The 72,089-nt window shown below is 46.0% G+C and overlaps 1 protein-coding gene across 1 annotated transcript; it reads right to left on the minus strand.

Moving 5' to 3' along the window:
• Positions 1–1,306: 1,306 nt before the first annotated feature.
• Positions 1,307–59,744, minus strand: GPR153 (G protein-coupled receptor 153). Its single transcript, XM_089665773.1, has 5 exons — positions 59,249–59,744; positions 48,190–48,619; positions 13,599–13,788; positions 11,090–11,274; positions 1,307–2,423 (listed from the first exon to the last, which is right to left on the minus strand). The coding sequence occupies exons 1-5, from the start codon at positions 59,623–59,625 to the stop codon at positions 1,653–1,655; spliced, it is 1,953 nt and encodes a 650-aa protein (XP_089521899.1). The 5' UTR covers positions 59,626–59,744; the 3' UTR covers positions 1,307–1,652.
• Between the last annotated feature and the right edge of the window lie 12,345 nt (positions 59,745–72,089).

Here is a 72,089-nt window from a genome sequence, read left to right on the forward strand (position 1 = left end):
GACCCCCAAACACTGAATTCAAGCCACAGTACACTGTGAAGACCGTGAAGCATGGTGGTGCAAGCATCATGATCTGGGGATGTTTCTCATACTACGGTGTTGGGCCTATTTATCACATACCAGGGATCATGGATCAGTTTGAATCCATCAGAATACTTGAAGAGGTCATGCTGCCTTATGCTGAAGAGGAAATGCCCTTGAAATGGGGGTTCCAACAAGACAACGACCCCAAACACACCAGTAAACGTGCAACATCTTGGTTTCAGACCAACAAGATGGACGTTATGGAGTGGCCAGCCCAATCCCCGGATCTTCATCCAATAGAAAACTTGTGGGGTGACATCAAAAATGCCGTTTCTGAGGCAAAACCAAGAAATAGAGAAGAACTGTGGAATGTGGTCCAATCATCCTGGGCTGGAATACCTGATCACAGGGGCCAGAAGTTGGGTGACTCCATGCAACACAGATGTACAGCAGTTCTCAGAAACAGGGCGACTACAACCAAATATTCATGAAGTCATTCAAAGGAAAGCAAAATCTTCAAACATTTCTCAGTTTATATATTGAATGTTGGAGTTTGTAAAGAAGAATACAAACACGGCCATTTTTTTGAACCGTCTAATATTCACTTTTCTTCCATTTCTTTAGAGGAACAACACAAATTTGATGTATTTTTCTTCCTGTTGTGATTTGGAATAGAATGTGTCGTGTTCCCAATGCATTTGTGTGGATGGAAATAAAAGGATTAGAAGGATTTTCAGCTTTATTCACTTTTTTCAACACACTGCTATTATTTTGAACACAACTGTATGTGTAAAGCAGCACAAATTGTGATCTCGAGATGAATGCCGTTTGCTCAGAGTTCTACGTTACCCCATCCTTCACCTCACTAAAACCCTGTAAGCGCAGCATTTAACGACACAACTTTAGCATCTAATAAAGATGGTGCATTCGTCATCTCGAATGATGATCCGCTGGGGGGGAAAAATAATAACAAATCTTAAACAAAGTATTCAGTGGTACCGTGCTACTTAAATCAGAATCAATGTAAACAAATTTTTAAATTACAAAAATGTCAACATATATTATTTTTCATTTAAAAATGTATAATACAGTACAGAAAATAACATACATTAATTAGTACAATGTTTTAGCTTTTTTTTTTGTTTTTTTTTCTTTAGGAAAACCACATTTTTTTTCATCATTGGATCATGTAATCTACACTTAACACATTTCATTCATAATTAGAAAATAGTAAAGTGTATATCAAAAAATTCACTTATAGAGAGTGGACAGAGAAGTTACATAGGCATGCATATAATATATATTTATTGATGACAAGTAAAGATTAAATTGTTGCTTGAAGACGCGTTCCATGTACAACTCATTGGATGTAATATTTTAGGAAATAAATCGATGTAGCGGTTTTTATTATTTTTCTCTGCATAACAAACCCAAGTTGAAAATGACCTGTAAATCATGTTTTTTCCTGAATTTATTTTCCTAAGAAAAGCAGAATATTAAATTTTTTTTTTTTTTTTAACCTAAGTTTTCTTCTTTGGTGCTTTTTCCAGTTCTTGGTATTTAACAAGAGAAGGAGCAATGTAAACCCTGAAATAGCATATATTCATAGATAAGAAGTTGGGTTATCCCTAGGAAGTAGATCCAATGGAGTCTGAATGGAAAGTTATATATCCAGAAGATTCGGAGGGCGTGCTTAAAAAGCTATTCGTACTTCCCTTGCATTCTACTTTGTCAAGTTGTTCCTGCTCGCTCCATGTATTGTCCAGGCCGGTCTGGCAACTGCCGGAGTCGGCGGAGTTAGAATTTGCTGCTACCTCATCTAGTTTTTGAGACTCAGCCTTCTGAACGGGTCGTTGAGTATTCTGACTACCCCGATGTCCTTCCGTATAGAACCGCTTATGGTCGTGAGGTCGAAGATGACCAGGAACGTTAAGAGTGCAACTCTTCCCATGATTGGAAATCCTCCGTAACACCTGTGGCTCTCGCTCGAAGTCCGTCAGAGTGAAGTGGGCAACTGTTGGATGCCTCAAAGTCTCTGGTATGAGTGAGATTGAAGAAGACCTAACGGCAGTTTTTCGTGGACTTGGAAGAGGAGTGTCGTCAATAAAACTGACCACCTCTTCCCGGCTAAAGCACTTGAAATCGTCCTTGTATAGTTCCTCCAAGGTAAAATGTTTCAAAGAAAGGAGGCTCTCCGATCCCTTACGGCACTTTCGATACGGCAAGCTGGCTTCTTCGTGGTAAAACACCAGGCTGCTCCGCCTATCACGCCTTGGCAGTGTGAAGAAAGAGATGGCAGCGATATCCTCAGCTGATCCCCAGCCGTGAAGGAAAGCCGGTATCTGACCCGTGGTAAATATGTCCGTCTCATCATGGGAATAGCGTCTTGTTGGAGGGACCTAAAAAGAGAAAACAAAATTAAAGAACTGGGGTATGCAAAGCTTTCACAACTTTAGGGAGTGACAAAACCAAATAAAATGCATCATGAAACATCATGGCTTGGTGTTGGCTAATTTTGCAACTTTTTGAAATAGGGCTTCAAAAAACATTTTACAATTGTATTTGTTATTCTGTACACAGCTGAGATAAACAGCAATTTTTTTTTAATGTAATGACTTAATATTGGATCAAAAATATCTATAATTTTCCAAATCTTCACCAAAATGCTTAATACATGTTAGATAATCCAAATTAATAGTGAAATCATGTCATTTAAATTAATAAAAGTAATTTTTAATGGAGCCAGTGAGCAAACTGGGGTAAGAATATTGAGGGAATGAATCGTAATATCAGTTCCATTTTTTTTTTATAGAAAGTCAACAATCGTCCTATAAATCAGTGGTCCTTAAACTGAGGCCCGGGGATCTGATGTGGCCCTTTGCTTGTCTTTTATCCAGCCCTACCTATTGACACCAACAATGGGGGGCATAATTCTTGCCACTGATTCCCTTGATGGGGCACCATTCCATCCACTGATACTCTTGATGGGGCACTATTCCTCCCATTGACACCAATAATGGGGCACTATTCCCCCCACTGACACCAATAACGGGGCACTATTCATCCCATGGACACCAATGACTGGGCACTATTCTTCCCATGGACACCAATGACGGGGCACTATTCCTCCCACGGACACCAATGACGGGCACTATTCCTCCCACTGGCACCAATGACGGGGCACTATTCCTCCCACTGGCACCAATGACGGGGCACTATTCCTCTCACGGACACCAATGACTGGGCACTATTCATCCCACTGACACCAATGACGGGGCACTATTCCTCCCACGGACACCAATGATGGGGCACTGTTCCTCCCACTGATACCAATGATGGGGCACTATTCCTCCACTGACACCAATGATGGGACACTATTCCTCCCACTGACACCAATGATGGGACACTATTCCTCCCATTGACACCAATGACTGGGCACTATTCCTCCCACGGACACCAATGACGGGGCACTATTCCTCCCACGGACACCAATGACTGGGCACTATTCCTCCCACGGACACCAATGACGGGGCACTATTCCTCCCACGGACACCAATGACGGGGCACTATTCCTCCCACGGACACCAATGACGGGGCACTATTCCTCCCACTGACACCAATGACGGGGCACTATTCCTCCCACTGACACCAATGACGGGGCACTATTCCTCCCACTGACACCAATGATGGGGCACTATTCCTCCCACTGATACCAATGATGGGGCACTATTCCTCCCACTGATATCAATGATGGGGCACTATTCCTCCCACTGACACCAATGATGGGACACTATTCCTCCCACGGACACCAATGATGGGACACTATTCCCCCACTAAAGATGTGGCATTGTTTACCCCTACTGATACCAGGACATTTTCTACTCCCACTGGTCACAGTCTGGCTCTGCTCTGACTGTAAACTGGCCCCTTGTTTAGAAAGTTTGGAGACCCCTGCCTTAAATGAAAGGCAAAATCTATAAATTTCCAGTAGGACTAGCTGAGAAATCTTAAAAAAATGTGGGGCTTCAATCAATATAGATGGCACACATGCATATGTAGACCTCAAAGGTCTTCTTCAGTTTATGGTTTAAATCAACCTCGGCAGCTGCTTTTTCTTGGAGACAGACGAAAAAACTTTGAATAGGTGGGTTACAGCATGCTGCCTCATGATATATAAATGGCCGTTTAATGGCTGGTTGCTGTTAGCCTCCAAACAGTAAGGATGTTCTGAAAATAGAGATGTTTATGGGACTTTGACATTCTGATTTTTTTTTTTTTAAATCTTCTCAATTTGCTCACCTTTACCAAAAAAAAAAAAAAAATTATATGAAAATTTACATAAGCTATATGGCCAAACGTTTGTGAACACCCCTATGAATGATTGATTCAGGTGTTTCCATTGAAGGGTACTTTTGACATGTCATCATGCAAAGACATTGTAGACAATTTTGGGCTTCCAACTTTGTGGTAACAGTTTGAGGAAGACCCTTTTCTATTCCAGCATGACTGTGCCCTTGTGTACAAATCCAGATTTATGGGTTTGGTGTGGAGGAGCTCAAATAGCCTGCTCTGGGTCCTGACCCCAACGCTGTAGAACATTGTTGGGGTGAATTAAGACATCAATTGTGAGCCAGGTTTTTCTCATTCAATATCAGTACCTGACTTCGCTAATGTCCTTTTGGTGGAATGGGCTCAAATTTCTATAGACATGGGCTCAAATTCCTATAGTCATGGTCCAACGCCTTTCCAGAAGAGTGGAGGCACTCTGATTTGCAAAAGGGATGAATCCATATTAATGGGCTATGGTTTTGGAATGTGATACCTAACAAAGTGTAGCACCCTGCTAATTAGGTGCAAGCAGGTTTAGGCAAACTTAGTTGTCGCTCCTCTGTAGCCAGAGGAGCAAGTTGATTGCTTTTGGCCACTCTGGGTTTTAACAGGCTGCAGATTTGATTGCTCCTCCCTTCTTTCCAAAACTTTTTGAGGTGGTTCTGGAACATAGGCGTGGAGTAACTAAATGGGGAGCCTGAATATTTATGCAGTTTCATCCAATCCCTGGTCCAGAGGGTGACCAGTAAGTGGCTGCAGAGTGCATAAATAGCATGGGGTCTAGAACCGCAGGGTCTTTTTGCTTGGTGGAGAGAGACCAAGCCTGGAAGGGCTATCCTTGTCCCTGGACTATCCAGTGGAGCTACAGGTGGTTCAACGCAGTTCCAGCTTAGAGAGCTGCGAGCCTGACTTCTGGGAAAAAAAAAAAGGTCTGCACAGGATCTGGCCAGGAGGCTTACGGTACAAGGTGTGGTTGATATTTGAAGAAGGCAGCCATGTATAGAGTTACACAGTGAGTAAAGGCATGAGAGAGATCCTGGAGGGACTGTTGCTGTGTCGGGCTCTTTTTGTGAACGTTTGGGCTCTTTTTGAGAGAGACTGTTCCAGAGTTGCTGAATGTCTGAAGCTGAATGTCTACACCCTCTTATATTAGAGGCCTACTGTGAAGAAGTTAGTTCTACTAAAGAGTGTCCTCATTTCAAGTTGCACTGGTTCTGGAATATCCCAAGGCTCACCCCACCCCCCTTGTGCAGTTCTTCAAACAATAAACCAAAAAAAATATGTCTGCCTGGTTGAAAGGAGAGACTGAGAATCTGCTGTGTACCTGGCGGCCATGCACCCAATAGGGAATAAAACCTGGGGCAAACAGCGGGACCAGTCAGGGCTTACATGAGAGAAATCCTGGAGGGACTATTGCTGTGTTGGGCTCTTTTTGTGAGTTTTTGGGCTCTTTGTGAGAGACTGTTCCAGAATTGCTGACTCAGGGCTGATTCCAGTGTGGGATCCCCCTGAAGCTGAATGTCTACATCCTCTTATATTAGAGGTCTAAGAGGTCTACTATGAAGAAGTTATTTCTACTAGAGAATGTCCTCATTTCAAGTTGCACTGGTTCTGGAGTATCCCAAGGCTCACCCCATCCCCCCTTCCCAGTTCTTCAAACAATAAACCTGGGGCAAACAGTGGGACCAGTCAGGGCTTATTTGAGAGACATCCTGGAGGGACTGTTGCTATGTTGGGCTCTTTTCGTGAGCTTTTCGGCTCTTTTTGTGAGAGACTGTTCCAGAGTTGCTGGCTCTCGGCTGTTTCCAGTGTGGGATCCCCCTGAAGCTGAATGTCTACATCCTCTTATATTAGAGGCCTACTGTGAAGAAGTTGGTTCTACTAGAGAGTGTCCTCATTTCAAGTTGCACTGGTTCTGGAGTATCCCAAGGCTCACCTCCCCCCTTCCCAGTTCTTCAAACAATAAACCAAAAAAAAAAAAAATACATTTCTGCCTGGTTGAAAGGAGAGACTGAGAATCTGCTATGCACCAAACAGGGAATAGAATCTGGGGCAAAGAGCAGGACCAGTCAGGGATTACATGAGAGAGATCCTGGAGGGACTGTTGCTTTGTTGGTCTCTTTTTGTGAGCTTTTGGGATTTTTTTTGTGTGAGACTGTTCCAGAGTTGCTGGCTCTCGGCTGTTTCCAGTGTGGGATCCCCCTGAAGCTGAATGTCTACATCCTGTTAGAGGCCTACTGTGAAGAAGTTAGTTCTACTAGCTTAGAGTGTCCTCATTTCAAGTTGCACTGGTTCTGTTCTGTTCCAGAGTTGCTGGCTCAGGGCTGTTCCCAGTGTGGGACCAGTCAGGGCTTACATGGGTGTGATGGTCAGGTGTCCACAAACTTTTTGCCATATAGCGTAGAAGGAATACTTCAAAGTGCAATGCATTTCGTAGCATTTTGTGAACAAAATCTCAATGTTCGTGTGTCAATAACACCAATCGCTATTAAGTAACACAAGCCAGATGCAAAATGTTTAGGTCTATGCAAAATAACGGACATTGATGCATGCAGATTGTAAATTAAAAAGAAGGCACGCTGGTTGGAAAAAAAAAAATTCTTTTGGAAGACGTATCCACCTAGGTAGAGATTTATCTGTCTTTCAGCTAGCTTGTCTCTGGAAACAAGTGCAAGTTCTTCCTTTCCAAGTCTGATTGCAAATCATTGGTCTTCAAACCTAGCAGTTGAGATGACGTCTCAAATGTTGAAGCATGAGGGGCTTCCAACACTTTCAACCATGAGAGATTATTGAAGGGAAGACTTGCACCTGGTTCTACAGACAACGTAACTGTAAGTTTGGTAAATCTGCCCCTCTGCGGACAACCCCTTTAAGTCTATAAGTTAAACAGACTTGAAGGCGAATACAATTTTTGAGTAATATATCCAGTATTAGAAATACATCACTGAGGTGAAAAGAAAACCATTAACCGTTGTGCATTTTGGGGTGGGAAACACAAATCATAATGGATGGGTTTGGGTTGGTTGCACTTGAAGCCACTCCTTTTTATTTTAAATTCAGCATGCATGATGATTAAAGAAGGAACTGATACAGACTAAACAAAAGCGTCATTTTAAGAGCAGCAAACCACGTTTATTTCAAACAAAAATATAGCACAGAAAACAAGAGCAGCAAAAAGTGCAAGCAAAAGTCCAGAAACGGCATTCCCTCGTAAAAACGAAAAAAAAAAAGAAAAATTATAAACAAATCAAAATAATAAATCAATTTTTAATTAAATCAGCAAAGTAATTTGTTTTTCTAACTTTTAAAAATTGCTATTATTTTTAAAAATAAGATTCATTACGTGCAAAATTGTTCTATCCCTCTGTGCTGCCAATCTTCATTTTTGCTCAGCATAATAATCATGTATACTAAAAATAATAACAAGAATAAAACAGTGAGACAATCAAAAAATATGACTTGTATTTGGAATGTAGTATGAAATCCCTAGCGTTAGTTGCCGACAAATACAGAACATATGACGATGCGGGTGGACTAGATTCTGCCAGTACGGAGTGGCAGATCTGATAAAGCTACAGCAAAGCAAAAAAAAACCAAAAAAAAAAACCAGGTAGCCAATAGGTCTAAAAACTTAAACTATTTTATTGTGTGACTTTGTTTTAAGTTCTAAATAGACTGGGGAAGACTTAGATACACCGTCAAGTTTTTATTTTTCTGTCTGTGTCTAAGCTTCGGTGATTCATTCTTTTTATGTGTCCTGGTGACCATTGTATCCGGGACAGAAAGTAGAGGAAGGCTTGCAATGGGGACACATTTTCTGGTGACAACTGTCTAAGATGGTTATTAAGGATGAGCTTTGGTTTGATGCGAACCTGGAAGGTAGCTGTCACTGCCAGCCCAATCAGCTGTGGTCCCTGCCTAAAAGCTGCATGTACAAAAAGGGACAGGGATGCATGTAACATCATTGGGCCATATTAGGTCTAAATCATGGACCTAGTATGGCCACATGGTCATATTGTGTTTTACTGTATTTTGTTCTAATCTGGCCAAATAATCATCTAGTGTTAATGTCCTTGACGTACTACGGCAACGTGGTCATACTGGTTCAATGTCCTTGACCTAACACGGCCACATGGTCATACTGGGTCAATGTCCTTGACCTACACGGCCACATGGTCATATTGGATCAATGTCCTTGACCTAATACAGCCACAAGGTCCTATTAGGTCAATGTTCTTGACCTAATATGGCCACATGGCTTTACTAGGTCAATGTCCTTGACCTAATATGGCCACATGGTCGTACTGGGTCAGTGTTCTTGGTGTACTATGGTCGTACTGGGTCAATGTCCTTGGTGTACTATGGCCACATGGTCAAACTGGGTCAATGTCCTTGGTGCACTATGGCCACATGGTCATACTGGTTCAATGTCCTTGACGTACTACGGCAACGTGGTCATACTGGTTCAATGTCCTTGACGTACTACGGCAACGTGGTCATACTGGTTCAATGTCCTTGACCTAACACGGCCACATGATCATACTGTGTCAATGTCCTTGACCTACACGGCCACATGGTCATATTGGATCAATGTCCTTGGCGTACTATGGCCACATGGTTATACTGGGTCAGTCTCCTTGGCGTACTATGGCCACATGGTAATACTGGGTCAATGTCCTTGGCGTACTATGGCCACATGGTCATACTGGGTCAATGTCCTTGGCGTACTATGGCCACATGGTCATACTGGGTCAATATCTTTGACCTAATACGGCCACATGGTCATATTGGGTCAATAATGTCACGTGCATCCCTGCCCCTCCTGTGTACAGGCAGCTGCAGGGCAGGGAATGCCAAAGCTGACCGGTCCAGCAGTGACAGCTTCCTTCTGAGTTTTGAACTAAACCCAAGCTCACCCCTAATGGGATTCCCACTATTTTCCTCAGACTTCCTGTTTCACCGCCCAGACAGAAATGAGATGGAAATCGCCTCTGTAGGACAAAGACAGAAACAAAACCTGATGTTTTCCTTTCCCTACCTTTTTATCTTTCTATAAATGTAAACCTTATCTATTGATGATAATGAATGTACATGTTCCTCTTGGCCTACTTAGTCCCTAGACCAGTGGTTGTCAACTTACAAGGTACAGGGGACATTAAATGTGGCCCCCGATGTCTCCAAAAAGCTGCAAAAATTATTTATTACAGGTAATGCTACAGAGGACTGTCAGAGATTGAAGATGTATTACAGGAAAGGGCTAGAGACGTTTCTAGATGTAGAAGTGGTTGGAGATTGAAACTCCTAGAGATTACTGTTAGGAAAGGCTCATTAACAAATCGGGGCTCATACTACAGACTGCTGGTCTTCAAACCCCAAAGGAACGCAGGTTGGGCACAAGGAACCTGGACTGTACAGATTCTTGCTTTATGATGATCATAGAACCAGTTCTTGGTGTTCTATGCATTTTTGTTGTATAAGATGAAAAGTCCTCCTCAAATTTTTTCCCCCAGAATAACTAAAGGGCTTCGAACTAAGATGGTGGTCACTGCACCATGTCCTGTCTGAGGAGGCCTGTTAATAGAGATGATGGTAGAAAAAAATACACCCCAAATGTTAACCCGCAATTTATGACCAATGACTGGTATACCAGTCTCTAAAAGAGGCAAGACCATCACACATGATTCTCCCTTACTGTTTCCATAGTTCATGAAGGGTGGATAATATCTTGTCTGGTCTAGTGAAGTGGAACAAATCTCACTGCCAGACTTGCTATTGTCTACACAAAGCTGAAATGCCAGTTTTGGGTTGATTGAACCCTTTAAAAGATGAAATGTCTAGACTGCTTATTAATTTTGAATTCAGGGTTGGAGTGTGTGGTTTTATTGGTGATATCAGATGTAGGAGGGAATTGAGGAAGAGCTTGGAGTGCTATCATCAGCTCAGGGACCACCAAGGTGGGGAACCACCATATAGATCAACCTTTCTCAACCACTTTATCTCAAAGGAACCATTTGCATTAATATTCAGGTCCCAGGGAATTCCTGATAAGATTAGGCTATTGGCGGTTATTGGGAAAATGCCCATTCCTTTGGTCGTGGTCAGTGGGAGGAATGCTCCTTGCATTGAATTCCACCCTTACAATCATCGCTCTGCCAAGTGGTGTTGGACCTGGAACTATGTAGGCACCAGCACATGGGAGGTCAGTTAGTCACAGCTCAAGGAACCCTTAGCCACCTCTGGAGGAACCCTAAGATTCCATGGAACCTTAGTTGAGAATAACTGACTGATTTAGATAATGGTCATGTCTATTTAAAGACTTTTAATGGAACTTAGAAGCCATGCTAAGCTCCTCCAAAACTTGATTCCATCACAAACATATAAAAGCATCTATGTGTAAATGTCCTACACAAGAGAATGGAAATGAAGCCAGTTGAGTTCTATTTTTTAAAATTGTGTACTATTTCATATGTTGATACATACGTAGGTACTACATTAGACTAACCCGTCAGCTGAGCTTTGAGCTTTTTGTTTTCTTCAGCTGAAGGCAAAAACCTTATAAAATGTAACCCATATTTCTTTCACAAGGAGACCATTTTTCCCCCTGACTCCCTGGACATCTCCTTTTTGGATTTTCAGCCTACTGAAGCTTTGCACCTATTGACTTTTGCAGTTCTAGTAAAGACTGATATCAGTTGTAACTTAGGTTATACAGTTCTGGAATCAGAATCCACAATACCTGGAGATAGTGCATTTTATCTTCTTGTGCCTCTTTGACTGGATAGATTTGTGGTATTCCCCTCTCCAGTGCAGAGATGTCATATTTTGTAATGCGTTCCATGGCCATGAGGTCACCCCCATAATTGTAGTCATAGGGCCTTTCATAGATGAGGTCCGAGTGGATACCGCCATCGGGACTGTGATCTATAACAGGCAAAACTATGTTTTTACCACAAGGAATATATAGTACACGATGGACAGAAAGATGAGAAGCAATACGTAATATAGTAAAAGAACGGTTTATGATTTCATGGAGTATAAAGATGATTGATCACTTCTAGGAATTCCATCTAAGGAATCCAGATTGCTCACAAGTTCCTATTTGGGCTTGTAGGCAGGTGGTAGGGTAGGTTCCCCTTTAAGGTGCCTGGGAGACTAGGGCAGGACCTAGTAAGAAATGGGTCAGATTGCCAAGGAAGAGAAAAGAGTCAAGGTCCTGGGACCAAGAGTACCAGTCATTATTGGAACTGTGTTGGGTCTGCAACCCACCGAAGCCATGTGATTGGTCAAGGCTTTCAGTAAAGAACACTAACTACATCCAGCCTAGTGGTGCCTTTATTTGGCAAGAATGCTGCTCTGAAGAGTGTGAGAATGGGTTCTGCTGGTACAATTTCAAAACCCTAACGCACACGTTCCTGCATCAGAGTGGCCATGCGTGTAGGTGGGTGCTGCCTGATGAAGGAGTCCTGAGTCTCCGAAATGTCGCTTATTATGATTGCTTATTAAAGCTTCAGACCCATATTGGAGAACTTTGGTGTGCTGGTGACGTTCCTCCCTTGGGTTCTGCTGGTGTCCCCTGACTGTTAGGCCTGGAGATAACGCCCAGCATCTGGAGCCCCTGGTTGTGAGCATGTGGTGTACACAGCCAGGAAGGGGGATTGGGGGTCGGCCTCTGCCTGCTACCCACTCATCGGGGAGAGTCATCAGGCAAAGTCCTGTATTGCCCAGAAGGTCAGTGTTACGTTGTGGGTAGGCTCGGCTACTCGCCAACAGGCTGACAACACAGTTTTTGCTGCAATTAAATCTCAAGCAGTGTTGTCAGCCATGTCTGCTAGACTACAAAATTCCACCTATCCTCCCCTCCCTCTGTTCCTTTCCACATGAATTTATTTCCCACCAGAACAATGCTGCTGCTTCAACTCCCAGGAGCCACCCAAATACTCTGCATAGGAAAAGAGCTCTTGGGAGATGTAGTTCTGGGGACGTGCCTATGTCAATAGAAAGTTCCCACAAGAAATTTACAAGATGATATCACAGGAAGAAATAAAAAGGGTTTCTCTCACAGCAAAAATAAAACTGCTGGGACATGACAAGGGAGGTTTAGTGGCATGGACGGACTCCTGACACCCCGACTGGGTACTGGCACCCCCACTGGGTATCTCTGCCGAGCTCTGGAACACAAGGCAAGTGATTGTAGCTACCTCAAAGAACTAGACAACACCAGTTTTTTGGAGTAAGCAAAAAAGAACTGATTTATTAGAGAAACACACTGAAGTTATACAGAAAATTATCAGATCGAAGCTAAACGCATTATCAAAGACAATGCCCAGACAGTCCAGCACCCACATAGGAATACATTATACATGAGAAGCAGGTCCGGACTAGGACAAAAAATAGGCCCGGACATCTTAGACTGAGCAGCCCATTTTGTTAATTATCATTACCGCTCACTGACTGGTTGCTAGAGGTTACTGCACTTCCTTGAAGCTCACTGATTTGTTGCTAGAGGTTAATGCACTTCCTTGCAGCTCACTGATGGGTTGCTAGAGGTTACTGCACATCATTTGCAGCTCACTGATTGGTTGCTAGAGTTTACTGCACATCATTTGCAGCTCACTGATTGGTTGCTAGAGGTTACTGCACTTTCTTGCAGCTCACTGATGGGCTGCTAGAGGTTACTGCACATCATTTACTGCTCACTGATTGAGGGGTACTGAGCAAAGGTGTCAAGGGCATGACACCAAGATCAGAAGAGGTACACAGAACCGGCTTTGGCTCATGTACATGGGCATATTGGGCCATAAAACCTAAAATATGTCTATATTTTGGCACCCAGGAAGTATTGCTTTGTAGCCGCCTGTACACATGAATTACAGAGTACAGCTGCACACGGGTATACGCCAGTACATGCGTAAACACATGCATGTGTATGGGTGTACAACCCCGAATGCAGACTTGTATGCCTGTATGCATGCATGTGCTTATGCAAGTACCAGCGTAGACCCTCGTGCAGCCATATCCTGCAACCCATTTGTACAGGAGGCTGTATGCAACACCTGTGGCTTCTGGGGGCCAAAATGCAGCTGTACCTTCCATTCTGCGGCCCAATAGGCCCGTGTGCACGAGCCATTACAAATGCTCCACCAGTGCCTGCTCTTAGGCTGCAACTGAAATCTTAAACCTGTAAAAATGGAAAAATGGAAACTTGCCATTTTTGTGTTCTCCCGGAAGCATTTTGAATTTCTCACCTTCATTTTCATCATCGTTGGACATGATCGCAATGCACTTGTCCCAGACCGCTTTCACATCTGCTCGGTACCGATCGCAGGCCCACAGGAACATCGGCAGTAGAAGAGCTTGTACTACGGAACACCAGAGGACCCCCAGCACCATCCAGTCATCGGACTTATCAAACTTCAGGCTGGCAAAACTCACCACCTGCGTACCAATGGAAAAAAAATGTATTAATCAATGGACTGGATCAATAATGTCAAAACAACTTGAGAAATAGACATGTCCAGAAAAGTTCCCCTGCTGCAGCCGTGAGCTTGGTATAACCATTTGCAGACAGGACGTATATCCAGGGAGTTTCTTTTTGTGGGTGAACGCTGTTTTGGCACCTCCAGCACTGAAAGCATGTAATGGCAAGGGGTGCTGGGGTGTGCTGGAGGATCTGCTGTTGTTGCTGCCTGCTAGCGGATCTATTGTCACTGAAGAGGATCTATTTTTGTGTAGTGGTCTATTGTTGCTGGGGAGGTCTATTTTTGCTGGTGAGGGATCTATTGTTGCTTGGGGAGGTCTCTTGTTGCCGGTGAGGGATCTATTGTTGCTGGGGAGGTCTATTGTTGCTGGGGAGGTCTATTGTTGCCGACAAGGGATCTACTGTTGTTGGGGAGGTCTATTGTTGTCGGTGAGGGATCTATTGTTGCTGAAGAGGTCTATTGTTGCCCGGGGGGATCTATTGTTGCTAGGGAGGTCTAGTGTTGCCGGTAATGGATCTATTGTAGCTGGGGAGGTATATTGCTGCTGGTGAGGGATCTATTGTAGCTGGGGAGGTATATTGCTGCTGGTGAGGGATCTATTGTAGCTGGGGAGATCTATTGTTGCCGGTGAGGGATCTATTGTACCTGGGGAGGTCTATTGCTGGCAAGGGATCTACTGTTGAGGGAGGTATTTATTGTCTATTGATGCTGGCTGCTGGGAGATCTGTTGTAGCTTCTGGGGGGGGGTCTGTTGTTGCTAGGGTGGTATTTTTGTTTTGGGGTCTATTGTTGCTGGAGGAATCTATTGTTGCTGGTGGGGTCTAATGCTGCTGGCTGTGGGGGATCTGCTTTTCATGCTATCATTAACAAATTCCATACAAATTATTTAGCACCACGAAATGATACTTGGCTCTGTATTCTCTAAAAGGGTCAGTACTGAGAGGTGGGTGGGGGTGCAACCAAGTGAAGGTGCTTAGAGGTAGGTAGGGGGGTGGAGACAACGGGGGAGGGGGGTCCTGCTCTTTTCTTTCTTTCTTTTCTTTCTTTCCTTTCCTTTCTTTCCTCTTTTCTCTTTTCTTTCCTCTTTTCTTTCCTTTCTTTCCTCTTTTCTTTCCTTTCTTTTCTCTCTTCTTTCCTTTCCTTTCCTTTCTCTTTTCTTTCCTTTCTCTTTTCTTTCCTTTCTCTTTTCTTTTCTTTTCTTTTCTTTTCTTTTCTTTCCTTTTTCTTTTCTTTCCTTTCTCTTTTCTTTTCTTTTCTTTTCTTTTCTTTTCTTTTCTTTCTCTTTTCTTTTCTTTTCTTTTCTTTTCTTTTCTTTCTCTTTTCTTTTCTTTTCTTTTCTTTTCTTTTCTTTTCTTTCTCTTTTCTTTCTCTTTTCTTTTCTTTTCTTTTCTTTTCTTTTCTTTCTCTTTTCTTTCTCTTTTCTTTTCTTTTCTTTTCTTTTCTTTTCTTTTCTTTTCTTTTCTTTTCTTTTCTTTTCTTTCCTTTCTCTTTCCTTTCTCTTTCCTTTCTCTTTCCTTTCTCTTTCCTTTCTCTTTTCTTTCCTTTCTCTTTTCTTTCCTTTCTCTTTTCTTTCCTTTCTCTTTTCTTTCCTTTCTCTTTTCTTTCCTTTCTCTTTTCTTTCCTTTCTCTTTTCTTTCCTTTCTCTTTTCTTTCCTTTCTCTTTTCTTTCCTTTCTCTTTTCTTTCCTTTCTCTTTTCTTTCCTTTCTCTTTTCTTTCCTTTCTCTTTTCTTTCCTTTCTCTTTTCTTTCCTTTCTCTTTTCTTTCCTTTCTCTTTTCTTTCCTTTCTCTTTTCTTTCCTTTCTCTTTTCTTTCCTTTCTCTTTTCTTTCCTTTCTCTTTTCTTTCCTTTCTCTTTTCTTTCCTTTCTCTTTTCTTTCCTTTCTCTTTTCTTTCCTTTCTCTTTTCTTTCCTTTCTCTTTTCTTTCCTTTCTCTTTTCTTTCCTTTCTCTTTTCTTTCCTTTCTCTTTTCTTTCCTTTCTCTTTTCTTTCCTTTCTCTTTTCTTTCCTTTCTCTTTTCTTTCCTTTCTCTTTTCTTTCCTTTCTCTTTTCTTTCCTTTCTCTTTTCTTTCCTTTCTCTTTTCTTTCCTTTCTCTTTTCTTTCCTTTCTCTTTTCTTTCCTTCGTTATACTGCGGTCAGCAAGTGGTTAAATAGGCAAACCTATAAATTAGGATTTATTTAGTCCAATATTTGCTCTTTTTAAACGATGGCCTGTATTTATTTTTATTTTTGGGGGGGGATGGGGGTTACATTTGTATATTACAAGCTTTGTGGTGTAATACCAGACTCAGACGTTAGAGGGCAGACTTGGGTTGTCTATCTTGCACTTGCTATACATCAGCCCACCAGCTCACCATGTAATGCTAATTGGCTTGCGGTAACTCCAAATATCACACATTTCAAACAGAAGTCATTTCGAAGAACCAAAGCCACCGCTGGGAGAACAAATTAAACCTGGAACACGGGTCTTTTGTTTGCAGTACCGGATTTTTGCGGCAACAGAGAAAGGATTTACCGCAAATAAAAAAAAACAAAACACTTCAAGAAATGATCTTCTGGCTGGAAGGCAAAGCTGCAAGTTCTACAAAATACATGGCAATGATATAACAAGAGAAAACAATGTAGCAAGAGACAAGAACGTTCAAGCATTCCTCCGAGTGTTGGTGGTTTTGTCCAATTATAATGGCCATCCGGCGAAGTTCGATCGTTATGGGACATAAGAGGCGTTATTTGCAGGAGCAAAAAGCCGAACGTAACCGGCACAGGAATCTGCGTTTTGCAGGAAACTTTATTTTGAATTGTTAGGTGGAAATAGTCCACTCTTTTAGTATAAATTAAAAAATAGATACACAGTGCCTAGAAAAAGTCTTCCTCCCTCTTGAAATATTCCCATGTTGTCATGTGACAACCAAAACTGCCAATGTATTTTATTGGGATTGGATGTGATAGTCCAACACAAAGTGGCACATCATTGTGAAGTGGAAGGAAAATAAGAAATGGTTTTCCTAACAAACATTCTTGACAAATATCTGAAAAGTGGCAGCATTTGTATTCAGCCCTCTTTACTCTGATACCCCTAACTAAAATCTAGTGGAACCAATTGCCTTCAGAAGTCACCTAATTAGTAAATAGAGTCCACCTGTGTGTCATGTGATCTCATATAAATACAGCTGTTCTGTGAAGCCCTCAGAGAACATTTCCCCACAAAGCACGTTCTGGGTTCTTTCTGCCCCTCCGTCTCTGTCCCTCCACTCTTTGAAGTGCACTGTATTCGTCTCTTTTCTCCTGTTTGTCTGAGGATCGCAGTCATCTACCGGCCCCCAGGCCCAGCTTCACACTTTCTTGATGACTTTTCAGCATGGCTACCGTACTTTCTCTCCTCTGAGGTGCCCGCCATCATCCTTGGTGACTTTAACATCCCAGTCAATGTTCACACCCCTGCCTCCTCTCAACTACTCAACCTAACTTCCTCTGTTAACCTAACACAATGGTCACAATCCACCACCAACTACAATGGCAACACCCTCCACCAGGGGCGGACTGACCATTTGGAAACTCGGGCACTGCCTGAGGGCCCGGGGTCAGTAGGGGGCCCCATGAGATGCCCCTGGTACCTTTTTCATAGGCTTTTTTGAGTTTGGGCTAGGACACAGGGGCCCCATGATCCCCTGTTGCCCGGGGGCCCCATGAGTTGTCAGTCCGCCCCTGCCCTCCACCTTGTATTCACCCTCCTATGCACTCCCTGTAACCTCTCTAACACCCCTTTTCCTCTCTCTGATCACAACTTTATGAGCTTCACACTCTCCCTGCCTCCTACCTCCCATGCCTCCAACCAGCAAACCGTTACCTGTAGAACCCTCCATCACCTCAGCCCTGACTTTCTCCACTCCGTTACTGAGCGCCTCTATGATGAAATTGCACCCCTGTCCTGCCCAGAGCTGGCCACATCTGCCTACAACAACAACCTATCATCCTCCCTGGATGCTCTTGCTCCTCTCCCAACCCGGCCTCGCCTGTCACAACTCTGGCAAACAGATGACACCAGAAGTCTCAAGAGACACAGCCGCACTCTTAAGCGAGCATAGCGTAAAAATAAATCCCTGAAAGACTTTACCCTCTACAAATCCGCTCTTCTCAAATACAACTCCAGCCTCCACGCTGCTAAGCAAACCTACTACAACACTTTTATGAAGACCCTCTCATCCAATCCTCGTCAACTCTCCTCTACCCTTAATTCCTTACTCCACCCCCATTGCCTCCACCAACTTACTGCACAGGAGATTGCCAGTCATTTCAAGAAGAAGGTGGACACAATTCGTGATGAGATCTCCAGTGTCAAGCTTCCTCCTCTAACCAACATACCAGGCCCAACACCAAACTCTACACTCTCCTCCTTCAACCCTGTTACCACCGAGGAAGTTACCGAACTCCTTTCCAAGGCCCACTTCACCACCTGTCCCCTGGATCCTGTCCCCTCACGACTGTTGCAGCCTCCTTCCTGCTCTATCCTAAACTCTCTAACCCCCATCTTCAACCTCTCACTCTCCATGGGCACCTTTCCCTCCCCGCTCAAACATGCACTGGTTACCCCCATACTCAAAAAATCCTCGCTGGACCGCATCTGTTTGAATAACTTAAGACCCATCTCCCTGCTCCTGTTTGCCTCCAAGCTACTCGAGCGCCTTGTTCACAACCGTATGAACTGCTACCTCACTGACAACAACCTTCTTGATCCCCGACAGTCTGGCTTCCGCCGACAACATTCCACAGAAACTGTCCTACTAAAACTCACTAATGACCTAATAACTGCTAAAACCAACGGCCATTAGCCCATAGTTATCCCAACCAACAGCCATTACTCCATACTCATCCCAACCAACGACCATTACTCCGTACTCATCCCAACCAACGGCCATTACTCCATACTCATCCCAACCAACGGCCATTACTCCATACTCATCCCAACCAACGGCCACTACTCCATACTCATCCTGACCAACGGCCATTACTCCATACTCATCCCAACCAATGGCCATTACTCCATACTCATCCCAACCAACGGCCATTACTCCGTACTCATACTCCTTGACCTTTCCGCTGCCTTTGACACAGTCGACCACCCGCTCCTCCTCAGTAAACTCCACTTCATCGGCCTCCGTGACTCTGCTCTCTCCTGGTTCTCCTCTGGATGGAGCCAAATACAGGGCAACCTTAGAAGAAAACCTGTTAGAGTCTGAAAAAGACTTGAGACCGGGGCGGAGGTTCCCCTTCCAGCAGGACAACCACCCGAAACATCCAGCCAGAGCTACAACGGAAGGGTTTAGATCAAAGCATCTTCATGTGTTAGAATGGCCCAGTCACAGTCCAGACCCAAATCCAATGGAGAATCTGTGGCCAGACCTGAAAATTGCTGTTTCCAGACGCTCTCCATCCAATCTGACAGAACTTGAGGGATTCTGCAAAGAAGAATGGGCAGAAATGTCCCTCTCTAGATGTGAAAGAGACATCCCCAAAAAGACTTGCCGCTGGAATTGCAGCCAAAGGGGGTCCTACAAAGTATTGACTCCGGGGGGCCGAATACAAATGCCGCCACACTTTTCACAGATTTATTGGTCACAAATGTTGGAAACCATTTCTCATTTTCCTTCCACTTTACAATTATGTGCCACTTTGTGTCGGTCCATCACATCCAATCCCAATAAATACATTGTAACATGACAACATGGGGGGGGGATACATTGGAACATGACAACATGGGGGGGGATACATTGGAACATGACAGCATGGAGGGCATTTTAGGGGGGGGGGGGAGACTTTTTCAAGGCCCTGTCTTCCAAAGTATCTTTCTGTGGTCCAAGCCTTGGCAATGAACATGTGCTCTCTGGCTAAATGGAGAGCGGATATAGTGAATGCGTGGTCCGGGGAGAGCGGATATAGTGAATGCGTGGTCCGGGGAGAGCGGATATAGTGAATGCGGGGTCCGGGGAGAGCGGATATAGTGAATGCGGGGTCCGGGGAGAGCGGATATAGTGAATGCGGGGTCCGGGGAGAGCGGATATAGTGAATGCGGGGTCCGGGGAGAGCGGATAGAGTGAATGCGGGGTCCGGGGAGAGCGGATAGAGTGAATGCGGGGTCCGGGGAGAGAGGATATAGTAAATGCGGGGTCCGGGGAGAGCGGATATAGTGAATGCCGGGTCCGGGGAGAGAGGATATAGTGAATGCGGGGTCCGGGGAGAGCGGATATAGTGAATGCGGGGTCCTTGGCGAGCGGATATAGTGAATGCGGGCTCCTGGGAGACTGAATATAGTGAATATAGCAGTGGGCTCTCATGGGGTCTCTGATGTAAGGAGGGAGTCTGATGATGTGATGGGCTCTCATGGGGGCCCTGATGAAAGGAGGGAATCCTGATGAAGCGGTGGGCTCTCACGGGGGCCCTGATGCAAGGATGGAGTCTGATGAAGCGGTGGGCTCTCACGGGGGCCCTGATGAAAGGAGGGAGTCTGATCTGAATGTATTTTTCTTTGACTTTTATTAATGGCTCGGTTATATTTGGAATTCCTTTGCTTTGTTTTACTGAAGTTTTTTCTCTGTTCTGAATCCTTTCCCGCTGATGACATAAATACTCCGAATAGAACATTCATTCATTTACATGGAATCTATTCATTTATGAAAACTTTTTTTGGCCTGGGAGTATTTGTAAAATCTACAATGTGCCCCTTGTAGCGCAATGCTCGGAGCCCCCCCATCTCGTCTCCTGTACATCTATATGAAAGGCTCGCCCTCCTCTATAAAGCCAATTCTTCTCTCTAATCCGTACAGAAAGCGCTATTTTTACACGTGAAGAAGAATCCCGCCTGTAGCCAACTCGCTGAGTTAGGAATATTTCTTTTTTTTTCTGAAGTCGGATTTAAGAATGAACTTTTCACCTTCACAGTTTGCTCATCCTGACTTCAAACTCTGAATTCTGTTCAGAGCGTAAAAAAACGAAGAACCCGAGGAGCAGGGTGACATTTTGTGCAGCGAAGAGAAAACCTTTAATGTGGAAAAAAACAAAACATTTTCCTAAATTAAACCGACACGTCTGCCAGACGAGGAACACGAGTCTCCAAAGTTATAATGACCTCCACCTGGGATTTTTATCCTTTTTTTTTATCTTCACTTTTCAGATTCTTGCATGCATTATATCTGATGGATCTGAAATCAGTTTACCCACTCCAGATTTTTTATTTTTTTTTTGCGCAGACCTAGAATCAGATATATTTTTTATAATGAGTGCATGCTTGCTAGGTTATGTGTAACGCTTCAGGTAGTTATAACCTCTTAGAGATCAAAGCATCAAAGGGGCTGCGAATGGGACCCAAGATGCCGGCTCAAGAGATGACGCAGTCATGGAAATTGTGGAGTCTGCGCAAAAGTCTGACGCAGATCAGTCCCTGCTGCAACATTTTGTAAAGCGCTGCGCAAACTGTTGGCTTTATATAAATCCTGAATTATAATAATAATAATAATAACCTCTCACTTTGTGACTTGCTAAATAGTAAAAAATTGTTACAGTCTGATCACTGTAGAGGAGACTGAGGAAATGCTTCTTCCTGCCTGCAGCAGGTTGATGACATCATCTCAGCAAAGGACATGAGCTCAAGGTGGAGCTTTTCTTTAAAAAAAAAAAATATTGTTGCTGTATATCATGGCACGTTAATTAAATGAATAACCTCTTACGACCGGCATGTAACTCACACAATAGAAACTTTGTATTCAAAATACATCTAGAGGTAAGTAGAGCAAAATGCTCATTTTATTCACCTAAATTTTGCTCTGCTTACTTCCTGGATGGATTTTGGATAATGAGGGGGATTGGTTATGCTGTTGCTTCTTCACATTTATGCCTCTGCCACACCAACATGTACTGATTGAAAAAAAAAAAAAAAAAAAAAAAAAAAAAAATATATATATATATATATATATACACATACATATTCTATAAACATTTTTCATTTTTTTTAATAATAGAAGTATAATTTTAAAATATAAAATATGTTTTATATATTCATATTTAAAATTTATTTTGAAACTCTCTCTCTCTCTCTCTCTCTCTATATATATATATATATATATATATATATATATATATATATATATGCAGATATAGTACATGTGTTTTTATACAGTCATATGTAAAATTTATTTTGAAACAAAAAAAATAAAATTAAATTAGGTATATATACGTTTTATACATCCAGACTTCAAATGTATTTTTAAATATATATATATATATATATATATATATATAAATAAATTTGAAGTCTGGATGTATAAAATGTACATACCTAATTTAATTTATTTTTATATATATACAGTGTATATATATATATATATATATATATATATATATAAATACACACATGTACTGATTGAGAAAAAAAAATAATATATGTGTGTGTGTATATATATATTTATATAAAAAATGGAAAGCAGAATAAAACATCCAGACATGAATCATCCTCCTAAATTTTCACCATCCCTCAATCCGTATGCCATAGCAACGTTTTTGTGAAACAAAAAAGAAAGGACTTTATGAAAATCAAGGACGGTGCACATCATGAGAACTTGTAAGGAATAAAAACGCTTGTTTTATTATTGTCACGCTGAAAGGAACTCAATAACGTAATCTGTATTCTTAGAAAAAAAAAAGGATAGTAACATGCAGTATATTAAATGTCTGGGGATTACCCAAAGGTTACGTTACATGGCACATCGCTCAAAGGGTACTGTGAAGTCCTTGGCAGCACGTTTCCTGGTCTTCCTTCAGATCTTAAGGGGTTTCTTAATCAGTTGATTGACCTCCCTTCTAATAGCAGTGTCATGGTTCAGGCACCCTCCAGAGTTTGATAGAGGTTACTTAAACTGTGGCTTTTTTAATTCCCATCTTATGGTGCGTACATGGTTCTGGGATACCTCCGGTGGTTGCTAGGGGGCCACTAAATTGTGGCCGATTGACCTCCCGTCCGATAGTAGCTGCATGACTCAGGCACCTTCCAGAGGTAGCTAGGGGTTCCTTAATCTGTGGCTGATTGACCTTCCATCTGATGGTGCCTGTATGGTTCTGGGGTGCTTCCGAAGGTTGCTAGGGGTTCCTTTTAAACTGTGGCTTTTTGAACTCCCATATGATGATGCCTACTTGGTTCTGGGGTACCTCCAGAGGTTGCTAGGTGGCCCTTAAACTGTGTCTTATTGACCTCCCATCCAATAGTATCTGCATGCACGGGCGGACTGACAACTCATGGGGCCCCCCGGGAAAAAGGGGATCATGGGGCCCCTGTTTCCTTGCCCACACTCAAAAAAGCCTATGAAAAAGGTACCAGGGGCATCTCATGGGGCCCCCTACTGACCCCGGGCCCTCGGGCAGTGCCCGAGTTTCCAAATGGTTAGTCCGGCCCAGCCTGCATGGATCAGGCACCTTCCAGAAGTTGCTAGGGGGCCCTTAAACTGTGTCTGATTGACCTCCCATCTGATAGTAACTGCATGGTTCAGGCACCTTCCAGAGGTACCTTAATCTGTGGCTGATTGACCTTCCATTTGATGGTGCCTGCATAGTTTTAGGGCCCTCCAGAGGTTGCTAGGGGGTTCTTAAACTATGCCTGATTGACCTATCATCTGAAGGTGCCTGTGTGGTTCTGAGGTGCTTCCAGAGGTTGCTAGATGTTTCTTAAACTATGGCTGATTGACCTCCCAGCTGATAGTAGCGCCATGGTTCAGGCACAATCCAGAGTTTGCAAGAGTTCCTTAAACTGTGGCTTTTTGAACTCCCATCTGTTAGTTCCTACATGGTTCTAGCCAATGCCACTTGGAAAAGCCAGGCATTTTCCCACTAGATACCAATGAAAGGGGCATTTTCCCCATTGACCCCCCCCCCCCCCAATTAATTCATTTTAGCAGGGGTTCCCTGAGACCTGAAAATAATTTCAAATGTTCCTCTGGAGTAAAGAGGTTGAGAAAGGCTTCAGGGAAAATTATACATATATAAAGTAAGTATTTTGCTCCACTTACCACCGGATTCTGAAACTAATGATCTACTGTGTGTTACATATGTAGGGAAAATGAAAGCCTGGTCCCAAGAAAGCAGAAGACCATGAAATGCCGTGACAGGGGCCCCCATTTGGATGAACATCAGGTTTATTTGTCAAAGTTTAGCCATGAAACGCATCTTTGCTGTAATCAATAAACCTGATCTTCATCAAAATCCAATTACTTCGACCCTTCTCTAAAGAAACAATAATACATATCACAAAAGGTGGCTCTGCTGTTTGAGCCCTCGATTGGACTTTTTCTTCACTGCAAACTAGTGGGAAGAATGCCCCCCCCTCCCCTTACAGTAGTGATCAAAATGCCTCTGGCTTGGCCAAGTGGCATTGGCCCCAGAAACGTGCAGGCACCATCAGATAGGAGATCAATCTGCCACAGTTTACAGAACCCCCAGCAAAATCTGGAGGAACCTTTTGGGTTCTATGGAACCTTGTTTGAGAATGGCTGATCTACTGTGTGTTACATATGTATGGGAGATTAAAGCCCAGTCCTGAGGAAGTGGAAGACTGGAAAACATGTCATCAAGGGCCCCACGGTACTGTTGTATTGTTTGGGTTATATACTATATAGCACAACCTTTGGGTAATCTTCATATATTCTACATTCTGTATGTAAATATCCTCCATTTGGATGGTTTGTTTTTTGTTTTTTTAAAGAATACATTTTATTGCATTACTTTTAGTTTGGAAGTAATAAAACAAACGTTTTTATACTTTACAAGTTCTTATAATGTGTAACTATCCTCAACTTCCACAATCAAAGTACCCTTTTTTGTTTTACAAACTTTACTATGGCGTAATATAAGGGTAGTAAGATGGGAGTTCAACAAGCCACAGTTTAAGGAACACCTAGCAACCTCTGGAGGGTGCCTGAACCATGCAGGTACCATCAGATGGGAGGTCAATCATCCACAGTTTAAGGGCCCTCTATCAACCTCTGGAGGCACCTCAGAACCATGTAGACACCATCAGATGGAAGTTGAAAAATGCAGTTTAAAAAACCCTTAATGGTGCCTGAACCATGCCGCTACTATCAGATGGGAGGTCAATCAGCCACAGTTTATAGGAACCTCTAGTAACCTCCAGACGCACCCCAGAACCATGTAGGTACCATCAGATAAGAGGCCAGTCAGTCACAGTTTAAGGAACCCCTAGCAACCTCCGAAGGACCCCAGAACCATACAGGCACCTTCAGATGGGAGGTCAATCAGCCAAAGTCTAAGGAGCCTCTAGCCACCTCTGGAGGGCCCCAGAACTATGTAGACACCATCAGATGGGAGGTCAATCAGCCACAGTTTAGGCAACCTCTAGCAACCCATAAAGGGCCCAAGAACTGTGTAGGCACCATCAGATGGGAGGTCAATCCACCACAGTTTCGGGAACCCCTAGCAACCTCCAGAGGACCTGAGATCCATGCCGCCATCTTCAGATGGGAGGTCAATAAGCCACAGTTTAAGGAGCCTCTAGCAACCTCCAGAGGACCCCATATCCATGCTGGCACCTTCAGATGGGAGGTCAATCTACAGTCTAAGGAACCCCTAGCAACCCCAGAACCATACAGGCATCATCAGATAGAAGGTCAATCAGCCACAATTTAAAGTGGTTGTAAAGGAATTAAAAAAAAAAAAAAAGTCTATACTTACCTGCTCTGTGCAATAGACTTGCACAGAGCACCCCCGATTCCCCTCTTCTTGGGTACCTTGTCGGTGCCCCTGGCTCCCCCGCTCATGCTTATGCTGGTGCCCCCAATAGGAAGCTGATTGCCGTGGGGGCTCGCTCCAGAACCCCGCTGCTGCGTTCATCGACACAGACAGTAGAACTCAGCCCCCTCACCCCATTGTCACTGGAGCTGACTGACAGGAGCAATAGCCAGTGGCTTCTGTTGCTACTGATCTGCCCAGGGAGGAGGGGCAAAGCCAGGAAAGCCACAGCTCTCATGCACAGCGCTGGATCGCGATGGGGCTCAGGTAAGTATGGGGGGGGGGGGGGGTGTGAAGGAGCGAGTCTGTAACACAAAAGGATTTTTTACCTAAATGCATAGAATGCTTTAAGGTAAAAAACCTTGAGGCTTTAGAACCACTCTTAAAGGAACCCGTAGCAACCTCCGGAGGACCCCAGATCCATACAGGCACCATCAGATGGGAAGTCATTCAGCCAAAGTCTAAGGAACCCGTAGCAACCTCTGGTGGACCCCAGAACCATATAGGCTCCATCAGATGGGAAGTCAATCAGCCAAAGTCTAAGGAACCCGTAGCAACTCTAGAGGACCCCAGAACCATACAGGCACCATCAGATGGTAAGTCAATCAGCCAAAGTCTAAGGAACTCATAGCAACCTCTAGAGGACCCCAGAACCATACAGGCACTATCAGATGGTAAGTCAATCAGCCAAAGTCTAAGGAATCCATAGCAACCTCTGGCGGACCCCAGAACCATACAGGCACCATCAGATGGTAAGTCAATCAGCCAAAGTCTAAGGAACCCGTAGCAACCTCTGGCGGACCCCAGAACCATACAGGCTCCATCATATGGGAAGTCAATCAGCCAAAGTCTAAGAAACCCGTAGCAACCTCCAGAGGACCCCAGAACCATATAGGCTCCATCAGATGGTAAGTCAATCAGCCAAAGTCTAAGAAACCCGTAGCAACCTCCAAGAGGACCCCAGAACCATATAGGCTCCATCAGATGGGAAGTCAATCAGCCAAAGTCTAAGGAACCTGTAGCAACCTCTGGAGGACCCCAGAACCATACAGGCTCCATCAGATGGTAAGTCAATCAGCCAAAGTCTAAGAAACCCGTAGCAACCTCCTAGAGGACCCCAGAACAATACGGGCACCATCAGATGGTAAGTCAATCAGCCAAAGTCTTAGGAACCTGTAGCAACCTCTAGAGGACCCCAGAACCATATAGGCTCCATCAGATGGTAAGTCAATCAGCCAAAGTCTAAGGAACCCATAGCAACCTCTGGCGGACCCCAGAACCATACGGGCATCATCAGAAGGGAGGTCAATCATCCACAGATTAAGAAACCTCTAGAGTTCTTGAGGAAAACCAGAAAACATGTTGCCAAGGGCCCCACAGTACTGGTTGGGTGATATGCCATGTAATGTAATCTTAGGCTAACATCCATATACTTGATATGTGGAATGTTAATATCCACCATCTGGAGTTTTAATTGATTGCCGCCAACATTGGTATATGTTCCCACATGCATTAGGATGAGGTAAAAAAATACATATAATAATAATAATAAAACAAACTTTTTATACTTGACAAGTTCTTATGATGTGGACTATCCTTGACTTCCACACACAGTCCCTTTTTTTTGTTTTACACCCTTTACCATGGCATACTAATAGAGGGATGGTGGGAAACGAGATAAAGTTTTCCTATTTGCGTATTTTATTCCATTCTCTCCATTTCCTTTTAGAAACGAGAAATCTCTCTAATATCCCATCAGTAAATTTTTGGTGTGGCGGATGCCAAGCCTTGGATAAGCAAGCGCGTAACCGATCCCCCTCATTATCCAAATCAAGCAGCTGTTCGAATTAGCAGCCTGTGCAAAACAGGAGATTTAATCAGGGAATTCAGAGGCAGATTAGCCACTCCGGTAGCAGTCAAAAACGGGAAGAAAAGTCACATCGCACTGACAGGTTAATCCCGACTTTAACTGGGAATCCCTGAAATCCAATAACAGCCATTGTATCATAATCTGCCGTTAAATGTTGTTCCAGGCAGAGTTACGGTGGAGCTTTGAGGGGGGGTAAAAGTATCATGGTACCATTGCAAGCGAGGTTGAAAAAAAAAAAAAAAAACATTTTTAAATATTCCAAGTGGATCTAGAGGAAGGCAAAAAAAACCAAACAACAAACAAAAAAAAACAAATCCAATTTATTATCGCAGCGAGGAAGAAAATATCTTTTTGATGGCATCAATGGCGAATTAATCCCCCACGTCGCTCAGTCCACTGATGAATCCTATTAATTATAGCTCGGGATGCCGCTTCTAATGAGAACACCATCCAAACGACATTTAAAGCTTTTTTGATCTTTGCAAGCTTTGTGGCGGTGATTAGGGATAATGTAACTGATCCAATCAACATATGTTGATTTAATCGCCAAATTGTATCGTTTGTGAAGCAATGATGTTTGCTCTTCATTCACAAGTAGGTTCTGCTTCCTGCTTTTGTATTGCTGCAGAGTGGTTGCGTCTTTGCAGTCCTGGGACGGGCTTGGGTAAGGATCTGGAACCACTCCACCACTAAAATGCATGCCATTGGTTGAAGATACCACCCTGCACCCATTCTCTGCCCCCTTGCTCCAGCTTTCCATGGCTGGCATGGAGTGTAGATTGCACATGCCTGGCCAATGACTTGCTTTCTTGCATCTAGAAGGAAGCTGCGCATGCACGGTGTGTTTTTCATGTTGGATGAGGGTGGATGGAGCGGTCATGTTGGAGTACAGTGGGACCCTCCACCACTAAAATGCATGCCATTGGTTGAGGATACCACCCTGCACCCATTCTCTGCCCCCTTGCTCCAGCTTGCCATGGATGGCATGGAGTGTACATTGCACGTGTGGCCAGTGACTTGCTTTCTTGCATCTAGAAGGAAGCTGTGCATGCACAGTGTGTTTTTCATTTTGGATGAGGGGGGGGATGGAGCGGTCATGTTGGAGTACAGTGGGACCTTCCACCACTAAAATGCATGCCATTGGTTGAGGATACCACCCTGCACCCATTCTCTTCCCCCTTGCTCCAGCTTCCCATGGATGGCATGGAGTGTACATTGCACATGCCTTGCCAATGACTTGCTTTCTTGCATCTAGAAGGAAGCTGCGCATGCACGGTGTGTTTTTCATGTTGGCTGAAGGTGGATGGAGCGGTCATGTTGGAGTACAGTGGGGCAGCAGTAGCAGAAGCCAAGGCCCAATGGTTGTCCACCTATGACTTATTTATTTCAGTCAATGTATGCAGCGCTTTACATACAGTATATGTATTATACATTCCCATCAGTCCCTAACCCTCAAGGGGCGTACAATCTAAGGTCCCTAACTCACAAAAGTATTGGGCCGCCGGCCTTTCCACGCACATGACCTTTAATGGCCCCCAGTCTTAGTCCGTAGGGTTCAATATTGAGTTGGCCCCGCCCTTTGCAGCTATAACAGCTTCATCTCTTCTGGGAAGGCCGTCCACAAGGTTTAGGAGGGTGTCTATGGGAAGGTTGGACCATTCTTCCAGAAGCACATTTGTCAGGTCAGGCACTGATGTCGGGGGGGGGAGGCCTGGCTCGCAGTCTCCACCCTAATTCATCGGTTTGAGGTCAGGACTCTGTGCAGGACAGTCAAGTTACTCCACCCCAAACTGGCTCCTCCATGTCTTTATGGACCTTGCTTTGTGCACTGGTGCGCAGTCATGTTGGAACAGGAAGGGGCCATCCCCAAACTCTTCCCACAAAGTTGGGAGCATGAAATTGTCCAAAATGTCTTGGTATGCTGACAGCTTAAGAGTTGTCTTCACTGGAACTAGGGGGCCAAGCCCAACCCCTGAAAAACAACCCCACACCATAATCCCCCTTTCACCAAACTTTACACTTGGCACAGTGCAGTCAGGCAAGTACCATTCTCCTGGCCACCACAAAACCCAGACACATCCATCGGATTGCCAGACAGAGAAGCGTGATGGGTCACTCCAGAGAACACGTCTCCTCTGCTCTAGAGTCCAGTGGCAGCGTGCTTTACACCACGACATCCGACGCTTTGCATTGCACTTGGTGATGGAAGTCTTGGATGCAGCTGCTCGGCCATGGAAACCCATTCCATGAAGCTCTCTACGCACTGTTGTTGGGCTCATCTGAAGGCCACACCAAGTTTGGAGGTCTTTAGCTATTGACTCTGCAGACAGTTGGCGACTTCTGCGCACTGTGCGCTTCAGCATGCGCTGACCCCGCCCTGTCATGTGACGTGGCCTACCACTTGGTGGCTGAGTGGCTGTTGTTCCCAGTTGCTTCCACTTTGTTATAATCCCACTAACAGTTGAGCGTGGAATATTTAGTAGCCAGGAAATGTCACGAATGGACTTATTGCCCAGGTGGCCACCTATCACGGGACCACGCTTGGAGTCACTGAGCTACTGAGAGCGACCCATTCTTTCACCAATGTTTGTAGAAGCAGTCTGCATGCCTAGGGGCTTGATTGTATACACCTGTGTCCATGGAGGGGATTGGAACACCTGAATCATATGATTGGGAGGGGATTGGAGCACCTGGATCACATAATATGGAGGGGATTGGAACACCAGAATCACATGATTGGGAGGGCGGGGCAATACTTCTGGCAACATAGTGTATATCATAGAATAAATCACAAGCTGCAACTGTCTCTAGGAAACGTCCGCGTCCACCGCAGATGCGCAGCACCAGATTTCTACTCTGTTTTGGCACAGAAAAGACAGAAAGCAGAACGCAGTTCACGCGGAAAGTCCATTCTTTGTTTATAAAGATAGATGAGGGAATAAATAAATAATAAATGGAATAGGAGAGCCGCAGAGGCTTCAGAAAAGAAAGCATCGGATTTGGCTCGTCTCCTCGGAGCGGATGACTGATCAGCGATATCCACTGAACAAAAAAAAAACCCGTGAGATTAGAAAATTGTTATGTAGGAGACACAGATTGCTGGCCGTCGTGACAGAAGAATGGATGAATGAACTGCCTTTCTGTTCAAGAAGAACTCATCCAAAAACAAAGTACTTCCAAATGGCAAGGCTGATGGATCTCCGTGTGTGACTTAATAAGTGGTGGGAATGGAGGGTTCCTTGCATGATACCGAGCCTCCCCCCCCCCCCTTAGAAGACCAAATTTAAAGAGGCGACGGAAATTTCAAATTTTGTTCATGCCGGAAAACGTAAAAAAAAAGCATTCACTATACAGTATCTGCTCTCCCCGGACCCCGCATTCCCTATATCCGCTCTCCCCGGACCCCGCATTCACTATATCCGCTCTCCCCGGACCCCGCATTCACTATATCCGCTCTCCCCGGACCCCGCATTCACTATATCTGCTCTCCCCGGACCCCGCATTCACTATATCCGCTCTCCCCGGACCCCGCATTCACTATATCCGCTCTCCCCGGACCCCGCATTCACTATATCCGCTCTCCCCGGACCCCGAATCCACTATATCCGCTCTCCCCGGACCCCGCATCCACTATATCCGCTCTCCCCGGACCCCGCACTCACTATATCCGCTCTCCCCGGACCCCGCATTCACTATATCCGCTCTCCCCGGACCCCGCATTCACTATATCCGCTCTCCCCGGACCCCGCATTCACTATATCCGCTCTCCCCGGACCCCGCATTCACTATATCCGCTCTCCCCGGACCCCGCATTCACTATATCCGCTCTCCCCGGACCCCGCATTCACTATATCCGCTCTCCCCGAACCCCGCATTCATTATATCCGCTCTCCCCGGACCCCGCATTCACTATATCCGCTCTCCCCGGACCCCGCATTCACTATATCCGCTCTCCCCGGACCCCGCATTCACTATATCCGCTCTCCCCGGACCCCACATTCACTATATCCGCTCTCCCCGGACCCCGCATTCACTATATCCGCTCTACCCGGACCCCGCATTCACTATATCCGCTCTCCCCGGACCCCACATTCACTTTGGGGTATTTGTGGTTTGTCTTTTGCATGACCATCTGAGAGGATAATTTAGTAAGAAGGAGGTTGTCTGTACGCCATCCTCAGCACCTTTATACCAGATATTTATCTATCTGTGAAATGCTGCCTGTGTATCTTGGAAAAGGGAGAATTTGGTGAATGGAGGAGATGATCGATATCGTGTAGGAGTTGATCTTCTTCCCTTTGGATGATACCCGAGTGATTTAGCCAACCATGAGAATGGGGGCATGGCCATGTGGTGAATGCTCATCTCTAAGGGGGACACCATATATTTTGTACACGAGTTGATTTTCTTTGGAGTATTTGAAGACTTATGGGATTAATAAGGAGTTTATTTTCACTTTTATTCGTTTTCACCTTGACACTTACGTATATGTAATTTGTGCTACTGAATCACTTTGACGATTCTTTTTGTGTATAAAAAAAAAAATAAAACTCTGCCCCAAATTACATCACCGATCTTGTCTCCAAATACCACCCAACCCGTCCTCTCCGCTCCTCGCAAGACCTCCTGCTCTCTAGCTCCCTTCTCTCCTCCCATGCGCGTCTCCAGGACTTCTCAAGAGCTCCCCTCATCCTCTGGAACTCTCTACCCCAATCTTTCAGACTATCGCCTACTCTGCTCACTTTTAGGCGATCTCTGAAAACCGATCTCTTCAGGGAAGCCTATCCTGCCCTCAGCTAATAATGGAATCCTCTACTCTTCCAACCAGTCCATCCCCCACAGTTATTACCTTTTGTAGCACTGGCCCCTCCCTCCTAGATTGTAAGCTCCCAGGATCAGGGCCCTCCTATCCCTCTTGTATTGAACTGTATTGTTGCTGTATTGTCTCCCGTTATATTGTAAAGCGCTGAGCAAACTGTTGGCGCCATAAATCCTGTATAATAATAATAATAATATATAAATCCTGTATAATTATAATAATAATATATAAATCCTGTATAATAATAATAATAAAAAATCAGGAAATATCCATTACCATTCACCACCAAATGAAAGCACAATCTGTCCTGAGAAATAAAAAACGCGGTATAATTCTCCTGGATGCACAAAGTATCTGGGATGATATTTACGGTTTTACTGACGCATGTCAATGTTGCAAAACTGTGTTTGGGCATTTAGATCTGTTTTACCCCTAGGCATGAAGGGGTTACAGGGGTATTAAAACCAAAAACAAAAATGTATTAATTTCAGAAGCGGTGGGTGATTTTTTTTGTTTTTTTAAGGCTTTTTTATATGCCTTTAAATATAAGGACAAAGAGGAGGCTCTCTAATAATAATAATAATAAAAAAAATATTATTATTAATAATAATAATTATTATTATAAATAGCGCGCGCACACAGCCAGACTCCATAGGAGAACTATGTAACGCCAGCGATTCTGCAGAGAGTGAAAATAGGTTAATTACATTCCCGGTTGGCATCTGTAAAAACCGTTTTCTGGCACGAGACTGCTGTCATTTGGCCTCAAAGCGAAGGCACCATAATTATTATTATTATACAGTATTTATAAAGCGCCAATAGTTCGCTCAGCGCTGTACATTACAAAGGGGGACAGAACATGTGACAGAACAATACCAATACAATGCGAAACATGAGGGGATCGAGGGCCCTGCTCCTTGGAGCTTACAATCTAGGAGACCTCTCTGTCCCTTGACTTCTCCTGCTCAGGCGCGAGCCCATGGACTTCTGCACATTCCCGGGGAATAGAAGTTGCTCCAATTTCTGCCCTCCGCAGCTAAAAGAGATTGCGCCCAATGAGGCGGAGGTGGCTGGGCATGAGATCTACAGCCTGTGTCCATACTGCACCTCTAATGGGGTGGCCCCGGGTCTCCACCTGTAGGCAGGCGCAGTCTACTTTTCCCCATTTTAGGTGGCGCTCAACCTGGAGAGGAAGTCAAGGGAAATATAGTTTCTCTATGGTTTCCTGGGTCAATGGAGCAGCGTCCCGGTTGGTCATGTGACCCTTGGTGGCCATCTTAGGTCAGCAGGGGTGCTCAAATCTTTTGAAGAGCGAGGGCAACTTAAAGTGGAGTTCCACTCAAAAGTAGAAGCTCCGTTTAATTGCCTCCTCCTCCCCCCCTCCACTGCCATATTTGGCACCTTTTGAGGGGGGAGCGGTTACCTGCCCACATGGAAGAAAAATACATATATTTGAAATCTATTTAAAAAACATTCTTTGAAATGCTACAATTATGGCCATATTCAATATATCTCAAAATATATTTCAATAAAGTAAAAAAAAAGTAAAAAAAATTATATATATATATATATATATATATATATATACACACACACTGCATGTTGAAATGCATTTTTATTACAAAATATATGAAAAATATATATTTAAAAATAAATTTCAAATATACTGTATGTCTTTAGAGATACAAATCTACATTTTTGGAGTGCATTTACCAATATATGTCAATATGACTTTTTTAATATGTTAAAAAAAATCTGAAGAATATATTTGTTAAGTATATAAATATATGTATTTTTAAAATATATTCTTAAGATTTTTTTTTAACATCTAAAAAATCATTTTAACATATACTGTGTGTGTATATATATATATATATATATATATATATACACACACACATATACATACACACATCTGTATATATATATATTGAATATGGCTAAAATTGTAGCATTTCAAATATATTTTTCTTCCATATGGGTGGTTTTGACAGGTGCCCGCTCTCACTTCTGGCTCAGTTTGCCGCGGCGAAGTGAGGTGGAAATTCATCCCCCTCCTCCCTCCCGCAGTCTCCTGGGAACTTTCATGGGTCCCAGGAGACTGCCGGACCAATTAGGAGGAGCAGCACTACTGGCGCATGCGCAGTGGGCACCCGGCTGTGAAGCCGCAAGCTATCACAGCCTGGTGCCCACAGTTGAGATGCCGGCGCCGGGGAGGAGAGCAGGGGGGAAGGGACGGCGCGGGTGAGAACATCGCTGGACCCCGGAACAGGTGGGCGTGTGTTTATTACAAGTCACCAGATACAGTTTTTGCAGCCGCTGACTTTTATTAAACACAAATACGTCCGGGACTCCGCTTTATGTGACTTGGTAACCAGTTGTGGGCCACAGTGAAATGAAATGGTTCAGAATTTTGATCTAAAAAAAAAAAATTGAATAGCACAATGAACATTTTCCTCCTGCAGCCTCTGAATGCCGGATTTCAGCAGTTGCAGGAGGAAAATTTAGAGGATCAGTTCCTGTATATGCCGCCCCTCCTGTCCAAATGTTAAACAGAATGTGACAGGGAGGCCGCACGGGTCCCCTGGAGCATGGGGTGGGGTTGCCATTGCATCCCCCGGCGCTACAGCTTTGGATACGGGAGTGTGTTAAAACACATTTCAACAATGGGCTTTTACCACCCCCCAAAATGAAAATGTAAATGAGCCCTTATGCAGGCCCTACATGGTTCGAATTCTGAACGATTTTTTGTCCGAAAATCGAAAACGTCGTTCACTCGGTAATCTGATGGCGCCATCAATGATTTCTAAATCGGCTGACCGAGTCATAAAGTTCACCCCATATAATAGGCGAAACTTCTGTTCCTTCCAGGTCACGGCTCATATTCTTTTCGGAAAAACGATCGTACGATTTGACCATCGAGTCGAAAATCGGTTGCTTTTCACAAATTTTCCAATATGCCTGATCACCGAAAAGGGGAGGAACCATGAAAATCAGCCGGTGCCATTGACCCCACTAACAGAGCGAAAAGCGGCCGATTATTCTTAGGTCCGATTTTCAGACGAAAAATCGGTCGAATTTTGACCCACATATGGCCGGCCTTACTGCGCCCCCTATAAGGCTGCTTTCACACTGATGTGCTGTGGTTTACCTGCACCACGGGTGCAGTGTAGTGCACCTGCAGCTTTCCTTTTATTGTGAGGTTGAAGGCCACACAGGTGTCCCTAGGGTTGGTGTCACCCGCTGCAGTAACACTTGGTGACACCCCCTCCGACGATCCCCGCAGAATGGATCTGATCTGCAGATTGAGCACAATGGATTGGACTCCGATCCATTATACTCAATCCGCAGATCCGATCCATCCTGTGGGGATTGTCAGCTTGCTTTACAACTTACTTTTTCGTGGAGTGGGTCTGGTGTCACCCCATGCGGTCGGTGTGACCCTGTGCGGACCGCACCCCACGCACCTGCCTCGGGACGCCACTGGGGCCACATCAGGGACTTGCTTTCCTGGAAAGGAGCCACTATGCAAGTGCAGTTGCTTCAGAGATTAGTAAATGAGGGAAAGCTTCCCTTTGCCAAGAATACCCAATCACATGCAAGGAAAATGAAAAAAAAAAAAAAACCCAGCATTTTTGCTTGCACATGATTAGATGATGGAAGTCAGCTGAGCTTCCGCTCATTTACTAAGCTTCGGAGCGACTGCACTTGCAAAGTGCTCAGTCTCTCAGGGGGGAAAGCGTCCAGACTGGAAGGGGGGAAAGCGTCCGGACTGGAAGGGGGGGAAAGTGTCCGGACTGGAAGGGGGGAAAGTGTTCGGACTGGAAGGGGGGGAAAGCGTCCGGACTGGAAGGGGGGGAAAGCGTCCGGACTGGAAGGGGGTGAAAGCGTCCGGACTGGAAGGGGGTGAAAGTGTCCAGACTGGAAGGGGGTGAAAGCGTCCGGACTGGAAGGGGGTGAAAGCGTCCGGACTGGAAGGGGGGGAAAGTGTCCGGACTGGAAGGGGGTGAAAGTGTCCGGACTGGAAGGAGGTGAAAGTGTCCGGACTGGAAGGGGGGGAAAGCGTCCGGACTGGAAGGGGGTGAAAGTGTCCGGACTGGAAGGGGGTGAAAGCGTCTGGACTGGAAGGGGGTGAAAGCGTCCGGACTGGAAGGGGGTGAAAGCGTCCAGACTGGAAGGGGGGGAAAGTGTCCGGACTGGAAGGGGGGGAAAGTGTCCGGACTGGAAGGGGGTGAAAGTGTCCGGACTGGAAGGGGGGGAAAGTGTCCGGACTGGAAGGAGGTGAAAGTGTCCGGACTGGAAGGGGGTGAAAGTGTCCGGACTGGAAGGGGGTGAAAGTGTCCGGACTGGAAGGGGGGGAAAGTGTCCGGACTGGAAGGGGGTGAAAGTGTCCGGACTGGAAGTGGTTAAAAAAAAAAAGTCCTGCATGCCGCATCTTTGATGCGCTTTCATCAAAATGCACTGTAATGCACCACCTGGCGGTACCTCTAGCAACCCACGGAATAGGATTCCCCAGAGCGCGGAGTCTAAGTCTCAGTCTGCTTGTTCACCAGGGCCCCTGATGGTGGGGATGGACTTTGAGCAGACAGAGACCAGGTCGCGGCCCCTGAGTACACCCACCCATGGTAGAAGGATCCGCCAGAGGTATATTCTGGAGGAGAGCCTGACAAGAAGAGGTGGATGGGTCCGTGCAGAACGATGGATGGCTGAGCAGAAGCGTGGTCAGACAGGCACAGAATAGTTGGGTCACTTGCCGGGTCAGTAACAGGGGGTCAGATCCAATGGGGGTATCCAAAGAGAAGTCAAACAGGCCAGGGGTCAGGGCAGGAGAAGTCAGCAGAGGTCAGGATCAAGCGGGGTCGGCAACAATCAAATAACGGGTACACAGAAGCAGGAACAGGTAGATAGACCATACGGCAACCAGTGTCAGTGCAGAGCGGATTTAACTAGTGCGCCCTGCACTGTCATTGGTGCCAGGCGTGCGCCCGCGATCCCAAGTGTGCATGCACGAGTGCCGCCGCCGTCACGACCGCCCAGGACCTAGTGCCCGCACGCTGGTGCAAATCGGCACACTGCGCCTGCGCAGAGCCGCGCGCCGCGATGGATCCTGACATGCACGTTCTATAGAGTTCAATGACAACGTGCCTATAATGCACATATGACAACTGAACACTCATCACACCGGAAACACAACACGTGTGTTGGAAGTGACTCCAACCTTTTCTATTTATCTCCTTCTTTTGTTCTCTTCTCTGTCCTCGACTGTCTGTCTCTCTGTCTGTCCTCCACTGTCTGTCTGTCTGTCTGTCTCTCTGTCTGTCCTCGACTGTCTGTCTCTCTGTCTGTCCTCCACTGTCTGTCTCTCTGTCTGTCCTCCACTGTCTGTCTGTCTGTCTGTCTCTCTGTCTGTCCTCGACTGTCTGTCTCTCTGTCTGTCCTCCACTGTCTGTCTGTCTGTCTGTCCTCGTCTGTCTGTCTGTCCTCGACTGTCTGTCTCTCTGTCTGTCCTCCACTGTCTGTCTGTCTGTCTGTCCTCGTCTGTAAGGGACCGCCTGGCGGTACCACTAGCACTCCACTGATCGGTCGTTCCCAGCGTACGGAGTCTAAGCCCCAGAGTACTCGTTCACCAGAGCCCCTGATGGTGGGGATGGACTTGGAGTACCCCAGGACCAGGTCGTGACTACTGAGGACACCCGTCAGTGGTAGGGGTATTCGCCAGGGGCTCCCACGGGAGAGAGCCAGGTATGAGGAGGTCTGGAGACCCCGTTGAGAGGGATGGATGGATGGCTGAGCAAGTGCAAGGTCATACAAGCCGAGTCGGTAACTATGGGGACGGTGCGATACAGAGCAGCGGGCAAAGAATAGTCGGGTCACACGCCAGGTCAGCAACAGCAGGTCAGATCCAATAGGGGGCATTCAGGAGAGAGGTCAGGCAAGCAAGGGTCAAGAACAGGAGAAAACAGCAAGGTCAGGGCACAATCCGGGTCAGCAACTTACTACAACAGGTTCACAGGATACAAGGAGACCAGAAGGCACTGAATGACAGCTCAGGGCCGTTTAAATATCCCGCCCTGCGCTGTCATTGGTGCCAGGCGAGCGCCCGCGATCTCTACTGCGCATGCGCGAACTTGGTTGCCGGGGTCGGCCAGGTCCCGGCGCCCGCGTTCCTGCACAGGGTGGCGCACTGCGCCTGCGCCGAGCCCAGCGGCGCGGCGATCCCCGACATCGTCTGTCTGTCTGTCCTCCACTGTCTGTCTCTCTGTCTGTCCTCGACTGTCTGTCTGTCTGTCTCTCTGTCTGTCCTCGACTGTCTGTCTCTCTGTCTGTCCTCCACTGTCTGTCTGTCCTCCACTGTCTGTCTCTCTGTCTGTCCTCCACTGTCTGTCTGTCCTCCACTGTCTGTCTCTCTGTCTGTCCTCCACTGTCTGTCTGTCTGTCTGTCCTCCACTGTCTGTCTCTCTGTCTGTCCTCCACTGTCTGTCTCTCTGTCTGTCCTCCACTGTCTGTCTGTCCTCCACTGTCTGTCTCTCTGTCTGTCCTCGACTGTCTCTCTGTCTGTCCTCGACTGTCTGTCTCACTGTCTGTCTGTCCTCGACTGTCTGTCTCTCTGTCTGTCCTCGACTGTCTGTCCTCCACTGTCTGTCTGTCTGTCCTCCACTGTCTTTCTCTCTGTCTGTCTGTCCTCGACTGTCTGTCTGTCCTCGACTGTCTGTCTCTCTGTCTGTCTGTCCTCAACTGCCTCTCTGTCTGTCTATCCTCGACTGTCTGTCTGTCCTCCACTGTCTGTCTGTCCTCCACTGTCTGTCTGTCCTCCACTGTCTGTCTCTCTGTCTGTCTGTCCTCCACTGTCTGTCTCTCGGTCTGTCTGTTCTCGACTGTCTGTCTCTCTGTCTGTCTGTCCTCGACTGTCTGTCTGTCCTCGACTGTCTGTCCTCGACTGTCTGTCCTCGACTGTCTGTCTCTCTGTCTGTCCTCGACTGTCTGTCTCTCTGTCTGTCCTCCACTGTCTGTCTCTCTGTCCTCGACTGTCTGTTCTCAACTGTCTCTCTGTCTGTCTGTCCTCAACTGTCTGTCTCTCTGTCTGTCTGTCCTCAACTGTCTGCCTCTCTGTCTGTCTATACTCGACTGTCTGTCTGTCCTCCACTGTCTGTCTGTCCTCCACTGTCTGTCTCTCTGTCTGTCTGTCCTCCACTGTCTGTCTCTCTGTCTGTCTGTCCCCCACTGTCTGTCTGTCCTCGACTGTCTGCCCTCGACTGTCTGTCCTCGACTGTCTGTCTCTCTGTCTGTCCTCGACTGTCTGTCTCTCTGTCTGTCCTCCACTGTCTGTCTCTCTGTCTGTCTGTCCTCCACTGTCTGTCTCTCTGTCTGTCTGTTCTCGACTGTCTGTCTCTCTGTCTGTCTGTCCTCGACTGTCTGTCTGTCCTCGACTGTCTGTCCTCGACTGTCTGTCATCGACTGTCTGTCTCTCTGTCTGTCCTCGACTGTCTGTCTCTCTGTCTGTCTGTCCTCCACTGTCTGTCTCTCTGTCTGTCTGTCCTCCACTGTCTGTCCTCGACTGTCTGTCATCAACTGTCTGTCCTTGACTGTCTGTCCTCGACTGTCTGTCCTCGACTGTCTGTCTCTCTGTCTGTCCTCGACTGTCTGTCTCTCTGTCTGTCCTCCACTGTCTGTCTCTCTGTCCTCGACTGTCTGTTCTCAACTGTCTCTCTGTCTGTCTGTCCTCGACTATCTGTCTCTCTGTCTGTCTGTCCTCGACTGTCTGTCTGTCTCTCTGTCTGTCCTTGACTGTCTGTCTGTCTGACTTCCACTGTCTGTCTGTCCTCAACTGTCTGTCTGTCTGTCCTCGATTGTCTGTCTCTGTCTGTCTGTCCTCAACTGTCTGTCTGTCCTCAACTGTCTGTCTGTCCTCGACTGTCTGTCTGTCTCTGTCTGTCCTCCACTGTCTGCCTGTCCTCGACTGTCTGTCCTCGACTGTCTCTGTCTGTCCTTGATTGTCTGTCCTCGACTGTCTGTTCTCGACTGTCTCTCTGTTTGTCTGTCCTCGACTGTCTGTCTCTCTGTCTGTCTGTCCTCGACTGTCTGTCTCTCTGTCTGTCTGTCCTCCACTGTCTGTCTCTCTGTCTGTCTGTCCTCGACTGTCTGTCTGTCCTCGACTGTCTGTCTCTCTGTCTGTTTGTCCTCGACTGTCTGTCTGTCTGTCCTCGACTGTCTGTCTTTCCTCGACTGTCTGTCTGTCTCTCTGTCTATCCTCGACTGTCTGTCCTCGACTGTCTGTCTGCCCTCGACTGTCTGTCTGTCTCTCTGTCTGTCCTCAACTGTCTGTCTCTCTGTCTGTCCTCAACTGTCTGTCTCTCTGTCTGTCTGTCCTCCACTGTCTGTCTGTCCTCGACTGTCTGTCTGTCCTTGACTATCTGTCTCTCTGTCTGTCTGTCCTCCACTGTCTGTCTATCTGTCCTCCACTGTCTGTCTGTCGGTCTGTCCTCGACTGTCTGTCTGTCCTTGACTATCTGTCTCTCTGTCTGTCTGTCCTCTACTGTCTGTCTGTCATCCACTGTCTGTCCTCGACTGTCTGTCTGTCTGTCCTTGACTGTCTGTCTCTCTGTCCTTGACTGTCTGTCTGTCTTCAACTGTCTGTCTGTTCTCGACTGTCTGTCCTCGACTGTCTGTCTGTCCTCCACTGTCTGTCTGTCTGTCCTCCACTGTCTGTCCTCAACTGTCTGTCTGTCCTCGACTGTCTGTCTGTCCTTGACTGTCTGTCTGTCTCTGTCTGTCTGTTCTTGACTGTCTGTCTGTCCTCCACTGTCTGTCTGTCCTCCACTGTCTGTCTGTCTGTCCTCCACTGTCTGTCTGTCTCTCTGTCTGTCTGTCCTCCACTGTCTGTCTGTCCTCCACTGTCTGTCTGTCCTCCACTGTCTGTCTGTCCTCCGCTGTCTGTCTCTCTGTCTGTCCTCAACTGTCTGTCTGTCTCTCCTTGACTGTCTGTCTCTCTGTCATCCACTGTCTGTTTGTCCTTGACTGTCTGTCTCTCTGTCTGTCTGTCCTTGACTGTCTGTCTCTCTGTCTGTTCTCGACTGTCTGTCTGTCCTCGACTGTCTGTCTCTCTGTCTGTCCTCGACTGTCTGTCTGTCTGTCCTCAACTGTCTGTCTGTCTGTCATCGACTGTCTGTCTCTCTGTCCTCCACTGTCTGTCTCTCTGTCTGTCCTCGACTGTCTGTCTCTCTGTCTGTCCTCGACTGTCTGTCTCTCTGTCTGTCTGGATCTCTTGCTATCTATATATTTTATTATCTTTTATTTTTTCTTACTCTCCGTTTTCCAGTGAAAATTAGTGGAAAAACTGGATGAATTAAACATGACTCCCATTTCATAGGAAGCTGGAGAGGATCCAGCAATATATATTCATTGTTCTTCCCCCGTGGGTGGAAGTTTGTGCAATCTTTGCCAGAAAAGCTTTTATGTTCTCGTCTAAATGAAAGTCATGTTGATGTTAATGTGGCTGCTCATTGCGCCGTTCTACCGTTCTCATATCATCTCTGTCTGGACCGCTAAATGGTACGAGAACCTGCCATGGGAAAGGTGGAGGCTTCATGACGGGCCAATGATGGTCACTCCTGTGCTTGGCTGGCTATGAAAATTACATGAAAACTGAATGTATAGAGAAAGGTGGTATTTGTGGTCTGTGAGAAATCAATTGTAACCCTGAAGCAGACTGCAGACACAGTACAGTACTGATGGGGAAAGACAGGCTGAGATTCAGAGGATCCCAGAGGTGCAGGAAGGCTGAAAGCTGGAAAAGGAACACAAGGGAAACCAAGGCACAAGTACACTTGAATGGTCAGAGGAAACATCAGGGATAACCTAGACAACCATATGCAGGGGTGTATTTACCACAAGGCACACAAGGCATTTGCCTAGGGTGGCACCTTTCAGGGGGGCAGCACTGTCCCCTGGAAGAAGAGACAGAAGAAGGGACACACGCTGCATGGAGACCGAGTGGGATCCAAGAGAGGCTACGGGCTCCTTGATGGTGTATGCAGAGCCTGACTCTTATTCCAGGGGACGTCTGGAGCTGTGAAGGTGAGTGTCTTTCTCTCTTTCGCTGGGAGGTGGCAGGGGTGTATTTACCACAAGGCAAACAAGGCATTTGCCTAGGGCGGACTTTTTCAGGGGGGCAGCGGCATCTGTCAGGGGGCCAACGGCATTTTTCAGGGGGGCAGCACTGCCCCCCAAAGGAAGGGGTGGAAGAGGGGACACATGCAGCATTGGGGCCAGGTGGGATCTGAGAGAGGCTGCAGGCTTCTTGATGGTGTGTGCAAAGCCTGACTCTTGTTCCCGGGAAAGTCCGGAGCTGTGAAGGTGAGTGTCTTCTCTCTCGCAGGGTCGGGGGGGGGCATTGCCAGTGTATGGGGGGCGGTGTTAGTGGAAGGCTGTCTCGGGTGGGGGTAGGGGGGTTGGGGGCTGGGGTGTTGTTGGTCAATGGCAGGCTCTCTTCGTGGGGGAGGGGGGTGCTGCTCGGTGTCAGGGTCTCTCTGTGGGGGGGTGTGAGAGCCAATTTTTGTGTTGCCTAGGGCACCATGAAACCTAAATACACCACTGAGAGGTGGGATGGGGGTTGGGTTGGCTGGTGTATGGAGGGTGGTGGAAGTGGAAGGCTCTCTTGGGTGGAAGGTGTGGTGTTGGCTGGTGTCAGGCTCTCTCTGTGGGGGTGTCCGATTTTTGTGTTACCTAGGGGTGCACAAAACCTAAGTACACCATTGGCCCTATGGATATGAAGATCACACTGGAAGACGCCTCGAAAATCCCTGGGAACAAGGGCAGTTGAGCTACAGGAACACTGGGAATTTCGGGCCATTCATTGTCACACACTGGCAATCCTGAGGTCAATCATAATCTTCTCAGAAGAATAGGAACTCTAGGAATGTTGGGGTCATATAGAAGCTTCTAGGAAAGTCAGGAACATTGGGAATCTTGTGATCTCTCAGAAACTTCTCAAAGTGAGGGACACTAGGAATCTTGTGGTCACTCAGAAAGTGTCTCACAGGACCCCTTCATCGTCACATGCCTGATGAAGGGGTCCTGTGAGACTCAGAAATGTTGCCTTTCTGTAACTATGTGTTCATTAAAACTTTTGGACCCATATTGGTGATCCTCGGTGTGCTGGTGACATTCTCTCTTGCTGATTCTGTTCGGTTCCAGCCGACGGTTGCTGCAGCACCCACTTATACACACAGCCATTTTTAACACAGGAATGGATTGTACACTTGCACTTAGAAAGTTGGGGACATTTGGAACTCACTCAGAAGCTTCTAGGAAAGTCATGGACACCAGGAATCTTGGGGTCACTTACAATCTTCTAGGAAATCAAAGGCATTAGGAATCTTGGTGTGTCTTTAACATTTCTAAAAATGTTATGGGCACTAGGAAGCTTGTGGTCACTCAGAAACTTCTCAGAAAGTTGAGGACATTTGGAAACTAGGGGTCACTAAGAAGCTTCAAGAAAGTCATGAACACTAGGAACTCATAATCTTCCTGGAAAGTCAGGGACATTATGAATCTTGTTGTTTCTCAAACATTTCTAAAAAACGTTTTGGACACTAGGAATCTTGTGGTCACTCAGAAAGTCATGAAATCCAGGAGTCATTCAAAAACTTCACAGAAAGTTAGGGACATTTGGACTCTTGCGGTCACTCTAGGAAACTTCTAGGAACGTCAGGAACACAAGGCACTAGGAGCCTTGGGGTCACTCAAAACTTCTACAAAATCAGACACAAGGAACCTTGTGGTTACTCAGAAGCGTCTAGGAAAGTCACGGAAACTAGGAATCTTGTGGTCACTTAAAAACTTCTCAGAAAGTTGGGGACATTTGAAACCTTGGGGTCCATCATAATCTTCTCGGATAGTCAGGGACATTAGGAAACTTGGTGTCCTTCAAACATTTCTAAATAAGTTATGGACACTAAGAATCTTGTGGTTACTCAGAAAGTCATGGAAACTAGAAGTCATTCAGAAACTTCTCAAAAATTGGGGACATTTTGATTCTTGTGTCACTCAGAAACTTCAAGGAATGTCAGGAACACTAAGAGCCTTGGGATCACTCAAAAGCTTCTACCAAATCACGGACACAAAGAAACTTGGGGTCACTCAGAAGCATCTAGGAAAGTCATGGAAACTAGCAATCTTGGAGTCATTCACAAACTTCTCAGAAAGTTGGGGAAATTTGAAACCTTGGGGTCACTTAGAAGCTTCAAGGATAGTCATGGACACTCGGAACCTTGGGGTAACTCACAATCTTCTTGGAAAGTCAGGGACTTTAGGAATTTATGTGTCTCTCACACATTTCTAAAAAAAAGTCATGGACACTAGGAATCTTTTGGTCACTCAGAAAGTCATGGAAACTAGAAATCTAGGAGTCACTCAAAAAGGTCTCAAAGTTTGGGCAGATTTGGAAACTTGAGGTCACTCAGAAGCTTCTAGGAAAGTTACGGACACTAGGAACCTTGGGGTCACACATAATCTTCTAGGAAAGTCAGGGGCATTAGGAATCGGTGTCTCTCAAACATTTCTAAAAACGTTATGGACACTAAGAATCTTGAGGTTACTGAGAAAGTCACGGAAACTAGGAATCTAAGAGTCCCTCAAAACCTTCTCAGAAAGTTGGGGACATTTTGGAAACTTGGGGTCACACATAATCTTCTAGGAAAGTCAGGGACATTAGGAATCTTGGCGTCTCTCAAACATTTCTTAAAAAGTTATGAACACTAGGAATCTTGTGGTTACTCAGAAAGTGATGGAAACTAGGAATCTTGGAGTCACTTAAAAATTCTCCAAGTTAAGATTTGCATCTTTCATGTCATTCAGTAATGTTTTTTTTTTTAATGTAACCATTTGCTTGGCTCTACTGGAGTTTGAAAATAAAGAATTTATATTTATATATATATATAATATATATAAAAAAAGTTCTCAAAGTTGGGGACATCTGGAAACTTGGGGTCACTCAGAAGCTTTTAGGAAATTCGCGGACACTAGGGACCTTGGAATCTTGGGGTCACTCAGAATCTTCTTAGGGACACCAAGAATCTCAGTTGACTCAGAATCTTGCTGAAAATTACTGTCACTCGAAAACTTCTCTGAAAATCAGGGACACTTGGAACACTAGCTGTGTGTGAGCCCATCTTGAATAGAAAGATGGCCTGGCTGGGCTGGAATTGTAGCATGTTGAATCAACAGGGGGATTAGCCAGTCATGAATACATATCTTGTGGAATTACAGATAACGCCAGAATCTTGCAAGTTAAAGCCATGGAATTATATCCAGCAGCTTGCCTACTGGCCTTTTGTAAAAGAAATGAGAAATGAAAGATCAGCAGCAGATCTGTGACAATACTGTATAGCAATAACAATGCACTGGGCTTTTTTTATTGGTTTTAACCAGGGCCGTCTTTAACATTGATTGGACCCTGAGCAAACATTTTATTGGGCCCTGGTGGTAACATTATACTACTCTGCTCACAACGTATTAAAAAGAAAGATTGGTAAAAAAAACCCAAAAATGTAATAAAAAAAGAAAATTAGAAAAAAATTATTACATTCATTTTTTTTTCATACTGTCACCAGTCAGTGTCTCTGATCATCGTCACACCAGTTATATGACGACGCAGCACTGCACTGGTGACAGTATGTTGTAAACTGAATTACGTAAATTGTGAATTTTGTTTTTATTTTAATTTTCTTCATTTTTGCAAAAAATAAAAATTATAACCTCAAAAAAACTTACCGTGCTTCTTACTCAGACTGTCTACTTTCTAAAAAGGGGTCATTTGGGGGATATCTGTACTGTTCTGACATTTGGGGGGATATCTGTACCGTCCTGACTTTTTTGGGCCTCAAAGAAATTATATCGGCCGTCGGTACTTCATAATATAATAATAATAATTTCAGGATTGATTGATTTTCAGATATATCCCATAGTTTGTGGACTCTATAACTTTCCTACAGACTAAATAATAAATACTGATTTGGGTTATTTTCACCAAAGACATATAGCAGAATACATCTCGGCCTAAATTTATGAAGAACAATTATTTATTTGCAAAATGTTTAACAGAAATGAAGAAAAACTTTTATTTTTTTCAAAATTTTCAGTCTTTTTTTTTTTTATTTGGTAAAAAAAAAAAACCCAATAATGATTATACCATCAAAAGAAAGCTCAATTTGTGTGAAAAAAATTATAAAAAGTTTGTCAATTTTGCAATCGTCCTTTAAAGCAGAGGTTAAAATTTCGAGTCCAGACCTACTTGCCAGGCACAAACCTTACTCGTGTCCCCCAAGGCGGTGTAGAGTGGGCCTCGTGTCCCCCAAGGCAGTGGAGAGCAGGCCTTGTGTCCCCCAAGGTGGTGGAGAGCAGGCCTCGTGTCCGCCAAGGCAGTGGAGAGTGGGCCTCGTGTCCCTCAAGGAGGTGGAGAGCGGGCCTCGTGTCCCCCAAGGAGGTGTAGAGCGGGCCTCGTGTCCCCCAAGGCAGTGGAGAGCAGGCCTTGTGTCCCCCAAGGAGGTGTAGAGCGGGCCTCGTGTCCCCCAAGGCAGTGGAGAGCGGGCCTCGTGTCCCCCAAGGAGGTGTAGAGCGGGCCTCGTGTCCCCCAAGGCAGTGGAGAGCAGGCCTTGTGTCCCCCAAGGAGGTGTAGAGCGGGCCTCGTGTCCCCCAAGGAGGTGTAGAGTGGGCCTCGTGTCCCCCAAGGCGGTGGAGAGCGGGCCTCGTGTCCCCCAAGGAGGTGGAGAGCGGGCCTCGTGTCCCCCAAGGAGGTGTAGAGCAGGCCTCGTGTCCCCCAAGGCAGTGGAGAGCGGGCCTCGTGTCCCCCAAGGAGGTGTAGAGCGGGCCTCGTGTCCCCCAAGGCAGTGGAGAGCAGGCCTCGTGTCCCCCAAGGAGGTGTAGAGCGGGCCTCGTGTCCCCCAAGGCAGTGGAGATCGGGCCTCGTGTCCCCCAAGGAGGTGTAGAGCGGGCCTCGTGTCCCCCACGGCGGTGGAGAGTGGGCCTCGTGTCCCCCACGGTGGTGGAGAGCGGGCCTCGAGTCCCCCACGGCCATGGAGAGTGTGTCTCCTCTCAATTTAGGAGAGCAGACCTCTCCTGCACGTGTCCCCTCAGTGGCGCTGCCACTGTAATGGCGATGCCGCGGAAACCGTAAGTTGTAAACCAGAACTCGGCTTCATAATGAGGCTTGGAGCGCATGTGCAGTCGCTCCATGCTTCTTCATCTGTGCTCGCCGCTCGCCACAGAGGAATTTCCCCTCACATCTGGCGAGTGGGCGAGCAGCTTTTTCAAGCCCTGATTTAAAGTGTGAGAGCTCTGAAAGCTGAAAGTTGTCCTGGGCAGGAAGAGAGTAAAAGTGCCCGATATTGAAGTGGTTAAAATCTATTTTTTTATTTTAGTTTTAGATTAGACCCCTTTCAGGTTTTTAAATCCCAGGAATAGATGGGAAATCTTCCAATTGGATGCCAACTAGGGATTCCATCACTTTGGAGAGATTTTGGCTGTGGGACAGGAAGTGAAGGGAAATGTCCGGTGGCAAAAAGAAAAAGTGTACCTGTGCTGACAACTGCCTGACTTTACCTTGTGTATTGTCTTTATTATCTATATAACTTGGTGTCTTCCAGCTCTCGAGTGGGCACAGCAGCCTAAGATCAACTACGAGTATTGAAACTGTTCACATTCCATGTAATGGGTGCTTGGAAGGACAGCCATGGTCAACACCCCGGGGTCCTCTAATCTTCAAGAGTCATCCTTACAGTAAGTAAAATTTCTTTCTAAATCTGACCATTCGGCGTCTTACATAAGCTCACCCATGACTGGTTCTCTTTAAGTGTTGATACATTGTGTACATTCTAAGGAAGCTACTTACCAAGATGGGGAACCCCATGAGAAAGTCGTATATAAACACAATCCCAGATATCAAATAAGTAATTTGAAGCGAAGTCTTGATGGGCTCCGACCCGTCTATGGATGACCTCCTCTTCCCATGAGCATCCTCCACCACAATGGTGGGCACATTGAATTTGTTTTTGTCTATGTTCTGCCCGGTTTGTATAGAAAACGTCTGAAAAAGCGAGATGCCGATACAGACCACTCCAACCACCACGCTGCCGCTGATCAGCAGGAGGAAACACAGGCCGAAGCCCAGTCCGATCTCCGTCACGATGAAGCGGCAGTCCCCGGCGTAGAATCTCTGGGTGGGATTGTGCCATCCGACAGCCGGTAAAGTGGAGAGAATGAACGACACCATCCAGATGCCCATGACGGTGTGCACAGCTTGCTTCTTTGTATTGCTTAACCTGGAAACATGAAAAGAATTGAAGGGACAAGTCACTCTTTTTTGTAAATGTTACTCCACTTTTATTACGAAAAAAAAAATGACAATCCCTCTGGGCATTTTACATACATTAGAAGGATTGTAACAAACTTTTTAGCAGATTTCTATTGTCTAGCCTACAGCTGCCACCCACTAGAAGTAGATCTACTGTTAGTGGGTGGCAAACGGTCGAAAACCCTGAAAGTGCACCAGATAACCGTAATGAACCAGACCTTCCCATTCAGAATCAGTCCTCACAGGACATGGGGAAACAAACAGCCTATTCTCCATGTCCTGTGCGGACTGATTCTGAATGGAAGGGTCTGGTTCATTACGATCATCTGGTGCACTTTCAGGGTTTCGGCCGCTTGCCACCTGCCAACGGTAGATCTACTTCTAGTGAGTGGCAGCTGTAGGCTAGACAATGTAAGCATACGTTGCTGCCTGCTTCCAGGTTTTCGGGAACAGAATGTAGTGTACTATCCTGTCAAGGTCCTACCTTTTCCCAGAGGTTATGTTACTCCATGTGCTAGCATCCATCTTGGATTTCTGCTGAGCATGATGGGAATCTTTTATGCCTTCAGGTCTCTGAGGTCCATCCCCCAGAGGGGTGTGGCTGAGTACATATAAGCCTGGGATCTGCACATGCTCTTTGCACTTGTGTCTTGTGTCTTGGTCTTGCTACAGCTCTGTGTATACGCTCGTGACTCTTCTGGTATTCTGACTCGGCTTGTGACTAAGACCATTCTCTGCGTTTCCCTTTGATCTGACCTTCTGTTGCTGAACCCGGCCCGTGACCTGTGATTCTCTGTCTACTGTTCTGTACTGTTTTGTCCTGTTGTTATTGACCCGGCTTGTCTGACTACGCTATTGTCATTCTCACCAACTACACGCCATTGGCGGCGGCCATTACTGCAGCTGGGGTGTCTCGGGGGCCGCGACCTGGTCCCTGGTTGCGTCAAGTCCATCCCCACCATCAGGGGCCCTGGTGAAGGGCAGCCTGGGACTTAGACTCCGCGCCCTGAGGGACTTCAGTCTGTTGGTGGTGGTTGTCGTCAGCCAGTGCGTTACCCTGCCACTAGGCCTACCTGTCCGTTCCACAGCCCTGCCCTGACATATCCCTCAGTAGGATTTTTTGTAATGTTTCCTTTTCTGTAACCTCACAACTCTGAGATTTTCAAGCAAGCCTTGTAGGGTTAAATAATAAAAAAAAAAAAAAAAATGGTCCTTGTAATAGAAGAACTTTGATCTTCACCTCTCAGGTAGCCCAAGTCTTCTACCATCCGTTTGTTCCAATGTGCAGCCTTTGTAGGATTCTTTGCCATTTAACAGTTCCGGGAGTGACAGAAGCCAATGTGTTCCCCCTCACTCTGCGGTTCCATTCTCTGACCCAGTGATGTAGGGGTTCGGAGGATGGAAACGCAGCACACAGTGGAGGACATAGGGATCAGACATTCCAAGAAGTGCCGAATGCCATAGAGTCTTATCAAGACTGCAGTACTGGAGACACCAGCTGCCAGCTCTTTATTGCATGCCCTCAACATGGCGGGGGGGGTGATAGGGGAAATGTGACCATACCTTGCTAGGGTGAATTAGTCTCGCAGGCAGGTGCAGTTTGCTTTCTCCCCTGTAGGTGGCATTCAAATGGAGAGGAAGTCAAGAGAAACTTGGTTTCTGTATAGTTTCCTGGTCACTTAGGCAGCGTCTGTTAGGGAAAGTAATTAGCGGCAGGGAGAGGTTTCAGATGAGTAGGGAAAGGTAAGGGACACCCCATCCTCATCGGAAGCCTCTCCATTGGGAATGGCCTGACCATTACGCCCTCTGAGATAGACACTGTCGGTGCATCTTCATCTGCTGCATTTCCGAATTGCACAAAACGGTGAGTGTTCCCCGGGGTGGAGTTCTCCCACTGGGCTGTTTGTACTTTAGCATTCTCTTCAGTACAATTTTGAGTTACCTGCAACCAGACTGTGTGTCATTAACGCTGCACCTAACCACAGGGGCATTTGATAACCTTGCATTACATCATACTTGCCAACTGTCCTGGATTGGCCGAGACAGAACCGTATTTTACTAAGCTGTCCCGGGATGGCCTGGCAGCATCCCAGCAAGCTGTACTGTGCCCTCCTGACTCCTCCTGCACTATGCCCTCCTGACTCCGCCTTCACTGTGCCCTCCTGACTCCTCCTGCACTGTAAAATATTTAAAATATCTTGCGAGCCAGAAAGTGGACAAAAACTCCTTATTAATGCACTCTAATATTGGATCGCAAACCTCTAGCACATAACTACCAATGTGATAAACCGCAAAAATAAAATATATAGTGTTGCGCTCCCAAACCTCAAATCAATATATTGTTAATTAAATTTGATCTCTATTATAAGGATCACAATAATTAAGAATGATGTGTGTAAGTAAACATAAATACTAATACACTTATAATTTAAATTAGTACAAATAAATAATGTGCATAACAAATAAAAAAAAAAATATAAACTATAAAATAAAAATAAAAATAAAAAATGTTCTGAAAAATAAAAATAAATATAAAAAAATGTCCCAAAAAGTGACTTTGTGCTGGAAAATCTTCAATCTACAAAGATTATAAATCGGTGACTGCTTGTGAATCCTCCCTCAAGTGAAGATGTGCGCTCACCTCATAAGAAGCCTGCAATTAGGCTATATAAGCTTGTGGTTCACCTCCTTTGGAACCTGCTTGTTTAGAACTCCTGCTTTAAGATATCCATGGTATGCGACATATGCTATAGGATGAATCTCCTCTCCAGAGGGTGCAATTCCTCTATATTTTCATCTCCATGCGATTATCCACATACAAAAAAAGATCTCGACATGGTGCTTTATCTTTTAGATAAGTATGACTTTAATTTGCTTGGGATATGGCACTCACATATAAAGTGTGCGGATAGTGGTAGCACAAATGCAATCCTAAACCGCCGCTGATTGTCGGAGCTGTGTACTCGTGGTCCGGCAAACTGACTCCCTCCGAGTGACGTTACAGTCCCACCCCTACGCGTTACGCCACTGGTCACGTGGCTTCATCAGGGGGATTTGATTGATTTTCAATCAAATCCCCCTGATGAAGCCACGTGACCAGTGGCGTAACGCGTAGGGGTGGGACTGTAGCGTCACTCGGAGGGAGTCAGTTTGCCGGACCACGAGTACACAGCTCCGACAATCAGCGGCGGTTTAGGATTGCATTTGTGCTACCACTATCCGCACACTTTATATGTGAGTGCCATATCCCAAGCAAATTAAAGTCATACTTATCTAAAAGATAAAGCACCATGTCGAGATCTTTTTTTGTATGTGGATAATCGCATGGAGATGAAAATATAGAGGAATTGCACCCTCTGGAGAGGAGATTCATCCTATAGCATATGTCGCATACCATGGATATCTTAAAGCAGGAGTTCTAAACAAGCAGGTTCCAAAGGAGGTGAACCACAAGCTTATATAGCCTAATTGCAGGCTTCTTATGAGGTGAGCGCACATCTTCACTTGAGGGAGGATTCACAAGCAGTCACCGATTTATAATCTTTGTAGATTGAAGATTTTCCAGCACAAAGTCACTTTTTGGGACATTTTTTTATATTTATTTTTATTTTTCAGAACATTTTTTATTTTTATTTTTATTTTATAGTTTATATTTTTTTTTTTATTTGTTATGCACATTATTTATTTGTACTAATTTAAATTATAAGTGTATTAGTATTTATGTTTACTTACACACATCATTCTTAATTATTGTGATCCTTATAATAGAGATCAAATTTAATTAACAATATATTGATTTGAGGTTTGGGAGCGCAACACTATATATTTTATCCTCCTGCACTGTGCCCTCCTGACTCCGCCTTCACTGTGCCCTCCTGACTCCCCCTGTACTGTGCCCTCCTGACTCCTCCTGCACTGTGCCCTCCTGACTCCTCCTGCACTGTACCCTCCTGACTCCGCCTTCACTGTGCCCTCCTGACTCCACTTGTACTGTGCCCTCCTGACTCCCCCTGTACTGTGCCCTCCTGACTCCCCCTGTACTGTGCCCTCCTGATTCCAATATTGTATCCTCCTGATCCACCCCGTACTGTGCCCTTGTGATCCCCATATTGTGCCCTCCTGACTCCCCCTGTACTGTGCCCTCCTGACTCCCCCCGTACTGTGCCCTTCTGATCCCCATATTGTGCCCTCCTGACTCCCCCTGTACTGTGCCCTCCTGACTCCCCCTGTATTGTGCCCTCCTGATCTCCCCCTGTACTGTGCCCTCCTGATCCCCCTGTACTGTGCCCTCCTGACTCCCCCTGTACTGTGCCCTCCTGATCTCCCCCTGTACTGTGCCCTCCTGATCCCCCCTGTACTGTGCCCCCCTGACTCCCCCTGCACTGTGCCCCCCTGACTCCGCCTTCACTGTGCCCTCCTGACTCCCCCTGTACTGTGCCCTCCTGACTCCTCCTGCACTGTGCCCTCCTGACTCCTCCTGCACTGTACCCTCCTGACTCCGCCTTCACTGTGCCCTCCTGACTCCTCCTGTACTGTGCCCTCCTGACTCCTCCTGTACTGTGCTCTCCTGACTCCTCCTGCTCTGTGCCCTCATGACTCCTCTTGTACTGTGCTCTCCTGACTCCTCCTGTACTGTGCCCTCCTGACTCCTCCTGTACTGTGCCCTCCAGACTCCCCCTGTACTGTGCCCTCCTGACTCCCCCCATACTGTGCCCTCCTGATGCCCTGTACTGTGCCCTCCAGACTCCCCCTGTACTGTACCCTCCTGACTCCCCCTGTACTGTGCCCTCCAGACTCCCCCTGTACTGTCCCCTCCTGACTCCCCCTGTACTGTGCCCTCCTGACTCCCCCTGTACTGTGCCCTCCTGACTCCCCCTGTACTGTCCCCTCCTGATCCCCCTGTACTGTCCCCTCCTGATCCCCCTGTACTGTGCCCTCCTGACTCCCCCTGTACTGTCCCCTCCTGACCCCCCTGTACTGTGACCTCCTGACTCCCCCTGTACTGTCCCCTCCTGGCTCCCCCTGTACTGTGCCCTCCTGACTCCCCCTGTACTGTCCCCTCCTGACTCCCCCTGTACTGTCCCCTCCTGGCTCCCCCTGTACTTTCCCCTCCTGGCTCCCCCTGTACTGTGCCTTCCTGACTCCCCCTGTACTGTGCCCTCCTGATCTCCCCCTGTACTGTGCCCTCCTGACTCCCCCTGTATTGTGCCCTCTTGATCTCCCCCTGTACTGTGCCCTCCTGATCCCCCTGTACTGTGCCCTCCTGACTCCCCCTGTACTGTGCCCTCCTGATCTCCCCCTGTACTGTGCCCTCCTGACTCCGCCTGTACTGTGCCCTCCTGACTCCCCCTGTACTGTGCCCTCCTGATCTCCCCCTGTACTGTGCCCTCCTGATCCCCCCTGTACTGTGCCCCCCTGACTCCCCCTGTACTGTGCCCTCCTGACTCCACCTGTACTGTGCCCTCCTGACTCCCCCTGTACTGTGCCCTCCTGATCCCAGTATTGTGCCCTCCTGATCCCTGTATTGTGCCCTCCTGATTCCTTTACTGTGCCCTCCTGATCCCTGTATTGTGCCCTCCTGATCCCTTTACTGTGCCCTCCTGACTCCCCCTGTACTGTGCCCTCCTGATCCCTGTATTGTGCCCTCCTGATCCCTTTTCTGTGCCCTCCTGACTTCCCCTGTACTGTGCCCTCCTGACTCCCCCTGTACTGTGCCCTCCTGATCCCAGTATTGTGCCCTCCTGATCCCTGTACTGTGCCCTCCTGATCCCAGTATTGTGCCCTCCTGATCCCTGTATTGTGCCCTCCTGATTCCTTTACTGTGCCCTCCTGATCCCTGTATTGTGCCCTCCTGATCCCTTTACTGTGCCCTCCTGACTCCCCCTGTACTGTGCCCTCCTGACTCCCCCTGTACTGTGCCCTCCTGATCCCTGTATTGTGCCCTCCTGATCCCTTTACTGTGCCCTCCTGACTCCCCCTGTACTGTGCCCTCCTGACTCCCCCTGTACTGTGCCCTCCTGATCCCAGTATTGTGCCCTCCTGATCCCTGTACTGTGCCCTCCTGATCCCAGTATTAAGCCCTCCTGACTCCCCCTGTACTGTGCCCTCCTGATCCCAATATTGTGCCTTTTGTGTTGATACTCTTTATACTTTAATTCTTGAGAGTAGGTGCATAAATTGGAGCATGCTGGTAGGGGCCCTATTGCATTACTTAGCCTAGGGGCCCCTGATGCCATTAAGATGTCGCTGCCTACCCACGGTCTCAATAATTATAACAAGACACGCAGACATAGCGAAGAAGCCTACTTTGGATAATATTGTCTTTGCTCACCGACAAACGTTCTGCTCCGCATCTCCAAAAGGAGTCCTGCAAGGAGTAATTGTCACTCCAACTTCTCCTCTTCCAGCTCTGTCCCTGAACTTCTATCCCCCGTCATATAATAATATAACACTCTATCCAAGCATGATATATCTCCCTCCACGTTCAAGGAGAAAACTACACAGGCGCTGAGCCATGAATTCATTGTAGATCTGAAGGTCATTGCAGGAACCTCGCTTTCTAGGTCAGCAAAGCTCATACATAAACATGCCAAGCTGCTATAAATGGGGAATTTATTATAGGCGTCCATTCTTAGCATGACTGCGAGATCCATTAATGTGCGCTTTGTTGTAATATGCTCCACGTTACCCACTTATTATTAACTTCTCTTTTTTTTTTGCAAGCTGAAAGAATTGATTGGGAAATTGTATATTTTCTTTCTTTTTTTTTTTGCTGGCTCTGGATTTCCGACGTCGCCTTGCAAATCTAGAATTTCCACATTACCAGAAGAGAAAAGGGAAAATAATAATGTCCAATAATAAACCGAGACTGCTCTGCCCGGGCACCTTCCCTATGTAATTACTGCCTAATGCGGTCCTGGAAGCGGAGTAGCTTTGTCTAGATCGATACATATTTATTACTGCACCTCCAATATTGATTTATGTGTTTATTTGCTATTTTTGTTTCTTTCGTGAATCAGAAAATGGAAGATATCAAGGATTTGACTAGTTTTTAAAGGGATTGTACAGTCTAAGTGTTTGTGACATGTATGTGAATGTGATGAAGCTGGCATAATAGAAGAGAACTACCCAGTGCACTGACTGCTCTATGCTCTATGGGCATGCAGCTCAGTACTGTCTCCATCCTGACATGATACGCAGTATAATTTTTTGTTTTCCGTATTTTTCGCTCCATAAGACACACCTAGGTTCTAGAGGAGAAAAACAAAAAAATATTCTGAACCAATGGACTGCAGACATAGTACAGGAGATGACCAGAGACTGCAGACATAGTACAGGAGATGATCAGAGACTGCGGACACAGTACAGGAGATGACCAGAGACTGCGGACACAGTACAGGAGATGATCAGAGACTGCGGACACAGTACAGGAGATGACCAGAGACTGCGGACACAGTACAGGAGATGACCAGAGACTGCGGACATAGTACAGGAGATGACCAGAGACTGCGGACACAGTACAGGGGATGACCAGAGACTGCGGACATAGTACAGGAGATGACCAGAGACTGTGGACATAGTACATAGTACAGGAGATGACCAGAGACTGCGAACACAGTACAGATGACCGGAGACTGCGGACACAGTACAGGAGATGACCGGAGACTGCGGACACAGTACAGATGACCGGAGACTGCGGACACAGTACAGGAGATGACCGGAGACTGCGGACACAGTACAGGAGATGACCGGAGACTGCGGACACAGTACAGGAGATGACCGGAGACTGCGGACATAGCACAGGAGATGACCAGAGACTGCGGACATAGTACAGGAGATGACCAGAGACTGCAGACACAGTACAGGAGATGACCGGAGACTGCGGACATAGTACATGAGATGACCGGAGACTGCGGACACAGTGCAGGAGATGATCAGAGACTGCGGACACGATACAGGAGATGACTAGAGACTGCGGACCTTTGGGGAGAGAGGGGGAGTGGGTACCTGAATTTGACACTTCCACTTCCCAGTATTCTGACATGGTGGCGGCGGCTGAAATACCAGACCGGCCGCTCCATATTCGCTCCATAAGACGCACTGACATTTTCCCCCCTTTTTTGGGGGGAAAAAAGTGCATCTTATGGAGTGAAAAATACGGTAATTGGTGCTTGTTGCCATTCTTCCCATTTTTCAGCCTACTCTTGACCAGGGCAACAGTCTGGTAGTTAAAGAAGAATTCCAGGTATGGATATTGTTACCTTTTATACATTGACCCACCATGGACCAAGGTAATTATGCATATACCATACCTCTGGGATCCCTCTAGAGCACTGGTCTCCAAACTGTGGCCCTTTGCTTGCTTTATTTGACCCTTGGGGCACTATTTCATCCACTGATACCATCAATGTGGCATAATTCCCTCCACTGATACAAATGAAGGGGCACAATTCCTCCCAATGACCCCAACAACGGGGCACAATTCCTCTCAATTACACCAACAATGGGGCCCAATGATGTCAATGATGGGGCACAAGTCCTTCCAATGACACCAACAATGGGGCACCTTTCCTCCCACTAGCATGGTTGATTCCCACTGATGTCGGGACCTTTTCTACTCCCAACGGCCACAACCGAGGCAACCCTAAAGTCTGAAGGACAGTAAACTGGCCCTCTCTTTAGAAAGATTGGAGACCCCTGCTCTAGAAGCTGGAAATCACTGAATAGCCAATACTATTACACCACTACTTTGGTCATCTCCAGTAGCTTCTAGGTCCCTTGCCAAGTGGCTGCCCTGCTGCATTGTGAACACAGGAGGTCAACTCCTAGACATGAGCACCATTCAGAATGCAAAGCATTCCCTGATTAGATGAGGTGGAGAGTGTGACATTACATTGCTCCCGGGCAATAGGGGATCATGGGGCCCCTGTGTCCTCGCCCACACTCAAATCACACCCAAAAAAGCCTATGAAAGGTACCAGGGACATCTCATGGGGCCCTCTACTGACCCCGTGCCCTCGGGCAGTGCCTGAGTTCCCCAATGGTCAGTCCGTCCCTGTTATTGACTATGTTTTTATGTTGATCCCAACCTGCAATCACTTGGTACCAACCTTTGCCTTGTTTACTGACCACACTTTGCTTGATCCCTACCTGCTATATCTGCTACTGGACCTGATTTGCTCATCTCATGGTGGGGTGATCCTGAGAACTGTGACCTGGTACTAGCACACAGCAAAACCTATCTCCACCATCAGGGTCTCTGGTGAATACTGGTTAGTGCTTAAACCTTGCACCTCGGGTGAGCCCATGTCATCCACCAGTGTGACCTGCTTGTGTACTTATATAGCTGGTCTGTTGGAGCCTCTCTAATGCTATAGCTACTGGTCTCCAAGCTTGACCCCTGAGCTTAACACTTCACCGTAATGATCCCCAGTCTAAAAATAAAACTAGAAAAGCTACAATTTCTGGGGAAATTGTGTGAAGTGTTCTTGCCTCCACCAGTAGTCTACAACTGGATTGGGCGGAGTAACTGGGTGGAGTGGGCGGAGTAACTGTTGTGTGGTTGGAGTGGCTGGAGTAACTGTGAAAAGGTTGGAGTGGGCGGAGTAACTGGGTGGAGTAGGCGGAGTAACTGTTGTGTGGTTGGAGTGGCTGGAGTAACTGTGAAAAGCTTGGAGTGGGCGGAGTAACTGGGTGGAGTGTTTGGAGTAAAGATAGTAAACATGACACTAACCAATTGATTGATCATATGTAAAAAGTGCCCATGGCAAGCTTGATAGAGTGAGAAATGCATTTCAACTTTTATTTTTCAGCTCACAGTCTAGCTTTTGTCACTCTGCTGCCTGCTCACACACCTGGGTTCCTATGGCAACTCACTCTACAGCAAGGGCAGAGAAGAGTGGTTAAAAACAAACTGCTCCAACTTGCTCACTTCACTGGCGGTTGCCATCTTCAAACGGTTGTAGTTTAAAAATGATAAATCCTACACCGAAGAGCTTTATATTGTGAGAATCACAAGACCCAGACCTACATTTTGTAGTATGTCTCTGAAATATTAAAAATGAAGGCACAGTCACAGTTTAGAAATTGCTCTTTGAGGTGGCTAGAGTGGAGTTTCAATGAATGTCAATGGGCGGCGAGAGTTGCAAACAAATGGTCATATTGTGAAAACTATCAGGACTATGGCTTAGCCGTGGACATTTTTAGTGGCAGCAGGGATAGCTGAACGTTTTGATAGATTTGTGTAGGTGGGCTGGAAAATGAGGGAGTGATGGTAGTTTAGAAATCATGTCCTGATCTTTCAGCTCACACTCTAGCATTTGTCAGCTCACACTCTAGTTTTGAACATTGCGCCATTCATTCCTATGGGACCAATTTCACCACAAAAATGGCGATATTTTGTGAACCATTCGGCGAAACGTTCCACAAAGTAATAGCGCACCAATCTGGAACAATCCGCACGTTTCGGTGTATTACTGTCTATGTAGTGTAAGAACTGTGGGAGGAGTTAGGGGGGTAAATTTGGCTATAATAATAAGAACATATATGTGAGATAACAGGAAGGGGTCGCCATGCAGGAACACTTCATAAGTCATACCTGTAGTTCACCGGCCAGCGTACCATCCACATGCGGTGATAGGACAGGGAAGTGACAGAAAAGCAGGTGACGAGGCTCAAAGTATAGAAGGTAGACACGAACACTTTGCAGACCCCTTCATTCCACTCGTAATCAGAGTGCTGCTTCCTCAGCTGGACCACAGAGTACATGGTGATTGGTATGGCCACATTAAGGATATGAGTTCCGGCCAAGGTGCAGATTAAAAACTCCAAAGGCTTCCATTTCTTCTGTTTGGCACTTATACTAAGAATCCCCCAGGCATTGGCTAGAAGCGAGATCCCTGAACAAATCAGCCAGGCTACCGCGTTGTTGTGCAGTCTCTGCTCATCATTCATGGTGGAGGGTGAAGGCACCATTAGGAGAAGAGCTTCGCAGATCAGATACAAAAAACAATGACTGCAAATGCATCTTCTGGTAACTTTAGGCTAGCTGTGATATGTCCCGGAAAATGAAAGTACTTCCATTGTGATTGGATAGCCTGAAAAATAAGAAGATACAAAATCTATGAATTCACTGCTGTTGGTAAAACTAGCAAAACATAATTACAGTAGAACCCTTTCACCAGATCATCAGTTCTGAGCCTAGAATGGTGACCTGAGCAAAGCCAATAGAATGAGGAGAGGATCTGTATCATCTAATCTATCCAACCATATTGTGTAATATCAAATGCCATACTAACCAAAGATGAGGCCACTCCTAAGACCCTTGCAATCCTGAAGTCCAGCTCGCAGGTTCCACTCCTCCAGGGTCCATCTCTCCCATACTCTATGCCATTTAGAAAAGTCTTGAAGACACACACCACTTCCAAAGCGTAAAATCAACTTTATTGTACAGCAAATGCTCACACACTGACACTCCTCCTCTACAATTTTTCATACCCTACCGGGGTTTAATCACGGATTCCTCCTCATTAAGCCCCAGTAAGGGGTGAAACATGCACATACAGTCATTTTAATTTTTACCCTTTGAAAGTGGTGTTCGGCTCCAGGACTTGGGAATGCCACATTACCATCAAAGCAATCTTCTGCTTAGGAATCCAGGCCGGATCTAGGGGGGTGCTGGGTTGGGCTGTGCCCCTCCCAGATTTTAGTTAAGCCCCCCAGGCAGTGGTGTATTTAGGTTTTCTGCTGCCCTAGGCAACACAAAAATCAGGCGCCCCCCTTCACGGACAGAGCCTGACATTGACCGACAACACCCCTGCTCACCTCCCACCTGTGAGAGCCTTCCGCTAACATTCCCCCCTTGGCGAGAGAGAAAGACACTCACCTTCACAGCTCCGGACATCCCTGGGAACGAGAGTCGGGCTCTCCATACACCGTCAAACAGCCTGCAACCTCTCTTGGATCTCACTTGTTCCCTATGCCGCATGTGCCTGTTCCCTATGCCTTGTTTGCCTTTTGGTAAATACATCCCTGCCCCCAGGTCTCTGAGAGTATATCCACTGATCCATGAGCCAGTCTTGTCGGGGCAATTAATGTAAGAGAGCACTGTGATGAGGATAACTGATGTAAAGGGGCACTCTGATTCAGATACCTGTTGTAAAGGCAAACTCTGATGGGGGTAAACTGATCAAATGTTAGGGGGCACCCTGATGGGAACAGTTGATGTAAGGGGGCACTCTTACAGGGACCCTGATGTAAGGGGGCACTCTGGTGGGGACCCTGATGTACTGGGGCATTCTGTTGAGTATCCTGATGTAAGGGGATGCTTTGACAAGGACCCTGATTTAAGGGGGCACTCTGACAAGGGCCCAGATGTAACGGGGACTCTGGTGGGGATCTTGATGTAAGGGGGCATTCTGGTGGGGACCCTGATGTACTGGGGCATTCTGATGAGTATCCTGATGTAAGGGGATGCTTTGAAAAGGACCCTAATGTAAGGGGCACTCTGACAAGGACCCTGATGTAAGGGGGACTCTGGTGGGGATCTTGATGTAAGGGGGCACTCTGGTGGGGACCCTGATCTACAGGGGCATTCTGATGAGTATCCTGATTTAAGGGGGCACTCTGACAAGGACCCTGATGTAAGGGGGCACTCCGACAAGGACCCTGATGTAAGGGGGACTCTGGTGGGGATCCTGATGTAGAGGGCACTCTGGTGGGGACCCTTATGTACGGGGGCATTCTGATGAGTATCCTGATGTAAGGGGATGCTTTGACAAGGACCCTGATGTAAGGGAGACTCTGGTGGGGATCCTGATGTAAGGGGGTACTCTGATGGGGACCTTGATGCAGTGGAGGACAGATGGAAACCCTAATTTAGGAGGGGACTCTGATGGGGACACCTGATATAAGGGGGCACAGGGTCTGTTTAACCATCCTAATCTAATGACAGCCTAATAGATGCTAGTGTTTCCCACTAGCCAGTCCCATAGACTGTCAGTGACTCACACACAATGTTGACATTGTGCGCCCCGACTTGTCTTTACTGCACCCCCAGATCAGATAGACTAGATCTGGCCCTGCTAGGAATTGGATCTAAGCTTGTAGGCAGATGACAACTTACTACCTTTCAATCATGGATCTGCTTCTTTGAAGGAAAAGTCACTTTACGGTACATCCATCAGAACCTGTTGTCACTACTATCGGTCCAGCGCCATCACACACATCAGGCAAAGCGTTCTCCAGTTGTCTAATGTCACTATATGGACATTTTGTAAAATTGATTTAAATGAACACAAATTGGCAACGTGTGAAACCAATGAATAGGCCACCTGTTTAGAATGTACTGTATTTGTTCTTAAAGGGTACAGGGGTGGACTGACCATTTGGAAACTCGGGCACTGCACGAGGGCCCGGGGTCAGTAGGGGGCCCCATGAGATGCTCCTGGTACCTTTTTCATAGGCTTTTTGGAGTTTGGGCAAGGACACAGGGGCCCCATGATCCCCTATCGCCTGGGGGCCCCATGAGTTGTCAGTACACCCCTGAAAGGGTATCTTCACTAGTAATAGGCAGAGCCTGGTGGGCCAAGCCAGCCCCAGGCTGATATGTGCTGAATGTCCACCAGGTAGTTTTGCTGTTCGTTAAAATAAAAAAAATGCAAACTGTGCAAAATTGTTTTGTTGGCAAACCAGAGCTTAGAGTTCATAAATAAATAAATGGATTTAAAAAAAATAAATAAAACGCAGATAAAGACACTTGTCACAAATTTGCAGCTGCAGCAATCTCTATAAGTGACACCCCGTCTTTATCACATAAGATGCAGGAAAAAGATCGATATAACGTGATGTTCCTGCGTTCACCTACAATGTTGCAACCTGAATAAATAAAAAACATTGTCTATATGTAAAATTAAACCTATTAGCTCTTGTTACAAAGGATACAAAGTTTCTAAAATCACAAACAGTGATTAGTGGGAGGTCAGTTAGGATGACAGCAATAGCCTGGATCCTTTATATTTGTTAAAGACCCCTCCCCCCCTTTCCTAAAAATGACATAAAATTAATATATAACCCATTTTATAGCTGAATTTTAATAAAAATGACTTTTCAGTCTGCAGCTTCTGTGCTGTGAATCCAAAAAATAAATTACCCCCTCTCTCTCTCCCCCCCCCCTCTCTCTCCCCCCCTCTCTCTCTCTTATCTATCTATCTATTATCTATCTATCTATCTATCTATATATTATCTATCTATCTATCTATCTATCTATCTATCTATTATCTATTATCTATCTATCTATTATCTATCTATCTATCTATCTATCTATCTATCTATCTATCTATCTATCATCTATCTATCTATCTATTATCTATCTATTATCTATCTATCTATTATCTATCTATCTATCTATCTATCTATCTATCTATCATCTATCTATCTATCTATTATCTATCTATCTATCTATCTATATATTATCTATCTATCTATCTATCTATCTATATATCTATCTATTATCTATCTATCTATCTATCTATCTATCTATCTATTATCTATCTATCTATTATCTATCTATCTATCTATCTATCTATCTATCTATCTATCTATCATCTATCTATCTATCTATTATCTATCTATCTATTATCTATCTATCTATTATCTATCTATCTATCTATCTATTATCTATCTATCTATCTATCTATCTATCTATCTATCTATCTATCTATTATCTATCTATCTATCTATCTATCTATCTATCTATCTATCTATCTATCTATTATCTATCTATCTATCTATCTATCTATCTATCTATCTATCTAGTCGTATCTGACCCTTGGCGATTGCATGTCACAGAAGCGACTTTTTCTTAGCAATTATTTTTACAGGGTAGGTTGCCAGGTCTTTCCCCAACCCCCACCATGCTAGGACAATTTTAGACAGGCCAATTAACCTTCCAGAATGTCTTTGGAGTGTGAGAGGAAACCAGAGTACCTGGAGGAAACCCACGTGAACACAGGGAGATAATGCAAACTACATGCAAGAGGCACCATGGTCGAGAATCGAACTCATGACCAGGGGAGGACTGACCATTTGGAAACTCGGGCACTGCCCGAGGGCCCGGGGTCAGCAGGGGGCCCCATGAGATGCCCCTGGTACCTTTTTTCATAGGCTTTTTTGAGTTTGGGCAAGGACACAGGGGCCCCATGATCCCCTATTGCCCGGGGGCCCCATGAGTTGTCAGTCCGCCCCTGCTCATGACCCAATTGCTGCAAGGCAGAAGTGCTAACCACTAAGCCACTGTGCCACCCGACTACCTTATGGGGGAGGGGATATTCTATTCACTCTGTGTGCACAGATCACTGCCCGAAATCGAATCCCCGGCTCCTGCAGTTGGCTCTTTGCTTTTCTTGGCTGTCTTCTGCACAGAGCTTGAAATTCGATCACAAGCATCCTCTGCCATTAATACAGTGGGGAAAATAGTTATTTATTAATTATTATTTGCACATTTTGTAAGTTTGCCCACTTACACAGAAATGAAGGGTCTATCGTTTTTATCATAGGTGTATTTTAAATGATAGAGACAGAATATCAACCAAAAATCCAGCAAAACACAGGATACAAATGTTATAAATGGAATTGCAGTTCAGTGAGTGAAATAAGTATTTGATCCCCAAGCAAAACATGACTTAGTACTTGGACATTTATGGTACTTATATAGCGCCGTCAATGTACGCAGCGCTTTACATATATATTGTACATTCACATCAGTCCCCGCCCCCGAGGAGCGTACAATCTAAGGTCCCTAACTTACATTCATACATACTAGGGACAATTTAGACAGGAGCCAATTAACCTACCAGCCTGTCTTTGGACATGACCATATTCGGCCAGTGACATCAAAGGGGATGCTCTGAACCTCCAAAAAAGGAAAATTTGCAAGCTCATCCCTATTTAAGTGTACATTTTATATGGCGCCAACAGTTCTCAGCACTTTACAATATAACGGGAGACAACACAGCAACAATACAGTTCAATACAAGAGGGTTAGGAGGGCCCTGATCCTGGGAACTTACAATCTATCCCCAGCTATTGGTTACAAACAGACGTAAGTGCTGTTATTTACTGGAAATCTAATCTGTATTTAATTCTTTGTAAATGTCAGTGTTCCTGTAGTAGGTTGTATTTATCGTACAGAGACACCACTTCACAAGCAGGTTCGGGGCACCCCAGAGGCATGTTATTTAAAGGAATTTAGCATTTTCAGTGTTGCCCTTCAAGCTTTATTAAAATCATCGCTTGCCATCAAATGGAATTGAAAAAAAAAATATTTGTTTTGATACATGTTCCCCAGGGCAGTGCCCATCCCTAATTCCATTTGTTTGATAATCCCTTTTTTTTATAAAATTCCCTAGAGTGTTTTTTTTTTTTTTAATTGCGTTTGACAAAGCTCTGCGCAAATACCATTGGACATAAAAAAAACTGCTACAATTGCGATTTCATTCTCTAGGATCTTTCCTAAAAATATATGTTTGGGGGCAGGGGAGGACTGACAACTCATGGGGCCCCCAGGCAATAGGGGATCATGGGGCCCCTGTGTCCTTGCCCACACTCAAAGAACAACCAAAAAAGCCTATAGAAAAGGTGCCAGGGGCATTTCATGGGGCCCCCTACTGACCCTGGGCCCTCGGGCAGTGCCTGAGTGCTCAAATGGTCAGTCCGCCTCTGTTTGGGGGTTATAAGTAATTTTCTAGCAGAAAAATACTCATCTAAACTTGTAAACAAAAGTGCCAGAAAATGCTTGGACTTCAAGTGGTTAATATTTGGCTCCCATTGACTTCAATGGGGTTCAGATTTGGCACCCGAACTTCAAGAACATTCGCTGAAAGCACCAAAAACCAAATTATGGTATGTAATGCTTAGTAGTAACACAGGGGTCAGTGGAAGGAACCGCAGAGCTAGCATGGCAGTAGGTATCTAATACACCCGGTAGCACTGAATTTCCAAATTTTTTTTGATTTCTTCTCATGACAGCAGCATTGCCAACTCAAGCAGTAGGAGAGGTACTTCATTTCTTCTTTGCAGCAGTTTTATTTAAACAAAACAGTCACATTAGTCTGTTTTGTGTAACCTCCCTAGCGGTCTGATTATGTCCATATTTCTGTGCTCAAAGCGGTACATTTTTTTGCATGGAAATATGTTGTTTTTTTATTGTAGGCCTGTAATTCTCAGGAATAACTCACTGAAATCTGTCCGAACAAGAGTCTAGTAAACATCCCGGGGAGGATAAAATTTGAACACGGAATCATAAATTATAAATTAATAAATAATCTTAAAAAATAATAATATAATAATAATAAATGTAAATCAATAATATAATCAAACCAAAAACACTGAAATGTGAAATATAGCGCCAAGTTCGCCCATCGCTGAGCTCAGTCGCAGAATCGTTTTCAGTGTCTGATGAGGAATTTCCCCCACCAATCATTATCACTCAATTCTGCAAGTGGTTCTGATTTACTATCGCTGTTCTCTAGCCGGTCTAAAACCGCGTCTGACCTAAAGGGACACTTTTTGGACGCCATGGACGTTTCTCAGTTTCCAGGCAGAAAGAACGGTAAAAATGCAGGCAGGGCGCCGGACAAAGCACTCGGGACAAAATGTATGTGAAATGGTTTGATACAGGAATGTTATACTGTGTGATTTTAGTGAATTTTGTGAATGTCACTTTTACAAGTTTCAAATTTCCCGCCAGTTCCGTCCCCCGTACGTCCCGACGTCACAGGGAACAGAACCCGGAAGACAGATGCCGGCATCCGCCGGAGGACATGGCCGGGGACACTGCAGGGGGGACATCGCGGGAGCTCAAAACAAGGTAGGAGAAGAACAGATCCCGGAGCAGCACTGCAGTGTATTCCCGAGTGTAGCTCGGGGGGGTTACCGCTTGTAGTGCTGAAACTTTACCCCGAGCTACACTCGGGAATACCGCCAGGGAGGTTAACTGCAGTGTAGGCTGCTGGTTGTTCCAGGACCTGGCTGAGCTGCTTGGCAGAAGTACCCAGATAACAAAATGGGTTGAGCAGAATAACAGAAACATAGGAGAGTGACAGCAGAAAAAAGACCAAGTGGTCCATCGGGTCTGCTCTATATTTCAAGTATGTTTTGCAGGTTTTTTTTTTAAACTTACTGTTGACTGACTCCCTACCTCTGCATTTTCAAGCATCAACTACTCTTTCAGTAAAACTTTGCTCCTGCTAGTATGACGTCATGTCCCGTGTTCTTGATCTTGGCTTCATGTTGAAAATCCTGCCCTCCTGACCCTTATTCACCTTCTTCATGTATGTAAAGGTTTCAATCATGTCTCCACTTTTTCTTCTTTCGTCCAGATTGTACATATTAAGTTCCTGAAGTCGCTCTTGATATGTTTTATCACCCCCAGACCTTTCACTATTTTTGTTACCCATCTCTGGGCTCATTCTGTCTTATCAATATCGTTTTGTAAGTGAGATCTCCAGAACTGGGCACAGTATTCTAAATGAGGTCTAACTCAAGATCTATATAGAGGAATCAGGACCTCCTTCCTCCTGCCGGTGACCCCTCTAGTGATATAAAGATCTATATAGAGGAATCGGGACCTCCTTCCTCCTGCCGGTGACCCCTCTAGTGATATAAAGATCTATATAGAGGAATCAGGACCTCCTTCCTCCCGCCGGTGATCCCTCTCGTGATATAAAGATCTATATACAGGGATCAGGACCTCCTTCCTCCCGCCGGTGATCCCTCTCGTGATATAAAGATCTATATACAGGGATCAGGACCTCCTTCCTCCCGCCGGTGATCCCTCTCGTGATATAAAGATCTATATAGAGGAATCAGGACCTCCTTCCTCCCGCCGGTGATCCCTCTCGTGATATAAAGATCTATATACAGGGATCAGGACCTCCTTTCTCCTGCCGGTGACCCCTCTTGTGATATAAAGATCTATATAGAGGAATCAGTACCTCCTTCCTCCTGCCAGTGACCCCCTCTAGTGATATGAAGATCTATATGGAGGAATAAGGACCTCCTTCCTCCTGCCGGTGACCCCTCTAGTGATATAAAGATCTATATAGAGGGATCAGGACCTCCTTCCTCCTGCCGGTGACCCTTCTAGTGATATAAAGATCTATATAGAGGAATCAGGACCTCCTTCCTCCCCCTGGTGACCCCTCTAGTGATATAAAGATCTATATAGGGGAATCGGGACCTCCTTCCTCCTGCCGGTGACCCCTCCAGTGATATAAAGATCTATATAGGGGAATCGGGACCTCCTTCCTCCTGCCGGTGACCCCTCCAGTGATATAAAGATCTATATAGAGGAATCAGGACCTCCTTCCTCCTGCCGGTGACCCCTCTAGTGATATAAAGATCTGTATAGAGGAATCGGGACCTCCTTCCTCCTGCCGATGACTTCTCTAGTGATAGGATCTATATAGAGGAATCAGGACCTCCTTCCTCCCCCCGGTGACCCCTCCAGTGATAGGATCTATACAGAGGAATCAGGACCTCCTTCCTCCTGCCGGTGACCCCTCTAGTGATATAAAGATCTATATAGAGGAATCAGGACCTCCTTCCTCCTGCCGGTGACCCCTCTAGTGATATAAAGATCTATATAGAGGAATCAGGACCTCCTTCCTCCCCCTGGTGACCCCTCTAGTGATATAAAGATCTATATAGAGGAATCAGGACCTCCTTCCTCCCCCTGGTGACCCCTCTAGTGATATAAAGATCTATATAGGGGAATCGGGACCTCCTTCCTCCTGCCGGTGACCCCTCTAGTGATAGGATCTATATAGAGGAATCAGGACCTCCTTCCTCCCCCCGGTGACCCCTCCAGTGATAGGATCTATACAGAGGAATCAGGACCTCCTTCCTCCTGCTGGTGACCCCTCTAGTGATATAGAGATCTATATAGAGGAATCGGGACCTCCTTCCTCCTGTCGGTGATCCCTCTCGTGATATAAAGATCTATATAGAGGAATCAGGACCTCCTTCCTCCTGCTGGTGACCCCTCTAGTGATATAAAGATCTATATAGAGGAATCAGGACCTCCTTCCTCCTGCCGGTGACCCCTCTAGTGATAGGATCTATACGGAGGAATCAGGACCTCCTTCCTACCGCCGGTGACCCCTCTAGTGATATAAAGATGTATATAGAGGAATCAGGACCTCCTTCCTCCAGTTGGTGACCCCTCTAGTGATGCATCCTAGAATTCTATTTGCTTTTCCCACTGCATGGCCATACTCTTTACTAATTTTCCAATCATCTGAACAAGAATTCCAAATCTTTGTCCATGAAAGACTGGTCGCTTTATCTGTGGTTCAGTTTTATTAGCTGCTTGCCTGGGGTTCAGCTTTCAGCAGTTCAAGAGTATATCAAAAACCCCTTACTAGACCACAATTCCATCCACTTATTTTTACCAGCTCAGTTAATCTGCTTGTGGAAATATTTTTTTGACGGGAAGCCAAAAAGCCTTTGAGCAGCAGCCGAACACCTTTCCTTCAAAGTACAAAATGTAATGAAAACGATGATTCACCAAAGTGTGGGCTTTTTAATGCAAGAGACAAGAATAAGCCGAGCGCGGCGATACTTCTGTCAAGTGACCTTTACATCTTAATAATCGCACTCTGCCATCACACTAATCTCCACTCCATGCATAATCTTTTAAACACCTTGTATAAATGGAAAATGCCTTCTATTTATAAGGACTGTGATTTTCTTGTTATTTTATATCGCATCAGCCGGGGAAATACAAGACCGAGAGTAACGCATCCAGAATGCAGAGCTTAGCTGATCACTTCTCTATGAATGATCATTGCTCCTTCTCCACCTACACAAGAGTCTCGGTCAGCTTATTAAAGTTAGAACTATGGCCTCCCATTAAAATGAAAATGTGTGCTGCGGCACTTAATTATAAATGCATCTTCACAGTTTTCTCTTAGCACCCTTTCCCCCCTCCTCAGATGTCCAACAAATATGTATCGCTTCTGCAAGTGAAGTCCACATAATGCAGCTTACTGTGATGGGGTGGCAACGATGCTGCATCGCTCCTGAATTAAGAGCAGAGTTGCCATTCTCGTGTTGGGTGTGCCTGTTTGTACATTTTTCCCGATAGTCACCGATGTAAGGGACATTCTTCCCGATGGTGACCGATGTAAGGGACATTCTCCCCGATGGTCACCGATGTAAGGGACGTTCTTCCCAACGGTCGCTGATGTAAGGGACATTTTTCTCGTTGCTCACTAATGTAAGGAGCAATCTTCCCGATGGACGCCAGTGTAAGGAGCATTCTTCCCGATGGATGCCAGTGTAAGGGGCATTCTTCCCGATGGATGCCAGTGTAAGGGGCATTCTTCCCGATGGATGCCAGTGTAAGGAGCATTCTTCCCGATGGATGCCAGTGTAAGGAGCATTCTTCCCGATGGATGCCAGTGTAAGGAGCATTCTTCCCGATGGATGCCAGTGTAAGGAGCATTCTTCCCGATGGATGCCAGTGTAAGGGGCATTCTTCCCGATGGATGCCAGTGTAAGGAGCATTCTTTCCACTGGTAGCCAATGTAAGGAGCATTCTTCCCGATGGATGCCAGTGTAAGGGGCATTCTTCCCGATGGATGCCGGTGTAAGGAGCATTCTTCCCGATGGATGCCGGTGTAAGGAGCATTCTTCCCGATGGATGCCGGTGTAAGGAGCATTCTTCCAGATGGATGCCAGTGTATGGATCATTCTTCCCGATGGATGCCAGTGTAAGGAGCATTTTTCCCGATGGATGCCGGTGTAAGGAGCATTTTTCCTGATGGATGCCAGTGTAAGGGGCATTCTTCCCGATAGACGCCAGTGTAAGGGGCATTATTCCCGATGGATGCCAGTGTAAGGAGCATTCTTCCCGATGGACGCCAGTGTAAGGAGCATTCTTCCCGATGGATGCCAGTGTAAGGAGCATTCTTCCCGATGGACGCCAGTGTAAGGAGCATTCTTCCCGATGGATGCCAGTGTAAGGAGCATTCTTCCCGATGGATGCCAGTGTAAGGAGCATTCTTCCCGATGGATGCCAGTGTAAGGAGCATTCTTCCCGATGGATGCCAGTGTAAGGAGCATTCTTCCCGATGGATGCCAGTGTAAGGAGCATTCTTCCCGATGGATGGCGGTGTAAGGAGCATTCTTTCCACTGGTAGCCAATGTAAGGAGCATTCTTCCCGATGGATGCCAGTGTAAGGGGCATTCTTCCCGATGGATGCCAGTGTAAGGAGCATTCTTCCTGATGGATGCCAGTGTAAGGGGCATTCTTGCCACTGGTAGCCAATGTAAGGAGCATTCTTCCCAATGGATGCCAGTGTAAGGGGCATTCTTCCCGATGGATGCCGGTGTAAGGAGCATTCTTCCAGATGGATGCCGGTGTAAGGAGCATTCTTCCCGATGGATGCCGGTGTAAGGAGCATTCTTCCCGATGGATGCCAGTGTAAGGAGCATTCTTCCCAATGGATGCCAGTGTAAGGAGCATTCTTCCCGATGGATGCCAGTGTAAGGAGCATTCTTTCCACTGGTAGCCAATGTAAGGAGCATTCTTCCCGATGGATGCCAGTGTAAGGGGCATTCTTCCCGATGGATGCCAGTGTAAGGAGCATTCTTCCTGATGGATGCCAGTGTAAGGGGCATTCTTGCCACTGGTAGCCAATGTAAGGAGCATTCTTCCCAATGGATGCCAGTGTAAGGAGCATTCTTCCAGATGGATGCCGGTGTAAGGAGCATTCTTCCCGATGGATGCCGGTGTAAGGAGCATTCTTCCAGATGGATGCCAGTGTATAGAGCATTCTTCCCGATGGATGCCAGTGTAAGGAGCATTTTTCCCGATGGATGCCGGTGTAAGGAGCATTTTTCCTGATGGATGCCAGTGTAAGGGGCATTCTTCCCGATAGACGCCAGTGTAAGGAGCATTATTCCCGATGGATGCCAGTGTAAGGAGCATTCTTCCCGATGGACGCCAGTGTAAGGAGCATTCTTCCCGATGGATGCCAGTGTAAGGAGCATTCTTCCCGATGGACGCCAGTGTAAGGAGCATTCTTCCCGATGTATGCCAGTGTAAGGAGCATTCTTCCCGAAAGATGCCAGTGTAAGGGGCATTCTTCCCGATGGATGCCAGTGTAAGGAGCATTCTTCCCGATGGATGCCAGTGTAAGGAGCATTCTTCCCACTGGTAGCCAATGTAAGGAGCATTCTTCCCGATGGATGCCAGTGTAAGGAGCATTCTCCCCGATGGATGCCAGTGTAAGGAGCATTCTTCCCGATGGATGCCAGTGTAAGGGGCATTCTTCCCGATGGATGCCAGTGTAAGGAGCATTCTTCCCGATGGACGCCAGTGTAAGGAGCATTCTTCCCGAAGGATGCCAGTGTAAGGAGCATTCTTCCCGATG

Source organism: Staurois parvus, unplaced genomic scaffold, assembly GCF_062004578.1.
Source record: "Staurois parvus isolate SC_StPar_1 unplaced genomic scaffold, SC_StPar_1.0 ptg002336l, whole genome shotgun sequence".
In the NCBI taxonomy this organism is placed as follows: Eukaryota; Metazoa; Chordata; class Amphibia; order Anura; family Ranidae; genus Staurois; species Staurois parvus.

What these genes read in the sequence shown, in the direction of transcription:
- GPR153 (XM_089665773.1), bottom strand. Translation starts at nt 59,625, where the DNA reads ATGGTGCCTTCACCCTCCACCATGAATGATGAGCAGAGACTGCACAAC. An exon ending in CGCTGGCCGGTGAACTACAG is followed by an intron (nt 48,620 to 59,248) that starts GTATGACTTATG and finishes TCATGTTTCCAG; the next exon opens with GTTAAGCAATACAAAGAAGC. An exon ending in ATAAAATGCACTATCTCCAG is followed by an intron (nt 2,424 to 11,089) that starts GTATTGTGGATT and finishes TTCTCTTTTTAG; the next exon opens with GTCCCTCCAACAAGACGCTA.